The sequence below is a fragment of the Mustela lutreola genome, chromosome 6, assembly GCF_030435805.1.
Source record: "Mustela lutreola isolate mMusLut2 chromosome 6, mMusLut2.pri, whole genome shotgun sequence".
Lineage (NCBI taxonomy): Eukaryota > Metazoa > Chordata > Mammalia > Carnivora > Mustelidae > Mustela > Mustela lutreola.
This window is the reverse complement of record NC_081295.1, coordinates 42,921,016-42,993,104: the sequence shown is the minus strand read 5'-3', so window position 1 is coordinate 42,993,104 and position 72,089 is coordinate 42,921,016. Positions and strand designations below refer to the sequence as shown.

The 72,089-nt window shown below is 39.5% G+C and overlaps 2 protein-coding genes across 2 annotated transcripts; both read left to right on the top strand.

The window, feature by feature from the left end:
• Window positions 1–15,740: 15,740 nt before the first annotated feature.
• On the top strand, window positions 15,741–26,373 carry SMIM8 (small integral membrane protein 8). The gene is made up of 3 exons (XM_059177133.1): window positions 15,741–15,881; window positions 23,819–23,979; window positions 25,931–26,373. The coding sequence occupies exons 2-3, from the start codon at window positions 23,845–23,847 to the stop codon at window positions 26,087–26,089; spliced, it is 294 nt and encodes a 97-aa protein (XP_059033116.1). The 5' UTR covers window positions 15,741–15,881; window positions 23,819–23,844; the 3' UTR covers window positions 26,090–26,373.
• Window positions 26,374–26,518: 145 nt separating this feature from the next.
• C6H6orf163 (chromosome 6 C6orf163 homolog) lies at window positions 26,519–47,446 on the top strand. Its single transcript, XM_059177132.1, has 5 exons — window positions 26,519–30,187; window positions 34,190–34,284; window positions 35,657–35,764; window positions 41,806–42,008; window positions 46,947–47,446. The coding sequence occupies exons 1-5, from the start codon at window positions 30,040–30,042 to the stop codon at window positions 47,395–47,397; spliced, it is 1,005 nt and encodes a 334-aa protein (XP_059033115.1). The 5' UTR covers window positions 26,519–30,039; the 3' UTR covers window positions 47,398–47,446.
• Window positions 47,447–72,089: the final 24,643 nt, after the last annotated feature.

Here is a 72,089-nt window from a genome sequence, read left to right as displayed (position 1 = left end):
GAGTCTCCCTCGGTTTACAAATGTCCTAGTGATTTACAACAAAGAAAGGTAAATTTCCTCTAAACCTAAATCTCACTAACAAGGACGATTGATAGGAGGAATGGGACATTCCACCAGGAAACTCCCAACTGTCTTCATGTTAGTGCCTCATTAGAGGGAAAAAACGGCCTTGGCCTCCAATATCCTGACAGTCTTCTTTACCCTGATAGCCCTTCTGAATACCCGCTTTGCCCTCACCCACTGCCAAGTCCACCCCTACTCTGCCTTTAAAAACTCTGACTGCAATCTGGTGCGGGGTCCAAGTCCTTACTCTGCTGTGTCGGGTATACTTGGGCCCAAGCTTAAGCTTCCTGAATAAACCCTCGTGTGATTGCATCGGTGCTTGGCTCCTTGGTGGTCTCTCACATGCAAAAACTTGGGCATAACAAAGTGACTTTCAACTTTTCAAGAAATTGATAAATTCAATTTCATTAAAATTAAGAATACCACTAAGAGAAAAAAAAATCACGTGTTGGGAGAAGATATTTGCAATACATCCAAAAAGAGACTTCTATCCAATATCTTTATAGAACTTGTGAAAATTAATAAATACAAATTAGAAAGTCCAATAGAAAAACAGGCAAAAGAACAAGTGTTTTTGCAAGAGGATGCCCAAATGAAAAACAAGCATATAAATGGACAGCAATAGGCAACAAGCAAACAAGCAAAGACACCTAAACTTGTAGTTTATCCAAAAATTATCTTAAAATGGATTGTAGAGATAAATGTGAAACATATTACTATAAAACTTTTAGAAGGGAACACAGGAGAAACTTCACAAACTAGGGATAGGCCAGACTTCTTAGAAATGATACCAAAAGCTCTGGCCAGAAACAAAACAAAAAGAAAGAAAGAAAGAAGAGGAAAGGGAAGAGAAGAGAACAGGAGGAGAATAAAAAGAATGAAAAATGGATAAATTGTACTTCATCAAAGTTCAAAACTTCTGCTTCACAAAAGATCCTGTTAAAAAGATAGACAAGCCATTGATTGGGAGATAATATTTACATATATGGCAAAGGACTTGTATCCAGAACAAATAAAGAATTCTCTAAACTCAACGATAAAAAAGCAATCCAATGAGAAAATGGGAAAAGACATGAACAGATACTTCATCAAAGAAAATATTTGAATGGCAAATAAACATATGAGAAAATGCTCAACAATGCTGACCATTAGGTCAATGCAAATTAAAAGCACAATGAAATATCACTACAGAGCTATATATGGATAAAATGTAAAATATAGATAATGCCAAAAACTGATGAAGTTGTGAAGCTATTGGATCTCTCATATGTTGATGGTGAGAATGCAAAATGTTACAGCCACTCTGAAAATCAGTCTGACAGTTTTTTAAAAAAATTAAACATACACTTCCTGTAAGACTCAGCAAACACACTCCTGGAAATTAATCCTAGAAAAAAAATGAGCTTTTATGTTCACACAATAACCTGCACATGAATGTTTATAGCAGCTTTATTTGTAATAGCCAAAACCTTTAAGCAACAGTATAAGTGGATCTTAAGGACATGATGCTTAGTGGGAAAAAAGCCAATCTCAAAAGATTACATACTGTATGACATCATTTATATGACACTCTTGAAATAACAAATTTATAGAGATCTAGAACAGATAAATGGTTGCCAGTCATTAGGGAAGTAGAAGGAGCTTCCCTTCTGTGACTGTGACTGTGACTGTGACTATGAAAGCAAAGCACTGTGGAGATCCTTTGTGGTGATGCAACAGTTTTGAATCTTGATTTTGGTGGTGGTTGTAGGAACCTATACATATAACAAAATGTCAGATAATTATACACAATGACATACAAAAAGAATGAATGCATTCTAAAACTGGTGAAGTTTGATCAATATCTGTTGTCTAGTTAACTGTATTATGTTGATCTTTTCCTGGACTTGATACAACACTATGGTTGTAGAAGATTTTGTCTTTGTTGGGGGAAGCCGGGTGATGGATATGTAGAATCTCTCTGTACTATTCTTGCAATTCTTTGTGAGTCTATCAGTTTTTTTAAGTTTAAAAATTGGCATATGAAAAGGGATTAGTCATCAAGGAAATACAAGTTAAATCATAATGAGCTACCTCTACGTACTCACCATTATAGCTAATACTAAAAAGGCTGACCATATCAACTATTGGTTGTAATGGGTAGCAAGTGAAACTCTCATACATTGCTGGTAAGAATATAAATTGGTACACTCACTTTGGGAAACTATTAAATCTATTAAAAGTGAACATACACCCACTGAGGACTCTGCAATTCCAACTCCAACTGTATAGTGATGTGCATCAAAATACAGTGTTCGTAACAGGACTGACCATAACAGTCTTAAACTGGAAATGCCCAAGTGCCCATCAAGATAAAAATAAGTAAATAAATTGTGATATATTCATATTGTCAACTTCCTTACATTGACCACCAGAAAAACATGTTGATTTAGCAAAGCTCACAGTCTCATTGTAAATGAACTGATGTGAGTTCACTCTTTGGTGAGTCGGAAACTGCATAAAGTTAAGTTGTTGCACAAAGGAGACTTTACTTGCAAAAAATAAGGAGATCAGAGGGAATAACTTCCAAAGCTGTGACTCCTTGGGCAAAAGTGGATGGATTCCTTTTATTTAGGGCTTAGAGAAATGTTTAGATAGGGAAGACTGGTCTTCTTTTCTTTCTTTTTTTTTTTTTTAATTTTTTATTTTTTCAGCATAACAGTATTCGTTATTTTTGCACCACACCCAGTGCTCCATGCAATCCGTGCCCTCTCCAATACTCACCACCTGGATCCCCCAACCTCCCAACCCCTGCCCCTTCAAGACCCTCAGATTGTTTTTCAGAGTCTGTAGTCTCTCATGGTTCACCTCCCCTTCCAATTTCCCTCAACTCCCTTCTCCTCTCCATCTCCCCTTGTCCTTCATGCTATTTGTTATGCTCCACAAATAAGTGAAACCATATGATAATTGACTCTCTCTGCTTGACTTATTTCACTCAGTATAATCTCTTCCAGTCCCGTCCACATTGCTACAAAAGTTGGGTATTCATCCTTTCTGTTGGAGGCATAATACTCCATAGTGTATATGGACCACATCTTCCTTATCCATTCGTCCGTTGAAGGGCATCTTGGTTCTTTCCACAGTTTAGCGACCGTGGCCATTGCTGCTATAAACATTGGGATACAGATGGCCCTTCTTTTCACTACATCTGTATCTTTGGGGTAAATACCCAGTAGTGCAATTGCAGGGTCATCGGGAAGCTCTATTTTTAATTTCTTGAGGAATCTCCACACTGTTCTCCAAAGAGGCTGCACCAACTTGCAATCCCACCAACAGTGTAAGAGGGTTCCTCTTTCTCCACATCCCCTCCAACACATGTTGTTTCCTGTCTTGCTAATTTTGGCCATTCTAACTGGTGTAAGGTGGTATCTCAATGTGGTTTTAATTTGAATCTCCCTGATGGCTAGTGATGATGAACATTTATTCATGTGTCTGATAGCCATTTGTATGTCTTCATTGGAGAAGTGTCTCTTCGTATCTTCTGCCCATTTTTTGATATGATTGTCTGTTTTGTGTGTGTTGAGTTTCAGGAGTTCTTTATAGATCCTGGATATCAACCTTTTGTACTGTCATTTGCAAATATCTTCTCCCATTCCGTGGGTTGCCTCTTTGTTTTTTTGACTGTTTCCTTTGCTGTGAAGCTTTTGATCTTGATGAAGTCCCAAAAGTTCATCTTCGCTTTTGTTTCCTTTGCCTTTGGAGACATATCTTGAAAGAAGTTGCTGTGGCTTATATCAAAGAGGTCTTCTTAAGTAGAGGGGGACAAAAGGTTGCTTGTGTGCCTTTGGGAAACATGCCTATATACATATTGTATGTTATGTAAATGGAGATGAGTTTCCTCCTAGGGTGAAGATTTTAGTATTGCAATGAGGTGAAGGTTGTCATTGGCCATTTTAGGGGTCACTCCATGGTCCACCTGCACCAGTGCGAGTCAGGGGTTTAGCTCAAATGGGCTTGGCTGGTCTGGGCTGGCTGGAGGTCTTGTCAGGACAGTCGCTATTGCTCATGGGTGGTTTTGCTTTCCATTTGCCTGAGTTAAGATAAGCTGGAAACAAGACCTTAAGGAAAAATGTGGGGAAAAAATGGGTGAGTACAAGCAGGTGGACATTAAAGATCAAGTCTTAGTGTCTAGCTGGTGACATTAGTACTGTCTCCAAAAGGGCACATCAAGGAAGAGTATTTGTAGGTTTGGGGATTCTGAACTCAGGTTTGTGGCAGGTCTTTCATGGTAGGGGAACTCTTTGGGACTGGGTGAAGTTCATGACACAATTTTTCAGAATTGTTGGTCATAGCAAGATTATGAAGATGAGTTTAATGAAGAGCAAACTATTGTCTTGATAAGTGAGTTGTTTACCCAGACAGGAAAACTATTTCCTTAAAGAATGGGTTTGCAAAGTCATCCTGGTGTAAACACTGAAGTATTTGATGGATCTGCTATTGTACCTCCTTTGGCAAGAATTCCCTGGGGATTAAAGGCAGTAATTTGACACAGGTGGTCTCAGCCATCAGTCTCGTCAGTTAAGTTTAGGTTGGTGCAAGTAATCTCAATTCTTAAGATAGTGGAAAACTCAACAGCAATGGAAATGAGTAACTGACAAATGCATCAATATGGATAAATTTTAAAGCCTAAAGTTTAAATGAATATGGTGATAGAAATCAAAATAGCAGTTAATGGAGGGGAGAGATAGTAACTGAGAGGAGGGAGGGGTAATGGGATTCTGGGGTGCTGGTGATAGTTGAGTTTCTATTTTGTGTTGTTGAGGGGGTTCACTCTGAAAATCCATTAATTTGTACAGTTAGGACTTATATGCTTTTCTGTTTATGTTATGCTTCAATTAAACAAAATGATTACTTAAAAAATAGAGGTGGGCTAAGAAAAGGCCTAAATTCTGGCAACAGTTTTGATCTTAAATGATTGAAATTAAAAATAAATGCAACATGGGACTCCTGGGTGGCTCAGCTGGTTAAGTCCCTGCCTTCAGCTCAGGTCCTGATTTCACGGTCCTAGGATTGAGCCCTGCATTGGGCTCTCGGCTCAGCGGGGAGCCTGCTTCCTCTTCTCTCTCTTCCTACCGCTCTGCCTACTTGTGATCTCTCTCTTTCTCTGTCAAATAAATAAATAAAATCTTTTAAAAAATAATAAATGCAACAACAATATTAAAGAAGATTTGAACAAAAGGAAGTAATTCCTCAAAATCACAAAATCCTGTTATCCTGTTTGCCTTGATTCACCCAGTTTCCATTATTCTGTGACTGTCGTTTTGCCTCACTCCATCAGGCATTTATGGGTTAATGCAGAGCATTGTTTCCTTGCCTGCTTTTTCAAACTGTATTGATCAAAATCCTGCCTCTTGCAAAAACAAGAACAAACATAAAGTATGTTTATGGGACATGGTTGGAAGACCTTCTTAGCTGCTTGGAGTGAGAGGTAGAGGTTTATTGATCTAAAACAAATAGAGAGTGAGCATCTTGCTCAGAAGAGAAACCCCCAACTCTTGTTAACATAGGAGACACCCGTCTTCTGGAGATTTTAGTCTTTTTACTGTGGGTTTTTAACAACTGCTATCATTAAGGAAGAAAAGCACTTAGCTTGTCAGCAGGTTGCCTTAATTCAGCACATCTGCCACTTTACTGTGAATACAAACACTTAACTGTAATACACAAATATCCCTGCCTTGTGCATCATCTGTTGTAGAACAACTTCTAAGTGACTTGAGGAAGATGCCCAAGTGTTTTAGAAAGAAAGAAGAAACAGGAAAAGAAAAAAGAGAGAGAGAATCAAGGAAAACAGAAGACAAGGGAATCTTTATTACTTGTTTGAATTTAAAGAGACCTTTTGTTGTTTATGGCATTGCAAAACATCCTATAAAACTATTACAAAAAAGGACTTTATTATATTTTATGCATCTAGAAGAGGTCTTCAGCTACAACCTCCATTTTGACCTCAGTCTGTATTTTCTAAGTGATTAAGCTCTTTCCAGCTCATCTCTTAGCTCAGGCAAAACACCCAGTGGGCAAAGCATCCCCTGAGGGAAACTAAAACTACCCCCTCACGCAATGACTGCTCAGAGCCAGCAAGACCCCGCCCATGACAGTGATCCAGCTGACCTTCACTGCTCACTCACCTTTGTCCCACATTTTTCTCATATAAACCTGGAAGTATTTTCAGCACTTTGGAGACAGTCTTAGAAACACTTGTCTGCTCTTTCTCACTGAAATCCATTCTTTTCTTGTTTCACTAGTGTAGGGACCTACTCAGCCGGAACGACTCCATCTTGGTTAAGCAGCCATTTTGTTGTTCATGCAGTAAAACTTAAACTGACCCTGCTGCCCACCCCCACCCCCAGGGAACTTACTTAAAAGCAAGTCTGGGGGGGCGCCTGGGTGGCTCAGTGGGTTAGGCCTCTGCCTTCGGCTCAGGTCATGATCTCAGCATCCTGGGATTGAGCCCTGCATCAGGCTCTCTGCTCAGTGGGGAGCCTGCTTCCCTCTCTCTCTGCCTGCCTCTCTGCCTAGTTGTGATTGCTCTGTCAAATAAATAAATAAATAAAGCTTAAAAAAAAAAAAAAAAGAAGCAAGTCTGGGAAACCAGTAAAATATGGTGGACCAGTCCCTGATAACAGAGCCCAAATACAAGGACGGGTCAAGTCAGGTGGAGATAACAGATCCCAGAATGCAAGGACGAGTCAGGTCAGGTGGAGACAATCTCATTGGCCAGGCTCAACCACGTGGCCTTTGCCCTATAAAAGCTAGTCCGTGAAGCTGGGGGTTGTCCCTCTCTCCGAAAGAGATGGCCCGGCCTGTCGGTTTGATTCTCAATGCTTGGAGCGAAATAAAGCTTTGCTGGACCTTTGCTTTGTATCAGTCTTGCTCCTTTGATCACGGACCCCATCAACTACCACTCATCTCTCTGCCTTTGGATTTTGTCAGTGGCCAGTGGCTGAACCTGGTCTGTGTGGGACCCTGGGAGCCAGGCACTCTTATAGCCTGGCTACACATCCAACTAACTCAATTATTTGCTTTATGTTCTAAAAGGATGAAGATAAAAATAATTAGAAGAGAGTCTTTAAATTTCCTAAAGTCTCTGTATTTTTCAAGTCTTAGGAAGCACCTTCTCATGATAAAAGTCATTGTACCCAAATGAAATTGTCCTTTTTCACTGATCATAATCCATACAGACCTACAATAAATACAAACTACACTTAAATCTCCATCATCTGAAACAGTTGTTCTATATGCTTTTCAGAAGTCTGATCAATTGGGTCAGATATTTAAATCTTCAGAGGAATTTCCTTTTTTTTTTTTTTTTTTTTTAGATTTTATCTATTTATTTGACAGACAGAGATCACAAGTAGGCAGAGAGGCAGGCAGAGAGAGGGAGAAGAAGGCTCCCCGCTGAGCAGAAAGCCCGATGTGGGGCTCGATCCCAGGACCCTGAGATCATGACCCAAGCTGAAGGCAGAAGCTTTAACCCACTGAGCCACCCAGGCACCTTCAGAGAAATTTCTTAAGTTAGAATATCATACATCCCTGTCCCCAAAGTAGAAACTAATGCAGGCAGGCTGGGCCAGAGGACACAGGGGCAGAGAGAGGGCATAGGTTCAGTCAAGTCCTTGGCTTCATTCAGGAGAGAAAGGGAATGTGAGCTGGAGAAAGTGGAAGAACAGTTTGTTGGTGTAGGGCGAGTGATGGAGAATACCAAACAGAGTGTTGGGGAGACTCAGCAAGGAAAAAAGAATAAGGTTCATCATTGCTTGGGGTTAGGGGTTTATAATGGAAAGGGGTCTAGGGTATGTGTTCCTTCAGTAACCCAATGTAGGGTGTGATCAAAGGCAAGTGTCAAGTGAACAATAGGTCTTGTTCCATACATTACCCAAGGTAAGGGGTATTGATGCTGGCATGAGCTGAGGTTTGCTCAAAGCTGATGTCCTGTAACATGCTTGGAATCCAGCTCTTCTTAGGTGTTACTAGGTGTCTGGGGCCTAGTACAAAATTCAGAGAATGATTAACTTTCTGGCTTCCCTCTGGAGGTGACAATGTACATTCTTTGGCTTATTCAGAGGCAAATATTGAACATGAGTATATAGGACCTCACAGAAAAACAGCAGAGATGGAGCCTTTCTAAAATGGAATTCCTTCAGCTTCCCTACCTCAAAACCATCCAATTAAAAACAATAATGTATTATTTGGCAAGAGAAGAAGGAAAGTGACCCATCATGTACGTCAGTAGTTCTCTTGGTGAGGTCCAAGGAGGTGGGCAACAGCAGCCCCTCAATTTGGAGTTGAGTTTCTCAGGCCCCACCTCAGACCTATTTTATGAGACACTCTGGGCTTGGGATTCTGTAATCTATGTTTCCTAAGCCCTCCAGGTGATTCTGATGCATGCATACTCAAGTTCAAGAATCCTTGATGTAGGATAATGCTGATGGTATATGAATGTCACACCAACTGACAAGCCTTCAGAAACACTAAGGAATCCTATAGGTGTATCTATTAGGCACTGGGAACTCTAAGAGGTTGTCAACTTGGGAACACCTGAGTGGCTCAGTCCTTAAGCAGCCGACTGATCAGGTCTCAATCACAGGGTTGTGAGTTCAAGCCCTGTGTTGGGCCCAGTGTGGAGCCTACATTTAAAAAAGAAAAAAGAGTTTGTAAATTTAGTGTGTGGAATTTTACATGTACATTAACATTGTTTTATTTCAAAGGCATGGTGTCACAAACATCAGTTTCTAATACAGCCCAAGCGTCCACAAATTTCTCTAGTATTTGGATAAAAATAAGTCACTTGAACATTGACACTGCCCTGTCACTGACTTATTTGCAAGGTTTAGGACCAAGGCCCTCCCTACTCAGGGTGTGGCTTCCCTCTTTTCTGGAAATTGGGTTTGTGCAAGGGAGGAAGAGTGAGAAGGGTAGTTTGAGGGGTTGTGTTTTTATTCAGTGATGGGATCAGGTTGGCAAAGGAATAAAAGCCTGATGGAGAGGGGCAAAATGACAGTCACAGAATAAAATATAAATATTTTCTTTTAAAGTGCCTTGGGATCCTCTCATGTACATTTGGCACCAGGCCACCTATGTCTTCCATTCTTTTTTTAAAGATTTTTATGTATTTATTTGAGAGAGAGAGAGAGAGCTTGAGAAGGGGGAGGGTCAGGGGGAGAAACAGATTCCCTCCCCGCAGAGAGCAGGGAGCCTGATGCAGAACTCGATCCTGGGAGTCCAGGATCATGACCTGAGCTGAAGGCAGCCACTCAACCAACGGAGCCAGCCAGGCGCCCTATGTCTTCCATTCTGGCTGCCTCATTTCATAAGTTTCATTAGCCATGATAGGAAGAAAGTATCTCTTTACCACCATATGAGAATATGGCAGCAGCACCGCTCAGCAAAAAAAGCTCTCTTCTATGGTCCCTGCTGGCTGCTGTTTTCCAGGAGCATACTCCTTGCCCCAGCTGAATATAACCTGACCTGGAAAGCTGGTCTACCTGTTGAGAGGACATCTGCTGATTTTGTCTTCCTAGCACCTCTATCCCATTCCAGCCCCAAGGCAACTGCTTCTCCACCACTGTGATAACATGACTTGACTCAGGCCTGGCCAGCCAGGGCACCCCTTCCTCCTGTCCACAGCAATTTGTCCTGAAAAATGGCACATGATCCAAAAGTCATGAAGTCAGAGCTCTCTTACAAGATTTGATATATGAAGGATTAGAAAAGCTCCCTTTCTAGTTGAATGTACTTTAATATGGTAGGTGCCTAAAACTGCCAGCAGTTATGTACCCAATATATGGAATAAGTGTATCTAAGAGGTGAGACAAGGAAGCCCTGTTGATGTGTTCGGATGTCCCATAACTCAATGTTCCCAAAACTAGTTCTCCCCTTGTATTTACCATTACATGACATAATACAGATCCTTTTGCACTTGAGCTAATGATTTGCAACTGAAATAACAGCTGTATGCTGAGCCTCCCAAGATCTTAGATCCAAAAAATTCTCCCTTCTGCTTCTACCTTGTCTCCAGAGGGTCAGATCTTGTTTCTTATTGGCCATGGAACAAGAAACCCTGCTCTTTCCATTTCTTCTCTATGAGCTGATGCACAAATCTTATCCTTCCCACTTAACCAGGAAAGACAGTCTCCTTACTTATCACCTCCTACACATAGACACCAGAGTTTTTAGATGGGTGGGGACAGGGTTTGCTGACTCCTTGTGCTCAGTCTTTGCAGGGGCTCAAGATTATCCTGCTAGACTTCCAGATTATAAAATAAACAAAATAATGTAGCCTCAACTTTATCTGAGAATCTGAAAAGGGGAGTCTTTCTTCTGGATAGGTATGATTTTTCTCCAAGAGTCAGCTTCCAGGAAGATAATTTTTACACCTCAAGCATGGATCTGAGCTGTGGTTGTCATGTATCCTCTGATTGACCTTATGGAATAAGGAGAGAAGCAAAGGGCAGACAGGAAAAGGCATCCCAGCAGGAAATGTTGAGCAGAAGAGTGACATGATTAGACTTGTATTTTAGAAAGGACAGTAGTTTGGAGGGGAGTTTGGCTGATGGCAAAGAAGCCTGTGCATTAATCTGTTCTCTTCTTAATCATCTCAGCTCCCTTAGCTTCCGAAGTATTCCTATCCTCTTCTTCCTCACACCATTCTGACGATCCTTTCTCAGACCCTTTCCTGATCTCCTCTTGGTCTGTTCACTCCCTCAGTGTTGTGTTCCCAGGGTCTTGTGGCCCATTGTTCTTTCCCTGCCCCCTCTCCTCACATGCTCACATCCACTCTCATGGTTTTGCCATGATTCTTAAAACGTTAACTCCCCCTGAACTTCAGACGCATATACCCAGACCCTGTATCAGCCAGTCATTGGTCACAGGCAACCGACCCCTGAAGGACTGGATGACACAGTTTCCTGAAGCCCTGAGAATGCCCAGCAAAGGAGCAGCTGGGGGCAGTCATCAGTAGATCTTCCATGTTGCCCCAAAGAGGAGACATTCTGGGCAGAGCACCACTGTATTCACCTAGGTTTCTTTTCCCCCTCACCCCCTACCCCTTCTACCCCAACCCAAAACTATCACTGGTCTTACCAGTTTTGCTCGCTAGTATCACCAAAATCCATCCCATATTCTCTATACTTCCTATTACTGTCCTAATCCAGGCCTTCATCCCCTCTTTCCTGGAATACTGCACTGGCTTTTTACTGAGTTCTGTGCCCTTTAGCCCATCTTGTTCTCAGAGAAATCTATGTGAAACATACATTCGATCACGTAGCTCCAGGTTTAAATGGTTTCAGTAACTTCCCATGACTTTCAGAATACTGTACCAGTCCCTCATCAAGATGTGAGCCCTCCTGGACTGGCCCCTATCTATTTTTCCAATCTCATTTCTTCCCATTTTCCATTTGATTATTTACTCTCTGGTGAATATGTAACACACCCCATCACACTGCATGGCTTCATGCTTTGAAGACTGTGTTCATTCTCGTTCCCCTGCCCTGACACATCCTTTCTAGCATTCTTGCCTTAGTTAATGCTTCTGATTCTGTTAGCTCAGCCTTCAGCGCTTGCAGGCCAAGTTACATTCCATTTTCTGTGCTTCCAAAGAAACGTGTGCACATTGTTACATTATCACTCATCACATTATGTTAATCTATTGATCTGTTGAGATGATCTGTTTTTATATTTGTCTCCTTTACAGATCCTCAAGGGCAGAGAATAGATCTTAATAGTTGAATTCACAATGTCCAGTATAGTAGCTGTCACACCGAATGCACAAAGGCACTAGAATTTTTTCACTAAACTGAACCTAACTGCACTGGTAATGAACTCCTGCTTCTTTCACTCAATTAAAAAAATGCAATACAAAGGTTTTAAATTTTTATTTATTTAATTTATTTATTTTTAAAGATTTTTAAATTTATTTTATTTGACAGAGATCGCAGGTAGGCAGAGAAGCAGCAGAGAGAGAGAGAGAGAGGAGGAAACAGGCTCCCTGCTGAGCAGAAAGCCTGATGCAGGGCTCGATCTCAGGACCCTGGGATCATGACCTGAGCCAAAGGCAGAGGCTTTAACCCACTGAGCCACCCAGGCGCCCCTTTACTTTTTATTTTTTAAGCTGCTTTGAGATTATGAGACTTTAGAAAAATTAATATAGAATAAATCATTATTTTTTCTAGTGTTTGGAAATGTGACAAAATTAAGTATAAGATGACCTGACATGGAAAGTGCCAAAGACAGTTTTGCTAAAAAAATATAATCTAGAAGGAAAACAGTAAATAAATATCAGTTCCTCATTCTCATTTTTAAACTCATTTATGTTTCCTACTATGTGATAGATTTCATTTCCTTCCCATAACAGATATTCCTGTGATGGTAGACCACAGTATAGCTTTTACAAATAGCAAACATTTGGGCTTCTTGCAGTTTCCACTGAAACTGGATTACTCCTGAAGCTCCCAAGCAAATCGAATGTTCTTTGATTTCAAGGAATTTGCAGTGGAGGGCAATTGTTTCAATTATCCATTGCCACATTATATCAATTACCCATTATAAAGTTACACAACAACTAACACATCTATTTAAGCTCAGCGGATCTCCACAGGCTTGTCTGGTCTTGGTAGATAGCTTTGCTGATCTTGGCTGGGCTTGCTTACTTGTGTGGGGTCTAGTTGATGAATGGCCGGCCTAGGATGGCCTCAGTAGGAATGATGAGGATGACTTGGTTTAGCTCAATGTGTTTTTCATCTCTGATGGGCTAGTTGAGGCATATTCACCAGTTCAAGCGTCTTTTCAGCCTCTGCTGGTGTCATATTTGTTAATATCGTATTAACCAAAATAAGATACAAGACCAACCCCAGAATCAGAGTGGGAGTGGACACAGAAGTGAATGGGAGGGTATGGAGAGGCAGAGAATTGGGATTATTCTTGTATTATGCCACAAATGCTTGATTTTTTTTTTCCCAGCATGTCAGCTAATAATTCATTCAATGGAGTCAGATATTCCATGGACCACATTAATTATGTCACCTACTTTGGCTTGGCTTAATGCTAAGGAAAAGAAGCCAGCATTTATTTTATAAAAACAACAGCAGCAACAGTAAAACAAATGCTGCTTTTGATAAAACACCAACAAATTAATGTATGATTTCTTCATTAAATATTTTAAGCCAACTATTATTTCATGTCTGGAAAGAAAAGAACCAGCACATCAGAGATTCCTTTGACAAGGCTCCCAGACCACCAGTATTGTCCATGGGACACACTTGATGAACTCCTGATGAAAGTATATTTATCTTGAAAATTTGAGTGCAGTTTCACACAGATGAACTTTTGTTTTATGCAGCTAATCCCATCAAATATAAAATATCTAATCCTAGCAAATGCCAAATCTCCTGTTAAACATTAAATATTGAAGGATCTATTTAAAATGATTATAAAAGCTGATTTCAGACCGGCTTCATTCTTCAAAGTAATTTCTTAAAAGCATGATAAAATGGAAAGAACTTGTGTTTATTCACAACCCTTGTATCGTTTTCATATCCATGACATTGGCAAGGCCATTAGGCTTTTCTCTACTGTCTTTACCTCTTTTTAGTTTATGCTCTTTTTTAAACCACATTCTTACGGTTCATATTTTTTTCACCTGTCACAATTCGTGACAGTAAAGGTACTTTTGTTTCCATAGTGATACTTGGTATTTTACTGATTAGGGAGGAGAACCCCAAGGGATAAGGAGAAAATACGGGTATGCCGATAATGTAGCACAAGAACATTTTGTGACCCTCTGTTGTTCTGTGGCTATTACACAAATAGCTTTTTGTTTTCTTTGCGAGAGTTCTGAACATCATCTGGAAGTTTGGTATTGTGTTTGGTATATAGATCCTTTGCCTGATTTTGTGGGTGACTTCCCCTTTGCCCCAGCTTTACCGAGATATAAATGATATATAACACTGTGGAAGTTTGAGGAGTCCAATGTCTTAGATTTAACATACATATGTATTGCAAATGATAACCACCAGAGCATCAACTAGTTATTATTTTTTGGTGATATTTAAGACTACTCCTTTAGCAACTTTCAGGTATGAAATACAGTATTATTAACTGTAATCACTATGCTGTGCTTTAGATCTTCAGAAATTACTCACCTTCTAACTGGAAGTTTGTAATCTTTGACCAATATCTTCCCATTTCTCCTATGCCCTCAATTCCTGGTAACTGGCATTCTAGTCACTATTTCTACAAATTTGTCTTTTTTAGATTCTGCATGTACTTGATATATAGTATTTATCTTTCTCTGTCTGACTGACTATGCTTGAGGACTTAGCATAATTTCCTCAAGATCCATCCATGTTGTCACAAACAACAAGATTTCTTTCTTAGGGATGAATCATTATCTATTGTATATATATACCACATTTTCTTTATCCATTTACCCACTGACAGACACTTAGGCTGTTTCCATATTTTGGCTATTATAAAAATGCTGCAAATGAACATTACAGGGTGCAGATCTCTTTTTGAGATAGTAATTTCATTTAGTTTGGATATATGTCCAGAAGTGGAATTGCTGGATCATATGGTATTTCTATTATTAGATTTTTGGGGAATCTCCATACTGTTTTCCATACTGGCTTCACCAATTTATATTCTCACCAACAGTGCAGAAGCATTCCTTTTTGTTCACATCCTTGTCAACATGTACCTCTAACCATTCTAACAGGTGTGAGGTGATCTCATTGTGATTTTGATCTGCACTTCCTCAATAATTAGTGACAATTAGCACCTTTTCATGTCATAAACAGCTTTTTAGTTATAACTGAATTTGTTAGAAAATTGTCTAGCAATATCAGATGCTGATGATCTTCTGGAAATTAAAACTCAAGTCAAATACAAAGTTAATTTGGCTTGAATGAACGAGTTTTAAATTCAAAATTCATTTCCCCAAACTTTACACAAATTCATGTCCAAATCTGGGCACCCGCTATTCTATTTGGTTTGTTTTATCATTTTTAAAAATTATTATCATTTTTTAAAGTAGGTTCCAGACCCAATGTGGAGTCCAACATGGGGCTTGAACTAGGACCCTGAGATCGAGACTTGGGCTGCGATCAAGAATCAGACCCTCAACCAATTGAACCACCTGGGGACCCCTATTTTTTTTTTTAATGCAACTGGCATACCAAGAAACTTTAACATCAAGAAAGTATGTACAAACCAGCAACCCTATCTATTTTTATCACAACCATGGCTACACACACCTTGCATCTTGGAATGTCAAGACACTAAGAGAATGACAGAGTATTAACTGTATATTTGAACCACTGTGCTTCTAAAATCCAGGCTGGAGGATAGCCTTCTTTCCCGTCTCAGAATGCTTTTCCCTTCCATTAAATACATTTTTATGTATTTAATACATAAATACAGTATGTATTTATGTAGATAAATACATATGTACATAAATGTCTAGATGTTGTCTCCTTGTATTTCTACAAAACACAGACACACGAAAATCGAACCCTGGGAGGCTGAAAACTAAAAGTAAAGGGAGAAACTAAAAACGCCTCTTGCAAGCTCCCAACAGCTGAATCCGTGGGCGGCGCCACCACCTGGGAGCTAGAGGAGCGGTCAGAGGCCTGAGGCCAGCAACGCACCCGCCCCTGCGTTTGCGGCCTCCACGCTGTAGGGGCCGCTGTGGCAATGAACCTGATGGGCGCTCTGGGCGGCTCTGTCCTGCACGCGGCGAGGAGGCGGAGCTGAGAGGACGCGCAGGGTGGGTGACCTCGCAGCAGGTGAGGGGCGGCGGGTGATGGGCGACGGCGGGGGAACAGGGTGCTCTTCCCCCTACCCCCACTGTCCGGTCCCTGGCGTTGTCCAGGGGGCCGCCCTGTGGGCCTCGCTTCCAGGTGCGTCGGGCCTGACGGCGTTCTCTCCAGCCCCCCGAACCGTCGCTACTCTGTGGACGCCCTGAACCGTCTTTGGGATCCCTGACCTCATAGAGCCCATTTCCCGGCCTTCACATGCCAAGATCCCGGCGCTGGTCCTGCGCCGCCTCACGTCAGGAACCCTCCCACTTCCTGGCCAGTTTCTTGGTGTCCCAGCTCACCAGGCTGCTCTTCAGAGGGAAGAGGTGTTGAGATTGTTTTCACCTGAAGTGTCTCTTTCCTTCAGTCACGTGTTCCCCCTTGCAGTTCCCCCGCGCAGTTTCTTTTTTTTCTGGAGGCTTCAGATGCATCTGTCTCTGAGTAATAGCCAGCTGTGGTGTAGATACCACCGTATGGGGAGGGAAGTAGTATGCACCACTACCTCAGATTGTAACAGCCGTTGGGAAAACCCTTCTCCCTTACTCAGGTACAGTAAATTCAAGAGATGGAAAGGCACTTTTTTAAACTTTTTTTTTTTTTTAAACATCAAAACAACAAATACAGAATCCATTTAAAAAAATTTAAATGATTATAATTTTATGTTTTGTAATTCTGGTGATAAAGAGTACCATTGGGGGTGAAGTGGAATAGGGGTGGGCTGGAAATTGAGAGACCTGGGTTATCTCACTCTCATTGGCAAAGACCAGTCTCTTTGGGTCTAGGTTTCTGTGTTTAAAAAAGGGAATTGGACTAGGTGGTAAGCATGACAATAGCTGTCATTTATTGAACATCTCTTACATCCTTTAAAAAGTGTTATTTCACTTAATCTACACAGCTGTTCTGTGCAATAGATAACAGTACCCTTTCAGGTGGAAACTGAAGCCTGCAGAGGTTGTCACCTCTTCCAAGACCTCCAGCTTACACATAGCAAGACTGGAAGGAATTTGAGGCTATGCCGAATCCCTTGAAAACACAAAGCCGTCTGAGTCTATCCCAAACTTGTTTATTCTAATTTAAATTCTTTTTGAAGTGCTCTGACCCTGACTGCAAATGATTTTCTTAAATATTAAGATAGTGTGGTATGTGAAACTAAAATAACAAGTGTATTTTATATCTCCACTAAAATAGTTTGTCTGTTTTAGAATTCTTTAAATCTTAAAAAAAGGGGGGGGGGGCTTTGATTATTGCTAAGGTTCATTCTCACTAACATTCTATAATTCTGATGGTTTTGTTTTGACATCTTCTGTTGAGATGCTGATTTCAAAAATGAACATCTGAAGATGAAATTTTTCCCTAAAGTAACTCATAGTCTTTTTATCTTGGTCTGATTTCCATGTACAACATAATATAGTCATACCAGTGAATTGTTCAATATCAGTTGCCAAATACACTCTGATCATCTGCCTGAGCAAAAAATTTAGTAAGGGAGGGAAAATCATCCAAAAATGACCAGTTCTGACTGTCTAGGACTATGTTGTACAGGCTCACGCGTTGTGCATTAGTTCCAGGAGGGCACCATTCTCACTCACACTTTGAGGTGTGGATGACACTTATGAAGCTGTGTGAGGCAGCATCCTGTCTCTCTGCTGCTTTCTTTTCCAATCACGTATTTCCTTCACAAGAGGATGGGCATAAGAAAAAGATGAACTTTTTACCAGGGAGGGACATATGAAGTAAATGCAGCTGAATTTAGATCCTTTTTATTTATGGGTAGGTATAAAAATCTTACTCTGTTTTTAAAAAACATATAAACGGCAGTTTCATATCATTTGTCAGTAGGGGAACAAGAAATGAGTGATGGAAAAAATGAAGAAATACAAGTAGGGGCTGCTGGATAGATTGCACCCGCCAGGGATGGCCCCTTAGATACCTAATTTATTGAGTATTTTGCAAGTGGGCCCACACACAGGCTAATCACCAAATTGCTTCACCAGCAGCAGTGCAGTGCCAGGTTTCGGTCATCCCTGCCAGACTGTGTGTGTGTCTTTTTAACACAATAAATGACTTTTTTTCCCTAGCTTAAAAGTAAACCTATCTTGAAAGCAAGTGTAAGTCGAGATTGGTCAGTATCATATGCAAACAAGTTTAAGTGCTTGCTACTTACAGTGGTGAACAAAGAGTGAGGGGAGAAGTTGGACAAAGTAATGGGAGGACCGGAAGTTCTAAGGGAAGTGTGCTAGATGTTAAATAGATGTTTTTGTCTAAGGTACAGTGCATTTGAGTGGTGATGTCAGATTATTGCTCTGCTTTGAATTTATGATTAGTTCTGCAGCTTTTAAAAGTGGAATTTACATTAGCTCTGCACTTGAAAATAGCTTTACTTCTAGATTAAAAGTTTACTTTTGATGGAGATATTTGTTTTCCCCAAAAGTTTTGACAGTGAACACATCTGTGAACAAATAACTAAGTTTTTGCACTCTATGTACTTTACTTAGACAACCAACACAAGTTGAATTTCTGCTCCAGCCATATATCTGTAGCTCTGTGGGCCAGGCATGTGAAGAGATTCAAAAGAACTTTCTACAGGAAAAGGTTTTTTGTTGTATTGTTTCTTATAGTTGTGTATAACACAATTTTTTTTCTTAATATTTATTTGACAGAGAGACACAGTGAACAGCAAGAGAGGGAACACAAGCAGGGGGGAATGGGAGAGGAAGAAGCAGGCTTCCCACTGAGCAAGGAGCCCCATGCGGGGCTCAATCTCAGGACCCTGGGATCATGACCTGAGCCGAAGGCAGCCACTTAATGCTTGAGCCACGCAGGTGCCCATATGGAACAAATTTTTGACTACAAAAGCCCTTTTTGTACTCAGTAATCTATATTTTTTTATTTAAAGTATAGAATGATGTTAAGATTTCTTTGTTCAATAGATTATATAAACAAATTCATGCAATTTTGGGGAGAACTGCTATAACCTCCCAGTGACTGTGACTGTGACTTATTAACATGCAGCAGTAGGGGCACGTGGGTGTCTTAATCAGTTGAACATCCGACTCTTGATTTCAGCTCAGGTCATGATCTCGGGGTTGTGAGACTGAACCCTGAGTCAGGCTCTATGTTCAGTAAGGAGTCTCTTTGTGCCTCTCCTGATCCTCCTCCCGCCCCTTCTCTCTCTCTCAAATAAATAAAATCTTAAAAAAAAAAAGAAAGCAGCAATAAAATTGAACTGTCTTATGCCATATCTGGTAAAAGACATATATAATGGAAAATGTTACTTATATACTTCGCAGAAAGTATACTTTCCATCCACAAATGATGGAAATTGTGGTACATGAAATCTTTTAAAATATAGTATGATAGGTAATCCCTTAATTTGTAATTGTCCCTTTAATAAACATTTCTGCTAGCTTCCAGTTCAGGTGTTCTTTGTCATTTCTGGTAAAAAGTTTATAATAAATAGTGTATTATTAAGGTGAATATGGATGTCTGGAGATAGCAGTATAATAAGGACTGTCTTGATTATTTACTTCCTTCATTCATTACAAAGAAAACATAGGTTCTGCTAAGGAAAAGAGGAGACCAAGGAATCTTGCAAATAAATTTAAGTCATTACATGGACGCTTTATATGTCAATTATATGTTCAATTCTTGATCTCAGCTCAGGTCTTGATTTCAGGGATATGAGTTCAAGCCCCGAGTTGGGCTTCCCACATTGGAGGTTGGGCTCCTTGCATTGGGCTTCCTCCTGGGAAGGAGCCTACTTAATTTTTTTTTTTTTAAGTCATTACAATTCATGTTAGAACCCTCTTTTTTAAAAAAATTTTACTTATTTATGTATTTGACAGAGAGAGCGAGAGAGATCATAAGTAAGCAGAGAGGTAGGCAGAGAGAGTGGGGGAAGCAGGCTCCCTGCTGAGCAGAGAGCCCAATTCAGGACTTGATCCCAAGACCCTGGGATCATGACCTAAGCCGAAGGCAGAGGCTTTAACCCACTGAGCCACCCAGGTGTCCCATGTTAGAACACTCTTAATCCATACTTTTTACAGACATTTCAATATAGGTTGAATTTCAACATTGAAGATCCCTTTGATTTGATTTAAAAAATTTTTTTGCAATCCTTTGATTGTAAAATAGTGAAATGTCTCTTTCTCCCTCTCTTGTTTTTGGATTTGAGGTAAGGATTGCATTAACCATCCTCAATTCTTGGCAAATTTTATCAGCACAGAATGTAATCACAGAATGATTAACGGTGGTCTGAGGACCTTTCTGTGCTTTACAGTATGTGCCCTCTGTACCCACTTTCCCCATTACCTTGTTTTTCTTCCCAGTGAACAATTTTAAACCATAGTCTACTAGATATCTTTGTTTTAATTACATGCAGCAGTTTCTCAATAATTGAAGGAAAATGCCACTTTGTCAGTTTATAGTTAGAATGAATGAATGAATGACCTTTGTGTATTTGCCTTTTCAGGCCTTCCTAGTATTTTTATCTAATGCCCCAGTTTCAATTAGCAGTATACTCAGGCTGTCATTTAGTCTTAAAGTGGCTGTTGTGTTAACTATTTCCTGCCTCACATTTCTTTTAATGGGCAGAGCTGATTTATATTCTATAATATTGCTTCCACTTAAATGATTGCTTCTTTTTAAATTTTCTTTCCCAGTGTTAAAGTTAATCATGTTATTAACTTAAGTCGAAACATTACTGGAACTTAGCTTAGGCATCTGGTGATCAGCATTTGTCACTTAAATTCCAAATGCATTAGTGGTACATTCCATCTACCCTGTTCTCATGGCTGAGAGAGAAAGATGAAATGCCAGCGGTTTTCATAGAATGAAATCAAAGCAATAGGAGTAGGTTGTTGCCATAAGAAAGGAGTAGCCACAAAGGAATTTACCATCCCTTCCTCATTTTGTTGACATTTGGGAAAGATTAGGCCGTAGATGAAGAGGAAGTTAAAAGTATTGTTCAGTAGATTATATAAATCAATAGATTATATAAAAGGGATTCTGGACCTAAAGCAGAAGCAAATGCCAGGTCCCTACTAAAGCTATTTTTCTTTTTTTTAAAGATTTCATTTATTTATTTGACAGACAAGAGATCACAAGTAGGCAGAGAGGCAGGCAGAGAGAGAGGAAGGGAAGCAGGCTCCCCACTGAGCAGGGAGCCCGACGCGGGGCTCCATCCCAGGACCCTGGGATCACGACCCAAGCCAAAGGCAGAGGCTTAACCCACTGAGCCACCCAGGGCCCCCCCCCCTATTAAAGCTATTTTTGTGTGATATCAAGAAGTTAGTTCAGGATGGGGCACCCAGCTGGCTCAGACAGAAGAGCAGGCAACTCTTGATCTTAGGGTTGTAAGTTTGAGCCCCATATTGGGTATAGAGATTACTTAAAATTACTTAAAATAAATAAGCTTAAAATTTTTTTTTAAAGTTAGTGCAGGACATAGGCTCATAAGTAGACCTCTGGGTCAGCAGAAAGCAGTGTATTTTTTGCCAGCCTTGGGCATGATGAGTTTCAAGCAAGTGTATTCTGGCTGAACAAATTTCAGGCATCTTAAGGAATTGTTTCTAAGTTGTCTGTAGTGGGAAAAACAAAACAAAACAAAAAACAGTGTCCCAGTGGAGAAAATCAGTAACTTGCATACAGGGGAAATTTAAAAAAAACAATTGTTAGTTACAGTTTGAATGATGTTTGAAATGCTGATGAACTGTGTTCTTTGAGTTGCTATGTCATATACCTCATGGCCAAGGTCTGCAAAGTCCTTTGCAGAAGAAGTAAACAAAGCTAGATGATTGCTGTATTCTTGCAGAAGAGGTAAACGAAGCTAGATGATTGCTGTATTCTGCTGTAACACATCTTGGACAGAAACGTGAGACTACTTGTCATTGGCAAGTTGGTTTATCCTCAGTGCTTCAGAAATGCTCATTTGCTCCCCTGTGATTACAAAGCCAGTACACGCATCTGAAGGATGAGAGGTTTATTTAATGAATGTCCAGGAAACGCTGGCAAGAGAATGGAAGGAGCAAAATGCCATATCCTCCTGCTGGTAGACAGTTGCTCTGCCTATAACACACTCCTATGCTTGGATCAGGCATGTGTTGAGTTTTTCCCGTTGAATTGCATGGAGCTATTCTAAAGCTATTAGATGGGGGTATACTTTTCACAGTGAAAGCACACTGCTGAAACAACTCTTTCTAAATTTAAGTGGTGAAGAGAATACAGAAAATGTGATTGCTGAGATCTGGTGGTCTGCAGAAGCCATCCACATAGTGAAATTTTGGCTGAAAGCAGGTATGATTGCTATGGAACCCCTGAGGTCAACCTGGAAGACTGCAAACCAAGCGTGGTATTTGAAATACTCTGGTACTTAATTGCCAACTCTCTTAGTCTCCCAAACCAGTTTGATTTTAAAGGCTTTGTGGCTAGAGATAGTAGATGAACTATTTTCCAAGTAGATGAGCAAATCCAAAAGTTGCTATAGGAGTGCTAACTAATGTCAGACTGGAGCCAGAAAGTGATGATGATGATGATGTTGATAATGACAGTGACAACCATAACCTCTGGTGGATGATGGAACAGAGAACAGTGAACATTTCAGAAGCCCTGGCAAGTATAGGGAGCATTGAGAATACTTTCCCTTCAAGTAAGTGTTTCTGACAAGGTGTTTATCCAACTAAGTGGTATAGATGAAGTAATCACTTCAACAAAAAGTTTTGGGGAAAAAACAAACAAACCAACCAACCAACTCCTGGAGTGCCTGAGTGGCTCAGTTGGTTAAGCATCTGCCTTTGGTTCAGGTCATCATCTCAGGGTTCTGGGATCGAGCCCCTTGTCCAGCTCCCTGCTCAATGGAGAGTCTTCTTCTCCCTCTGCCTCTCTCCTACTCATGCTCTCTCTCTCTCTCAAATAAATAAAATCTTTTTTTTTTTTTAAAGAAAATAGAAAAAAACTGAACTCCTAATTTTCTCCACAATTAATAAAGGTACAAAAATATTGCTTTTATAAAGTCAATAAAATTGAAGACTTGAAGAATCCTTAATTGAACAAAGCCCCAAAGAGCGTTTAAATGTGAATGTTTGACTCTTGTTTTATAACATTTACCGTATGGTAGGGTTACAGCATTTCCCCAGAGAATTTTATTCATATTGTCATAATTTCAGCCTTTGGAAGCTCTCTTGGCTACCTTTTCCCTCCCAACTCTCCCTCACCCCTCCCCAGCATTAGATGGCAGGAATGATAAGAATAAGCTTTTGCCTAATGGTATCTAGAAGAGAGTATTCACAAAATGTTGACACTCCAGCTGGGAGAACTGGAAGCCAAAAGACACAGAGAGTTAGAGTGATTAAGAGGAGAAAAGGATATTCAGATGAGAAGATGGCAGAGCAGTCTTTCCCAGAGAGTCGCTGACACACAATGAGGAATGAAAGTAACTACCTGCCCTTACTGCTTGGTACTCATGCTTGGGTAGGCCAGCAGATGCTGAGCACGGGCCAGGGGGAAGCTGTGGGAGAAACTGAGGAATGCTAGCAGCCCTCCAGCTGTTTCAAGGTGAGCAGTAGTGAAAATGGGAGGAAATGAAGGGTATGAATTACTCTCTGCCCCCTCCTTCCCTTAGTACCCCTTTCATATAACAAGTACAAGGTGGCTCAGACCAAGGCTTCTGTGAAAGTAGTAAAACAACTTTTGCCCGTTTCACCGGTTTGTTCTAAGAGATGAAATATTAAATAACTGTTACCAAACAAAATTTAAAGTACTGTTTACAGAGTACATGTTACACAAAGTAATAAAATAATTGGCAATCACTTTGTATATAACTGGACTGGGATTCAAGAAAATGAATGAGTACAGAATGATTTTTTAAAGAACATTATAAAAAAATGGTCATGAAGGGGAAAAAAAAAAGGTCTCTTTCTTATTTTTAGGTAATAAATCCTCATTAGTCAAGAAGATGTCTTCAGCACCGGAGTCTCCTGGCTTTAAAGAGGAACCATCCAAAGAGAAAGACTTTAGAAACCCAGGGTTCAGAGGGGTCCGTACAACAACCTTATTTCGAGCTGTGAATCCAGAGCTCTTCATTAAACCTGTAAGAAATATATCCAGGATAAGTCATTATGTTCAGTTTAACTAGGCTATCAGAAATAGGAAGTTTTCATTTTATTTTATTTTATTTATTTTTTTAAGATTTTATTTATTTATTTGTCAGAGAGAGAGCGAGCGAGAGCGAGCATAGGCAGACAGAGTGGAAGGCAGAGTCAGAGGGAGAAGCAGGCTCCCTGCAGAGCAAGGAGCCGGATGTGGGACTCGATCCCAGGACGCTGGGATCATGACCTGAGCCGAAGGCAGCTGCTTAACCAACTGAGCCACCCAGGCGTCCCGGAAGTTTTCATTTTATCATGAAAATTCTGTGTTGACTAGTAAGAGCTCACTGAATAAAAGCAGGTGGAAGGAAAACTTTAAATACTGTTTCTCTAAATATACATATAAAACTATTTTAAGGGTATTTGAGAACTTTAACAATATAGTTGCACATTAATAGATCAACTTCTCAAATTCCTATCTAAAATTTTATTTTAATGGTTGCACTAATTTGAAATATTTTTTGCACTAAAGAAATATTTGTTTGATCAGGTATTATTGAGTAAATAAGATCTTCCATTGAAACAAAACAAAATGAATATCTGATCATTCTTTCTACAATCCCAGCTTTAACTGTATTATTTTTACTTAAGAGATATTGCAAATATCATGAAAAGTTTTAAACATACAATGTAAGGGAGTTAGCTAATCATTTATATTCTTGTTGCAAATTACTGAATATATTTGACCAGTTTTATTTTTACATAAATAGAAATTTATGTAAAAATAAATATTAATAGAAAAAATGTAAATGAAATCAAATATTATATAATATACTTAAATATATTGAATTTGGTTAGAATATTAATAACATAGTTGCCAGTGTAAACTGTTTTAAAGTTAAATAGGTCAGTTTAACAATCAGATCATTAAGTCAAGGTAGAATTTTGTAAAACCTTTGAACAAATGTGTTGTTTTAATTGCCAAGTGTATTTCAAGAGTTGTAGATTTAAACCCCTTTGAGCTTAGGGCTCTTCTTATGTGTCCATCCAAGTGGAAAAGTTTGACCTTTTTCTTTTGATGATTAAGATTTGAAATAGTAATACAACAGATGTGACAGAAGCAGAGAATACTAATTTAAACTTGTATCACTACTGTGCACTCACGCTTACCCTAAGAAACATTAATTTGTTGAGTGTGAACACAAAAAGGAAGATTTGAATTATACTCTTGACAGGACAAAACATTTCTGTGGAGTTGTGAACATCTTTTCCTATTTTTTTTTTTTTTTCCAATTTCAAAGTTACATCGCTTTGTCTCTTAGGGTCTTGGATTTTTCAGCAGTTAATCAAGATTATTATAACAGCATAGTATCTGCCCCAATCACTAAATTTCTTGAGGTTATAGAGTAGGTTCCCAGAGAAGAGTGTATACATTGTCATTTTTGCTGTACTTAATATATGATGTGAAAATGAAGGGCTTTTTGTTAGTTATCCATGAACTTAGGCAAGAAGAATAGCATATATACTTCATTCCTCACTTCCTAACAAGATTAAGTAATTGAAGGTTTGCCAGTGGGAAGCTTGGGTTGAGGCATGTTAAACAACTTCTTCTTGTCACCCAGATAACAGTGAAAACTCTGAGCACCAGACTCATTTCTGTGCTTCATTTCCCCAGCCTATCTCCCAGACACCACCATTCTGAAGGTGGAGGCCTGAGATCAGGCTGTACACAGGAGAAGAACTGGAGAGGAGAGCAGGAGTCTTTTCTAATTTCTGAATTATCAGGAGCTAAATTGATTGGATAAGGAACTGGGTAAATTGTTATAAGGGAAAAGCCCATAGCAGTGCTAGTGTGGTAATAGACTTGGTGTGTCAAGAGGAAAGTGCAACAGATTTAGGTCTCCTCAAATTATTAATCTTAATTAATGAGGATTTATCATTTTTTTTCTTTGGCAGAACAAACCTGTAATGGCTTTCGGATTGATAACCCTTTCACTTTGCGTGGCGTATATTGGTTATCTACATGCAACACAAGAGAATAAAAAGGACCTATATGAAGCTATTGATAGTGAGGGACACAGTTACATGAGGAGGAGAACATCTAAATGGGATTAATAGTGCTGGATACTGCAGATGGAACTTCATAAAAGGCTCTGAAATCTTTGAAGGAAAGACTGTGAGTGCATAGTATCAGCTTGTTCTAGAACGTGTTGATGAGGAAAGAAGGTAACAGTTGCAGCCAGGCCTTGAGGCTGTATTCCTTACCTCATTCTTTTTCCATAGAGGGAGCTTCTCAATATTGTTCTTTTATTAAGTCCTCGTATCAAAGTGCCAGGAGAATGGAAGTCGTTTTGTTAATTATTAAGTTCTGTATAATAAAAGTACCCAGTGCTGTCAGATTTGCAGAGTATTTTTAATATTTTGAGGTAAATTGTGTATTTGCAACTGCTGTGAGGGTTTTGTTTTGCTATTTGCAAAGGCAGTGATCATTTTCTTCCTGGCACAGAACTTGTCTGTATTTATGAAAAAGGAAGAAAAAAAGAAAGAAAGATTGTAAGTAATTGTAAAGCCTGTAGTCCACATTCAAGACAGGTAATTTTTACAGAGTCAGAGATGACTCAAATATTTTGGCATTCTATTTCAGCTATTTTTGTTACAGAATTTTATTTCTTTTGAAAAGGTAGTCCCATTACTACTAACATGAGTAAATCGGAGAATAATCCAATGAAATTGGAGTTTTTCTTTGAAAAAGAAAGTATAATAAACTGGGATATGTTTTTATTTGATTACAACCAAATGTTACCTATTTTAGTTTTTATAAATTAATATTACAATGATACTATAAACATAAAACCAAATTTTCTTATGGTTATTTTAAAACTAGAACTATTCAACAGATAAGAGAAAGTCTTACTCTCCTGGGTTTACCTTATATAATTTAAATTTTTCTGACAAGGGTTTTGGACATGTTTCATTTATAGAGTTTTACCCTATTTTCCAAATCCCTGTAATTGGGGGGTCAGTAATAAATCTCACTTATGAAATTTTTTTCACTTATTATGACCAAGTAACAATAACTGCATTGACAGAGTATAGTATAAGCTACTATGATGACAAATAACTACTTTATTGTAGTTTTGTAAGATATGTGAAAGTGCAATTATGTCTTATTTATAGATATTAAAGAGCTTAACTAGTTATCTATATGTAACTAAATCAAGTCTTTATTCTTGAGCCCTAAGTATTTCTTTGCTATGTCTCTCTATATAGTATACTTCATCAGTTTAAAATGCACTTAAGTGGTATAAAATGCCTTTTAATTTAAAGTATTATCTTTTGCTTTTGGTTTCCCTCTGTACTTAGGCTGTTAAGCTAGAATTTTTCTATTTTCAGCTTATGCATGTAATGTCATACCATCATCTTTTAGAATTCCTCTATTATTCAACAAAATAAGTTGATATTTGGTGGGGAGATAGTAGTTAGGTGAATTCTCAAGAGACCAACGCAGCAGCGAAGTGCAGTGGAAAATGCACAGAGCAACCTCAAGCCATGTGACATCTATGTATGTGAATACATACATATTCTCATGTGTCATTTCTGCTATATAGACTTTTATCAGCTCTTCTTATCAAGGTTACTTGTCTTTCAGGGGTGAGGGTTTGGCATGAGAAGAACATGTGTTAAAATCTAGCTTCTGCACTGACCAGTTGTGTGCCTTAGACTGTACACTTAGCCTCTGAGTCTGTTTCCTTATAAGGATGTTAGGGATCCTATATTAAATAGGATTGTGTCATTGGTTTTGGTTATTGGGAAATAAACATATGAAAATTTGATTTTATGTTTATAATATCGTTGTAACATTGATTTACAAAAGCTAGAATGGATAACATTTGGTTGTAATCAAATAAAAACATCATACCTCAGTATAATATACTTGTTTTTCCCAAGGAAAAACTCCAATTGCATTGGGTTATTCTCTCATAGATAATCCCTATCTTGCAGGTTGGTTATGAGGCTATAATGAAATATTTGTTGACATTTATACAGTGGATTCAGTAAGGTGCACAGCTATGAAAAATAAAGGGAGGGAACAGTCACACTGAATTTTAGGAACAAGTAACCTAACTACGATACTTTTTTACAGTGTGGTTACAAGTTATACATAGCACAGGCCATGTGTACGCACAGTGTCAAAGGCTGCCTGGCTGTGTATTGATATTCTCATTCATTCCCTAAGGGAAAATGCCACTTTGACACAGTCAGTTGTGTCTAAGAAGGGGATGGTCTGGGCATGAGATGCACAGCATTTTGGAGTCAGGGTTCACGTAAAAGGAAGGTCTTTCAGTGTGGGAATCTGGTTGAGATTGGCAAACTCAGTAACATAATAGGTTAGGTCTTGAAGCGAGTCTTCGTAAGTAAACTATTAATAAGTAGTAAGTGATTTTTTTGCCCAGAGAAGTAGTCTGTTGTGATAGAAGAGCTATTTGTCCAGAGGAGCAAGCTGTCCCGTTGATAAATTGGTTTTCAAGCCATTTTCTGAATAAACAGTGTTGTTATTTATTGGTTTGTAGCCTTATCCTCCACAGGGTGACCAATCTTTTCCTGGGTTTTCAGGCATGGAGGTGGTTCTTGGATGCAGGACTCTGCATTTTAAAACAAGGACAACAAATTACTTAACTATGTGATTTTAAAAACCAGGCTTATTAATTTTGAGTGCTGACTAAAGGAAAGTAATTCTTCCTTTAAGATACGCTGATGTTTCCCCGTCTTACCTTCATGACACCAAAATGTCACATTTATAGATAACCTGAAAAAAAATTAAGTTCTCTCCTTTGCTGGCCTAAAAGAAATCAATTCTTTAAATAAACCTTTTTTTTTTAACTTACAAAGTTGCATTTTCTTTCTTTTTTTTTTTTTTTTTAAAGATCTTATTTATTTATTTGACAGACAGAGATCACAAGTAGGCAGAGAGGCAGGCAGAGAGAGAAGAGGAAGCAGGCTCCCCACTGAGCAGAGGCCCGATTCGGGGCTCCATCCCAGGACCCCAGGATCATGACCTGAGCCGAAGGCAGAGGCTTTAACCCACTGAGCCACCCAAGCGCCCCTAAGTAAACCATTTAAAAGAAAGTATAGGAAGGAAGGAAGGAGAGAAGGAAGGAAAGGGAAAAAAGAACAAAGAAAGTGTGGTTGGCTGAATAATGATTCCCCTGTCCCACCCCACCCCCAAAGTGGTCAGATCCTAATTCCTAGAACCTGTGAATATGTTACCTTATATGGCAGAAGGAACTTGGCAGATATGATCAAGTTAGGGATTTTGAGAGGAGGAAATTACCATTTATTATCGATATGGGCCTGATATAGTCCCAGAGATCCTTGTAAGTAGGAGGCTGAAGATCAGAGAAAGAAGCAATGTCATCATGCACACGGGTAGAAAAGGCTACGTGATGTGAGATAATGAGCGAAGGAATTTGTTTGCCTCAGAAGGTAAAAAAGGCAAGGAAAGACTCTCCCCTAAATCCTCCAGAAGGAAACAACCCTGTTAATACCTTAGTTTTAGCCTCGTAAGATTCATTTTGGATTTCTGACCTCCAGAACTGCAAGAGGATAAATTTGTGTTGTTTTAAATCACTAAATGTATGGTAATTTGTTACAGCAGCAAAAGGAAACTCATACAGAATATCTGGGAAATGAATGGCTATACCATTCTCCTTTGGTCATTATTTCTAGTTGCTTTTATGAGCAAAGCTTGTCTTACCTAGCAACAGTTGCTAAGTAAGTTAACAATTTAATGCTAGAGTCTGGAAGAGAGCCACTGCTTAAATCTTCCCAAATCCAGTGCCCATACCTTATGTGGCAAAGACTTTCAGAACCATTCTTTGCCATTAGGCACATAATCACTACCTAATCATGGCAAATCATTTTATTCTTACCAGCCTCTAACATTGTCCTAAAACCCTGAACCTCTAACAGCTTTCTTAAACTTCTAGCTTTTCTTAAAACTTTTTTTTTTCCATATCATAAGAGTACTTTAACTGCACATAGTGAAAGACATCTAAAATTTAATTATGATCAGAAATCCGAATTACACAAGCTTTGTTTGCTGTGCTGTTTGTAATAAAATAATTCCACCAGCCCCTTTTGGGGAAACCTTCAAACGGATCCATGAATACAAGCCATTTAAGACCCGCTTTTACACTCACAAAGATATACTGGGTAAGTGAATGCTCTTTTACTTTGTTCAAATATTTGATAGCATTATGTATCATTCTTTCTGCTGTATAGACTTTTACCAGGTCTTCTGAAAGTTGCTTGTCTTACAGGGGTGTCTGTGTGGCACGAGAAGTGTGTGGGTTGAAAACTAGCTTCTCCACTGACCAGTTGTGTGCCTTAGACAGTACACTTAGCCTCTCAGTCTGTGTTATAGGGATGTTAGGGACCCTATATTAAATAGGGATGTTAATACCTATTTGTAGATTGGTTATGAGGCTTTGATGAAATATTTGTTGACACATAATAGTACATGGAAGTTCTTTTTGCCCTTGTCTGTACTTGGGCACCTTCCTTACACATAGGGGAGGAAATACCTCTAAGTAACACCTTAATAGGTAGTGACACTATAACCTTTACTAGTAGCTGCTGACATAAATGTAGATAACGTGGAAATTAACCTGAGACTATTTACTGTCTAAGCAAATCAGATTGTCATCACAGGTTTGCTTCTCTCTTTCTTCCCATCAGAGTTTGCAGTCTGACTTTGAGCCTTAAAATGTTTTCCTAAGGGCTCTCAAAATACTTCTCTGATCCTCTCTTCCTGTAACCTGGTAAACTAGTGATTTGATTTCACTCCTGATCTTTGAAAATATGAGAAGCTAAAGAAAGGAGAATCTTTTGAAAACACTATGGTGTAGGGGAGATCAGATTGGAATCATCCTCTACAAATGTCAACACCAAGACTGATTTTAACTTTCAGTACATTAATTATAACATCTAAAATGATTTAACTTTTTATGCTCAGGCAGTGGATATCCATTCTTAGATATGTGTTTATAGATCGATTCCTTATGCCTTCTGAGATATCTGAATCCAAACATTAAGTAGATAAATTAAACCTAATTAGAAATTAATATTTTATATTCAGTGACCTCTATTTGTGATTGACTATTATAAGTCAAAAGAGTCAAAATTCTCTGTTCTTTTTAAATAAATTCAGGAGCATGTAGAAATGTTTGTACAAATGTTAAATAAATATTGCATAGGTCAGTAGTTCTCAACCATAGCAGTGTACACAGCTTTTACTTGTGTGTGTGTGTGTTTTAAAGATTTTATTTATTTATTTGACAGAGAGATTGCAAGTAGGCAGAGAGGCAGGCAGAGGCGGGGCTGGGGAAGCAGGCTTCCTGCTGAGCAGAGAACCTGATATGGGACCCTGGACCCTGAGATCATGACCTGAGCCAAAGGCAGAGGCTTAACCCACTGAGTCACCCAGATGCCCCGTGTATGTGTTATGTGTTTAAGTAGGCTCTGTACCCAGCATGGAGCCTGACATGGGGTTTGAACTCACAACCCTGAGATCAAGACCTGAGCTGAGATCAAGAGTCAGATGCTTAACTAACTGAGCTACCCTGGTGCCCCAGTTCACACAGCTTTTAAAACATTTGTTTTTACTACAGATATCTTAATACAGAGTCACAGGATTTAATGTTAATTTAATACAGACCCACTAAATTAGAACCTTCAGAATCAGACTTCAGCATGTGTTGGTTATTTATTTATTTATTTAAATGGTTTTTTTAAAAAAATAAAGATTTTTATTTATTTATGTGACAGAGATCACAAGTAGGCAGAGAGGCAGTCAGGGGGTGGGGGGGATGCAGGCTCCCCGCTGAGCAGAGAGCCTGATGCAGGGCTCTATCCCAGGACCTGAGATCATGACCTGAGCTGAAGTCAGAGGCTTAAACCACTGAGCCACCCAGGAGCCCCTTTTTATTTTTTTATATTTGTTTTATATTTTAATAGCTTTTCATTTGGAAATTGAGACTGACAAGTTTTAAAAACAGATCAAAGTTCCCTTGTACTCCAGTTTTTCTCATTGGTATCTTACATAATGCTAGTATATTGTCAAAACCAGGAAATTGGTATTGGAACAATACTGTTAACTCAGGTGCAGACCTTACGTTCATTTTTTTCTTGGTATAGTTTATGAAATTAATCACGTGTAGGCTTATGTAACCATCACCACAATCAGGACAGAGAACTGTTCTGTCACCACAAATAACTCCCTGTGTTACCCCTTAACACACCCTACCCTGAGCCACTGGCAACCACTAATCTGTTCTCCATCACTATAATCTTATCCCTTTGAGAATGTTATATAAATAGAATCATATAGTATGTAAATCTTTGAAATTGACTTTTTTCACTCAGCTTATGCCCTTGAGATCCATCCAAGTTGTTCTTTGTATTAGTAGTCTTACTTTCCAGGTATTTTTTTTTTTTTAAAGCTATGCGGGAATCCTGTTGTACAATTAGGGTTGAGAACAATTAATATAAAATAATGAAATTAAAGCATTAAAAAGTAATAGCCTACAGTTGTATTACATTTTTATGAAGTTTTAGTACATTGATGGTCCATGCTTAGTCACCTTTCTCCCTAGATCTTTCATTATCATACCTACACAGTGTTGAGCCTATGTAGTATATGCCCATCTCTACCATAGTAGTCACTGCCCTATGTGCTTAAATTCACTAATCTAATAGCAAGACTCTTAATGCCATCAAACATGGATTTTCAGTTGCAGGTGACAGAAACACAACTCAGACTATGCATAAAAGAGAATTCCTTGACCCTTTAACAGAGAAACCCAAGAAGGATCCAGTACCAGGGCTTTCAGTCTATCCATGCTTGCTCTCAATGAGTTGGCCTAATTATTTACTACCAGCCAGACTTATTCCAGCAGCTGGGAAAAGAGTAGAAGTGTCCCAAACTGCTCTAAGTGCCTATTACCTCCAACTTAGAAATCTTAGAGGAAAAAGCTATGTTTTCCTCACATCCTTACATAAAATCCTAAAGAGGAGCCTGGCTGTCCATGCTGGAGCATGTGCCCAACCCTGGGCCAACTGTGTGGCCTGGAAGATGGTGACAATATAATGGGCTAAGTAGATTGGCTGCTGTGATTTGCAGTCCCTCGAGAACAACCTGACGTGAGAGAGGAACATTCTTGAGAGAAATGGGTCCTGTTACCAGAGGGAGAGCAGAGATGTTTGGCAAACACATATGTTCACAGTGACTTTGTGAACATAAAGTCACAGTGCCTTCTCTGTACTTATTACTAAGCCAGGCATTGGGAGAGAGACACGGTAATGTAAGATACGTTTTGTAATTTTCAGAAGTTGATCGTCAAGACCTAAACACATGAAAATTTAATAATTCAGTAAATCTAAGATGTGAGAGTTAAGTGGAATGATAAAGAGTTTAGACTGAGGAAAAGATGACACTGTGTGTGATTTGAGCACTGAGAAGGCTGGTCGCCTGCACGCAGGTCCTGAGCCACATGACGGTCCGCTCTGGCAGGCGAAGAGGGAGCTCGGCTGCAGGTCTAGCTCTGTCCCTAGCTACCTGGCACCATGTCATCCTCTAACCCCTTTGGCTTTTATTTTCTTGTCTAAGTAGAGAGGCTATTATTATGGGAGTATTATCATGTGGACTTTAAATGAGATAATTGACCGAGAAGTACTAAACAGGTACCCGCTTACTCACTCCACAACGGAAGCAGCTAAACCATGAAGACCTACACATGAAGAAAGGCCTGCAACAGAGTGAAGAGAGCATTGTGCTACCATCTGTCTGAGAGGTAACACCAGCACCCAGATCAGGGCAGAGAGAGGGGAGCAGGATAACGTGCTAGTATCACTCTAATACTCTCTCACTGCTCTGCTCTGGGACCACAGAATGTGCTGTTTTCTGCCATTTTACTTCCCCTGTTGCTTATTGTGTGGCCTGAGTGTGAGGAAGGGAACATCCTGTCTCCAGATCTAACGATGCTGTGAGTTCCCTCCTCATTAATTAGGGAAAAACCTACCCTTTTCATCGGTATCTTTAAAGAAAAGATTGACATCTAAAAGGTATATCTTTTAGAGAATACTAATAACTAGGTGATAGTGAAAAGGAAAAAACAGCCTGCGGATTCTTGTGATTGTTTTTCCTCAAATACACAGATATCGGGGCAGATATCCTGAGTAAAGAAGAGCAATTTCAAGAGGCAGCACTCAAAGAACTTATTGCAAAAGCAGAAGCTGACGTATGGGTTCAGGTAAAAGAAGCTGGATATCAACTAAATGCGTGTTTATGGTTCTTTCACTCTCTGGATTTGTCTAAAACCATTGGCAGAACTGACTGAACCCTGGTTATCTGTGGGACCTTGGGCAAGTTCTTCAACTCTGCAGTCTCAGCTTCTTCACATGTAAAAGAGGAACAGTAAGATTTTATAGGATTGTTAACAGAGTTCAATGAAATAATGTTCTGGAACACAGCGGGTGTTCAGTGAGAAGCGGACACCATTAGGAGCTTCCTTCCTTCTGAATTGCCCCTCTGTGTGGATCACTTGTGCTTACTTTAATCTCACTGGATTAAAACTTAAAAAACAAATCCTTGTTGATAATTGCTTATTATTGCTTCCTATTTGTACAGTGTATAACACCCCTGACCAAGTGCCTAGTTTTGCCAAATTCTGCATATGGTCTGCTCTCTTTGCTCCGTTCTCTCCAAAGTCCTTGATACCTTGTCCCTGTGACTGCTGAGGGTTGTAGGGGCAATTTGAGTGTGTTGGGACTCACAGTCAGATCCCAGACACTTAACTAAAGCAAAATCTCAATCCTTCAGCCCCTACTTCTTCCAGTCATAGGCAGAATAACAACTTCCCAAAGAGAATCTCTGTGAGACCAGGACAAGCCACAGTACTTGGAACCTTAATTCTCAGTTTCTTTATAACATAGACATCATCACAAAGAGTGTTAGAATTGTCCAGCATCTGTGCCAGCACAAGCTTTGTATTAGAGTACTTTGGAAGTGCAAAATGTTCCAAGTACAAAGGGTAATATGAATAAAAGCCTTAGTAGTCATCTCTCTTTATCAATAAGAGTAAAATTCAAATCAATTGCAACCTGTTACTTATACACCCTAATACAAAGCAGTGCTTTTATGAGTAATCTCCAGTTTACATGTCAGCATATCTAATGATCTAGGCATTCTCTTCAGATAAAATAATAAAACCTCTTTCTGAACATCTGATGGAGGTCAGGGATGGTGCTCAGCCGCCTTTCTCTGCAAGTTCTAGCTTTGTGCATCTTTACACTTCTCTGTATTTTCCAGATTTTCTGGAATGAGCACACATTCCTTTGATAGTCAAGCAACAAATACAGTGCCAAAGAAAAGACAGCTCAGCAGCTTACAGTAAACTCTGTTTAGCAATTCACAGAATAGTGATGTTAGCCATCAGCGGGGGGATGTGTTAAGGCATCTCTGGCTAAGGCAGCCAGTTTGCTGTGGGAGATTTGAGATGGGAACAGAACAAGTAATTAGGGGCCCCATCGTGGTTGCTAATTTTTCAGTGAACGTTAAAAATTTGTGTTAATGTAAGTTTATACATTATAAATATTCATACATATGGGCTGTTTCTTTCAAAGGCTGATGAACGTCAAAAACAAGCAGTCGAGAAAGCACTTGAGGAAGCAAATAACCAACACAAAATTGATATTCAGATTCTGAAAGAAGCACACCAAAAAGATTTACAGGTTTTTATGATGACTTGTTTGTTGTCTTTTGTAAGGGTACATAGGTTAGTAAAAAGCTCTGGCAAACGAATGAGAGAAAAAACAAAATGTGTAAAACTTCAATCGATGTTTCCTGGCGGTTGGGTGGGAGACCCAGGATTTTTACAGAAGAGATGCTGAACTCACAGATGAGAGCAGCAGTGATGGATGGGTGTGGGGGAATCCCATGGTCTCTGATGTGATGAATCCAAACTTTTATGGGGTTTCAAGGCCCAAAGGAGCTACCCCGTCTACGTTATCCACCACATCTCTTGCCCCAGCCCTTCTCTCTCACTGCCCTTTTTTGGGTCCTCAAACCTGAATGCACCACCTCCTTCCCACCTCAGGATCTTTGCAGAATGTTCTTCCCCCACTTCATGGGATTTAGCTCAAACCTGGGATTTAGCTCAAACTTGAGGGAAGTTTTACCTGATAAGCTCTTCCCTGCCACTGTGCACTGCCTTGACACCTTGTCCCCTTTTATAGCTGTCCTCATCCGTCAACACTGCAGTTAAATAGCCTGCATGATTACTTCTGCCCCACACATGACAGTAGCCTCCAGTAGGCATGTCTTTCATTCCCACTCTAGCCCAGTGTCTAGCACAGAGCCTTGACCTAGCAAGTGTTCAAGTTGGGGCCAAACAAATGAAGTAGGCTATTTTCTTCCTTCTTCCAAGCTTTCTGATTGCCTCCTCTTCCCTCAATTTGCATTTACTGCAGTGCCTAGAGGGACCCTAAGCTGTTACTGAAGTATTTCCTGCAGCACCAGAGGGCATAAAATGAGGGGTCCTCTTTCTAACCTGGATCTTGTTCAAGCACACAACTGTAGGTAACTGGCCTGCTTTCCAGGCAGAGGTCCAGGAATTCATTATTTAGTTATATACCTCAGTTACAAAATCTGATCAAAGACAAAGGATATAGAAATGTTTTCATATGGCAGCCACGGGAGGGACAGGACAGGATGTGGTGTAGATGCGATGATTTATGGGCAGAGGCTGGAGGGAAGGTGGCAGAAGTCTGGCCCCAGATTTAGCATAACTTAATAAGAACAGAACTAACAATTCAGGGACTACCAGCCCATTTATTCATTTTGGTAATGAGCACCTACTATATATCAGATGGGTATTAGATGAAATTAAATAGACTGTCCTTGTCCTCAAGAAATTTGTTGGCAGGAAAAGGAGCTCTGCCCCAGGATCCTCCCTGCTTGGCTCTAGTGGCCGTGGTCCCTGAGAAGCGGGCTGCAGGGGTTCCCCGCCCATTCCCTCTTTTAGCTCAAAACATGAAAAGCATTTAAGCACATCTACATGGACTGCTGCACCACTGGCATCTGCCGGTATGGCTCTAAGTATTTAAATACTTCTCTATCAGTTGATAAATAACGACACCCCCCCACACCCAGTCTCCCTGGCTATTCCCTCAGACTCCAAGACCTCCACCAATCCAGCAATGAAGGGGGCAACCCTTTAAAACAGTGGGGGAACTTCAGGCCCCTGCACCAGTGCTGCTGTCAGAGAACATACATTTTGAATATCACTCCTGGCATTAGGCTGTGAAAATACAAGGATGACCAAGCTGTGATGCCGGTTTTAAGGAACTCACGTTGATTGTACCCCATATAGCCTTTGCCTGGAGTTGATCCACTTGGTGCTGAAGTAGAATTCCTAAGAAGATGTGAAGGGGAAGAGTTAGAAGGAGGTTGACCTTTCTAAAATATTCGTCTAGGGTTTGGGAATTCACATTTATACTGCCATCTCAGGGACATATTTTCTTTCTTTCTTTTTTTAAAAGATTTTATTTATTTATTTGACAGAGAGAGAGAGAGAGAGCTCACAAGTAGGCAGAGAGGCAGGGGGAAACAGGCTCCCCGCTGAGTTGAGAGCCCGACATGGGGCTCGATCCCAGGACCCTGAGATCATGACCTGAGCTGAAGGCAGCAGCTCAACCCACTGAGCCACCCAGGTGCCCCAAGGATGTATTTTCTTAAAGATTTTATTCATTTATTTGAGAGAGAGAGTGTGCACACACAGAGAAGTGGGCATGGGGGAAAGGGAGAGGGGGAAGCAGACTCCCTCCTGAGCAGGAAGCCTAACACAGCACTTGATCCTAGGACCCTGGGATCATGACCTGAGCTGAAGGCAGATGCTTTACCAACTGAGCCATCTGGGCACCCACGGATATTTTTAGTGTAACGAAGGAGTGATTTGTCTTTAGAGGGATGCATAGGATTGTTTCAACGTAGGGTACCCAGACATACACATCATTATTGCTTCTCAAGTGGTGTCTATGAACAACCTACTTTAGAGTCTACTCATCTAGGAGCTTAACATGCAGATTTCCAGGCCCCACCTGACCTACACAGTCAGGGGCTAGGTTTTTAACCAGAAGCCCATCTGATTCTCACATGTATTATAGTTTGAGATCGTCAGTATGAAGAGCAGAAAACCAAGCTATTCTAAAACCAAATACCATTAAATTAGATACATAGATCTCACCAGGTATTACTCTTTTATGATATTAAGATCTTTTATGATATTATTACTCTTTTATGATATTATGATATTCAGGACACCTGGGTGGCTCAGTTGGTTAAGTGGCTGCCTTTGGCTCAGGTCATGATCCCAGGGTTTTGGGATCGGGCTCCTTGCTCAGCAGGGAGCCTGCTTCTCCCTCTGCCTCTGCCTGCCTGTGCTCACTCTCTCTGACAAATAAATAAATAAAATCTTAGAAAAAAAAAAAAAGAATTTGGTGTAAGTCTTAGTGCTTGCTGTTAAACAAAATTTCAAGATCTTATCCAATGGACAATGGGTAGGTAGTACTTTGCAAAGACGTTTATATTAACTTTTTCCAAATACAGTGATATTGAAAACGGAATGATAACATGGAAGCTAAGGGAAAATTAGAGTAGAAAATATAATGAAATCAGGAATGAATTAAAAACTTAAAAGTGTATATATGCATCAGTTTCTGCACAATTATCACTATTTGGGCCTTGAACTTTCTGGCAGTCAGTGCAAAGAGGAAAGTGCCATGAATCACCATGTCCATTAGGCAAAACCAAATCAGATACTCAGAGAGGCCCAGATATTCCTACACGTGATAGCTGAGAGAAACTTCTTCTAAGGGAGACATCATGTCATAAATGTCTGTCACACATCAGTGCAGCAAATATGATGGATTTCATGAGGCTGTTTCTTACAATATCTCAATATATGAGCTGATTTACTCAAAATGCATTTCAGCAAAAGTAATTTAACTGGGAGACTTTCCATTGAATACGAACACTGCCAAACAGTCAGTCATTGAATTATTTTTGTAACCTTAAATATGTATTCCACATACTTTGTGAGGCAGTAAAATGATTTTGCTTTAATACATCATTACATAAAAGAAGGATTCATTTAATTCTTTGAATCCCAGCTCAGAACCCAGCCAAAATTAAGGGCTGGAGTGTTATTTTAAAATTCTGTGATTCAAATAGAAATAGTTTATGATACTCCATCTATCTAAAACTCGACCATTCAGCAATCTCAATTACTGAGAATATACTTGAAAACCCAGAAATAATTTAAAATATCCCTGAGGAATTTAAATAAAGCCTCCGACTACAAGACAGAAACTCAGGCTTATTACTCGTAGCAGAACCTCTCCATTCCCCACTCAAATGTTATTTACACTTACTTGACAGCATGAACCCAGCAGATGTGGCTGCTCAGTGTCACAAATCCAAAATAGATTAAAACTAGAAATGACAAAAAGGAGCTCACAGACAGCAGTGAAAAGAGGGTCCTCAGCACAACAGCATGTGAAGAATAAGAAAAAATTACAAAAATCAGATATCGGATCTCAAAAAGCAAAGCAGTCTGGGATCATTTCTAACAGAGACAAGTAGCCCAATAACTTGAACAATTACTAAGTATAGTATAAAGTATTTAGCTCAATACAATTGCTCTCTTTTATCTGCCAGCCTGGGTCATCAAGAAGGGTTAAAATATGTTCACTATACTCTTTTTTATGAAGTAAGATAAATGTTAAAGACATTTAGAAGTATTTCCACGTAAAATGTTTTATCATCAAAAAGTTCTGGTCTTTTCAGAGACAAAGCCTTCTGCATATGGAAAACCTAGCTGGCATTTCTAAACAGCCAATGTTTTCCTTAACATTTCTTTGTAAATAAATGAACTGAGGCCACTCTGGAGAGATTCTTAAAATTGTTTTGTTGTTTTATTCATTTTTTAAAATTGTCACCCTTGGCATAGCCAAAGTGGGAGGTTGAAAACATTCCTTGTCTTGAAAAAAACTGAAGTCTTGGGGCGCCTGGGTGGCTCAGTTGGTTAAGTGACTACCTCTGGCTCAGGTCATGATCCCAGGGTCCTGGAAGTGGTAGAGCTCTGCACTGGGCTCTTGGCTCAATGGGAAACCTGCTTCTTCCTCTCCCACTTGCCCTGCTTGTGTTCCCTCTCTTGCTGTGTCTCTGTCAAATAAATAAATGAAATCTTAAAAAAAAAAAAAATCTAACAAATGTTTTAATTGTTGAAACACTTTTTTTCTCAAAAGCTAAAGTAGTTTCAGTTTCTACTGAGACACAGAGTTAAAAGAAAGAAAGAGAGAAAGCAAGCAGAGATCCTCACTGTGATTAGAAGATTGTACAGGGTTTCTGGAATGAAAATAAATTGATGAATCTCTTGGAAGACTCTAGCATCACAGCCAGCAATAAAGCAAGAAATTGTCATTGAGAATCCTATTTCTGTTCCTAGTTCTGTGAAATAACTTCTTTATGCCCTCTCGTTATCCTTAAAATAGAGATAAAAATTTACTTTTAAGTGAAATTTTGAAAACTTTAGACGGAATTCATTGCTCCTCCTTTCTTGCAATTTTACTAAAACACTCTGCATGATTAAGTTGCTGATTTCCTCTAGATCTGCATTAAACACGGAGTCTTCAAGGAGAAGGATCCCAGTCTTCTTGTGTTTGTACTATATGGGCCTAGCACAGTGCCTGGCACACAGTGCAGTTAGTAGCCATTTCCAAAATGGTTACAGGGTTTTCCTTGAAAATCTGTTTTTCTTGAGTCCTGGTTTGACTAGTGCTTCCCCTCTTTACTTGGCCAAAGGCATCCACAGGTCCTTTTACTCTGGAGCAATGAAGCTCTTGTTCCTGTCCCCTTGGGAAAGACAAAGAGCCCCTCAATGCTAATGAGCTAGAATGCTCAGATGGCAAGAGGACCAGAAGACAAGCTTCTGTGACTATAGTAATGGGCAACTGTTAGCTGCTTGAGCTTCACGTTCTCTCATACCCAGGAGACACTTGGGAGACATAGTAATTATTTCTGTCATTTTCCAGGATTGACTTCCTAAAGGAGAATCATATTATGTATCTCTAACACGATATTATAGAATATTTGGACAATCAAAGAAAAAAGATCTATTTTCCTTTTTGCATATTAGGGAATATTCCAATATTACCTATATAAATATTTATGTTTTATGGTTTGTAACATTTCTGGTATTAACATTGTGTAAATGAAAGCTTCCATATTATACACAGTCTTTATTTATTTATTTATTTATTTGAGAGTGAGAGAAAGCATGAGGGAGAAAGAGAGAGTCTTAAGCAGGCTCTGTGCCCAACATGGAGCCCAAGGCAGGGCTCAATCTCATGACCCAGCGATCATGACCTGAGCTGAAATCAAAAGTTGAACATTTAGCCGGCTGAACCACCCAGGTGCCCCCGCAGTCTTTTAAATCATCAGTGTTCACAGGAGCACGTTCCATCAGGTTGATGAACTATGATTTGAATAACCTTTTAGTGTGCATTTTTAAACATCAAAGCTTTGGGGATACCTGGGTGGCTCAGTCAGTTAAGCATCTGACCCTTGATCTCAGGGTTATAAGTTCAAGCCCCACATTAGGCTCTTGTGGAGCCCACGTAAAACAAAACCAAAAATATATATTTAAAAAATTAAGTAAAAATAAAAATAAGTCAAAGCTGTAACATTTCAATCTATTTAACTGTTGCTTAAGGAAATGGCAGCCAAAACCAAGATAGAGGTGCACCAAAACATGGAAGACACGCTACAGAGAGAACACTTGGCTGCGGAACAACGCATGGTGCATAGAATCCAGAGGATTATGATGGAGTGCCACAGGGAGAAGGTCCAGGCTGTGGAGAAGGCTAGGGCTGAAGAGAGACAGATGGCCCAAGAAGCAATGCAGGCCCAGAAAAGGTATTCCAGAGAACACATTTGCGAATCATTATCTTACTCCGGCCAAAACAGCTTGGAGCAAGGGCTATAAGGTTGAGGCACATAAGTGGATATTTCCCAGGATCTGTGTTTTTACATTTTTATTATGGAGTATTTCAAACATAGAGAACAATATGTAATATATTGTAGAATGTGTATGCATGTCTCTGTGTGTGTGTGTGTGTGTGTGTGTGTGTAGTTTAAAGAAAAATAGCATGAATATTCAAGGATATACCACTCCGCTGAAGAGACTGAAAATTGCAAACACTTCTGGCGCTCCCATGTGTTCTTCCTCAATCACATTTCCTTCCTCTCTCCCCACTCAAGAGATAACTACCATCCTAAATAATGTGCTTTGCATTCTGTATCTCCAGTTTTAAGAGGCTGAGGAGAGGAATCAAGAAATATTTCCCCATAAACACATAAAAGTCAATCTTTACATTTGTTAGTTGATATCATATGCCAGTATGTATTGTGTTACTTTTGGTCTTTTCCTTACTGCACACGTAATACATGCTGTAAATGGAATTGACACTTGGAAATATATACGGCAAAATGTGCTAAGTCCTGACTCACTGCTTTACTACCCTTCCCTGTCACCTCAGGTTGGGGATATCACTAGTCCTCCTGCAAGACCAGGGTGCAGTAGGTTCCCAGGTGGAAATTTAGAATATATTTTCCTTACAACATGTGGTTATAACTGATTAAAATAGTGCTAACAGTGCTATAGTTCAAGTGAAAAAATGGGTTAATAGTTTGTTGTGGGTTCATCAGGCAAAATGTTCAGTATCACTCTAAATACTTGATGTACAAATGAATTTTGGGAACAAATCCCTTTATAATTTAGGAATTGAATGAATGGAGAAATGAAGTATTGGCTCTTATTGTCTTAAGAACCATGACTTTTACTGATGGACATAGAGAGGAGATTGAAAAGTGTGCTTTTAGCAACATACAGGGAAAATGAAAACTTCACTTAATCGGTAGAAGGGAAGGAACAGCCTGATATTATTCTTTAAACCTGTGAGCAATATATCTTGTACCATTTCAATAACCTCCCAAACACACAGAGAGAAAGCTAAGAGTCCCCAAATAGAGCAAAGCACAAGTCAGCTGCTAGTATGTTTTTTCCCATGCTTTATTTTTTCCTCAAGAGTCTAATGAGGTTGGAATATTATATATTAGATTCTATTTTTATTTAGTAATCTAGTTTTCTTATCTGAGAACCCATTTTATAAAATATCAGACCAGATCCTATAGATACATATGAACACATATGAAAATTATTCAAAAATTATTCAATTTCTAGCCAGCACTGCATGTAAATACTGTGTGTCATTTTGAAATCCCAAGATTAGAGCCTCATAAAGTGAGAGAAGGCAGATAGACCTCACCACTTAGAGAACTTAGAGAGTTCATGTCATGTCAGGAGGGTCATTGGAGGTCATCCTGTTGAACCTGCCATTCCTCCTGCTGAATGCCTACCAGGCACTGGTGAGCCTCCTGATTCCTTTTGTTCCAGGAATTTTACAGTGGGTTGAAGTGGTTGATTAAAATGCTGAATGACTTACTTGTCATGTGCTTCCTAATGTGGATCCAGAATGTGCTGTGTCTCTCCTCACATCCACGCTTGGCTTCTAATTCTGCCTCTCCCCAATGCATAGTGATCCTCTAGATATTTCAGAAGAGAGAAAGATTGTCCAAGCATTCGTTTGGGGGAGAAAAGAAAGAAAAACAAAAAGTACTAAGCCAGTTCCTTTACTACTTCCCCATACATTATGATTTCTAGGCCCTCTTTTGAGAAAAAAAAAAAATCGTTGTGGGTAAATTGTATAAGTCAAAAAATATTTTAGATAAACCACAAGAATTGACTTTTTATGATGAATATTTTACTTATGCTAAGAAACCTTTTTAAGCATGAGTTATTTTAAGCTTTAATAATGCTCTAATTTAGCTGTTTTTAAATTAATTGTTTGGCATAAAATATGTTTTGGGGAGAACTACATCTATACTACCCATTCTTTCACTCATATTGGTTGCCTGTTGTATACACACCAGACACCATGCCAGACAGGGGAGATAGAAAGCTGAATGGGTGCTCCAGACCATCTCTCCATGCCCTACACCCACTTTCCTCCTGGCTTCAATTCCATGATTTCAGGGAAATTATCAGAATTAAGATCAGAGATACTCTGACCTTAAACCAAAAGGAGTGACTCCCACAGGCTCAGAAATTCAAGCTCTGACATAAGCTGAGAGAAGTTGGAAAGGACATTTCAAAAAATACCAGATCGTTTTAGTGAGAAGAGATCTCTAGAGCAAGATGTTTTAGGCCAGGGTGGCAGTGGTGGGTTGGGGTAGGGTGAGGTGGGTACTACGGAGGGTGGGAGCTGGAGTGATCTAAGATGCACTTTATTTGAGCAGTCTTACCTAGGACCAGATCTGGTGGCACCTTCTAGTTGGCCCCATAGATGAACACATCCTCTGTGTGGACGGGGAGAAAACCAGGCAAAGCCAGCAGGAAGCTCACACCTGCATGGGACAGAGCTGTGTCTCCACTTTCTCTGTGGAGATTTGAGCCTGGCTCAAGGAAGTGTCCTACCAGTTCCTCCTAACCAAAGCCCCAGGGTCCCTAGTCGCCACCTTTATAGCGTCTCCAATATCCTGAAGATTCTATGAAACATCAGACTAAATCGTCAGGGTGTGTGTAGAGGCTCCCTCCTGGCTCTGGCTACAGTGTGACTTCTTCTGATGGCACCTCCATTCTCCTGTGACCCAGGCTGAGAATCGGGAAGTTTGTCTGGATTTTTCTTCTTTCTGCCTCCCCTGTATCCTTGCCAGCACAAACTGTGGCACTTACGGCTTTGTAATATTTCTTGAACTTATCCTTTTCTCTCCCTCTTCCTGCCCCTTTCTTTTTTATCATTAATTCAGACCCTAATCATTGCATACCCAGAATGTTGCAAAATATAGTACCAGTTCATCTCTCTACTTCACCCCATTACTTTTCAGCTTAAACACTATTACCAGAATAATAATTCTAAAATGTTACTTTCCTTGTGTTGTCCTCCTGATAAAAAATTTATAATTCTCTCTCTCACACTGTTGCAGCAGGTCACGGTTAAGGGCAGGAGCTCCCCTACTTGCTCAGTTGTGTCACCGAACAATAACTAAATCTCCCTAAGCCTCAATTTCCTCCCCTCTTACATGGGAATAATTAGAGGTAATAAATAAAAGTTGTACAATCTTCAGTTATTATGAAAATTAAGAGATGTAATGGATGTCAAATGCTTAACACAGTCCCTTGGACACAGCAAATATTCAGTAAATGTTAACCCTTGTTATTAATCAAAGATGTAGCCTAACTGGTGAGAAAAAGGAGGAGAGAAATACTGCATAGCAGCCACAAAGGCTGAGGACAACTGATATTTACCTCATGATTGGGGAAGTCTGTCACGTTTGAAAGTCAAGTTGAAAGAATCAGGGACAATGAGAGAATTGCATCTTGGAGGTTAGAAGTTAGGAGGTAGGGAAGGTGTTAAGTCTTGGGAAGATTGTATTAGACTCAGAGGCAGAGGGTGAGGATTTTCAGGAACAATCATACATATTTGAATCAACATTTGTAAGTCATTTTATTCTCAAATCTTGGGAAGTTCTTCTGAAACTATGTTAAGTAGAGATGTCCACCAAAAGTGCATGCAATGGCTAAAAGCTTTTGACCGGGACTTAGACTGCCTGGGTTGCTCATTTTGCCACTTGTACTGATTAAGTGAAATAGGACAAGTCACTTAACCTTCGTGAGCCTCAGTCTCCTCATCAGTAAAATAGGCGGAATCATAGACCCACCTCATGGATTCATTTTGAGGAAACGAGCTAATTATGCATGGGTTGCTCATCCGTTAGCTTGCCTGGGACACGGTAAGAATTCAACACAGTTGGCTGCTATGAATTACATATAGTTACATACATTATAACCAGAGGCCTGGGAACTCATTAGTGGTGGTTCTCCAAGAATGGTCCAAAGAATGCCCAGTGTCCCTGAGACCCTATCAGGGGGTCCCTGAGGTCAAAGCTATTTTCTTAATAATACAAAGATATTATTTGCCTTTTCACTCTCATTAGCTCATAAGTTCAGAGTGGCATTTTCCAGGATTTTATGATGTATGATGTAACAATAGATTGAAACAATATGAAAAATCTATCTTTTTTTCTATTTTTGCAAAAAATATGAAATTATGCCACTGCCACTTTTCTCACCAAAATTTTTTTAATTTAGAAAGTGTATTTTTCATAAAAAGGTAAATTAATTACATTTAACATTTAATAGATTTAAATATCTTACATAAATGTATAAATATTTTTTAATGTCTCACTTTTAATTCTAATACTGTCAGTTTCACTAGAGATCACCCATACAAACAAAAGTTGTTTGGGTTCCTTGGTCATTTTAAGAGTGGAAAGGTTTTGAGACCAAAAGGCCTGAGGTGGCTATCATAGAGAATTGTTCAGATAAAACTGTGAGTATAATTTCTTCCCCTTTGGCTAAAGGGAAGTAGATTGATAGAAATACTTTCTCTAATGACTTAGAACTCTGACCCAATTTCTTCATTTTTAATCACATTGCATTCATGTTTTTCTGGCTACAGAGGACTCAGGTCCCTAAAATTACCATCAGACACTAGGCTACTAGGCCTCACCCTAGTCCGTGGCAGGGAAGACAGTCGGTGATCTCCCTTCGTAAAAAATGTTTTTGGATTGCTAACAGCTAGTGTAATCCAAAAGCTCATCTCTACCCACCTGTGTTAGACTGATGGCTCATCTAAACACGGCCACAATTTCTCATACATCTGAAGCAAAAGACAACATCGTTTTGTTTTTAGTGGCTAATCCATCTAACTTCTAAATCCCTATCTTTTGTAGAAAAGCCATGGAGGAAATTCTGAATACTGGTATAACAGCTATAAAGGATCAGAGCAAGAATTTGAACCAAATGATAAAAGAAAAAGAACATGAGATGAACGTGTACTATTGTATGGCTCAGAGACAGAAGCAAGAAGAGGTCCAGGAAGTGCTTCAAGAAGCAGAGAAGACACATAAGACCACGCTTGGAAATGTGATAGATAAACTCGTTGACACTCAGGGGGAGCTGCTATCTGTAGCGAAACAACTAGGCATTATGACAAACTGGAAAGATTTCCTGGAGGAGGAATTACAGGAAACAAGGGAAGCATTTCAAAAATACATCAATTATACATTTCCTAAGCTTTCGCCAGGACATGCAGATTTTATTCTACCAGAAAGAAAGAAAACACCTTCCAGCCTTGTTATTCAGGAGAATGAAAAAACTCTCGGATTAGAAGTCTTTGACTGAAATTTCACTACAAAATCCAATGTTCTAAAGACTAAATAAATCAATTAAAAACCCACTTACTGACCCCCAATTATATGCAAGGCACCATTGGGCTGCTGGCATTTTGATGGAAAACCAAAATCCTCAAAAAGCACATGCCAGGCTACATTGAGTTCTAAGTCTTTTTGAGGAGAGAAAACAGTGAGAGGGATCAAAACTAATTAGAAGGGGAGGGACGCCTGGGTGGCTCAGTTGGTTAAGCGGCTGCCTTCGGCTCAGGTCATGATCCCAGCGTCCTGGGATCGAGTCCCACATCAGGCTCCTTGCTTGGTGGGGAGCCTGCTTCTCCCTCTGCCTCTGCCTGCCACTCTGTCTGCCTGTGCTTTCTCTCGCTTCTCTCTCTATGACAAATAAATAAATAAAATCTTTAAAAAAAAAAAAAAAACTAATTAGAAGAGGAAAAGTTTCTTCGAAGAAGTCCAAACAAATTTCTATAACTGGCTTTATTCTTGCCTACATCAGACATGTAGCTATTTTAGTGTTTGTTGCAGTTAAAAACAAGTAAAGGGATATGTTTTTAGATTATTCCTGTTGTGGAGAGGTATGCTAATTTCCAGTAAAGACTGTTATTTGGTGAAGTGCAATAGCATTGTAGGAAGAAAAGCAATTTCCTTCAAATTCAATAGGATAAAATTTAAATTCTGGGACCCCTATGCAAGCTAATTCAGAGAGGGCTGGCACGCTGAACATGGTACACAAGAGGACTTCACTCATTTTCACAGCAGTGTGTGAAAGGTACAAACCAGTAACGCAGTCACAGATAGGTTAAGTCACTTTCTCAAAGTCATACAGCTTGTAATGATCACAACCAGAGAGCATGGGTCTTGAGTCCACGCTTTTAGTCATGATTTTGTTCAGCCTGAACATCAAGGCCTTCATGCCTGGTTGGTACTCTGCAAGTGTGTATCTGGGTGGATTCTATAATGAGGACAAGAAGAACATGGTCTGTTCTCTCTGTCTGGCATTATTTTTGTGTCCTGGAAGTCGAAGGATGTTATACCTGATTGTGGTATCTGAGTTATTGGAGTCACCCACCAGATTCAAATTTGAGTGCATACCAAAAGGGAACAGAGGGAAACTGTCTTCTGAAGGGATTCACTTTTCAGCCACAGTTCAGCATGACAACTTTGGCATCAGTGACATAGTGAGTAACATGAAAAGAAAGCAGACAATGTATTTTTTGTTTGAAAAAAGGAGCCTACCTTCTCAGTCTTCAACCAGATTGGAAGACATTAAATTAGCTGTGTTTTTAGTATTTTCCTTCTCAATATTGCTGTCCCTTTTCCTACTCCAATCCCAAACAACAGTTTCCTTAGAGTTTTTAAAGCAATTTGGACTCACCAGAGAACTTACCTCTCCACTCCCCAAAGTGCTAATCATCCTCTTGTCATAGGAGTAATCACAGGGGATCCTATCAGGACAGACTGCCTGATCCCAGGCCCCCATTTGCCACTTACTTTAGAGTCTGGAGTCAGCACCAACCATGGCAGGAGGATCTTCTTTCACTTCCCTTGTTCTCACTCAGCTTTACCTCTCCCAGAGTCACACTGGGGGAACATCATCTTTGCTCTTCCTTAAATCTTTCACCTGATTTGGTCAGCTCAACCCGTAAGTTCTTCCAGGTTTGAATGTTTCCCAGATAATATAGCCCTGAGAATTAGAGCTCAAGTGGTTGCATAATTTCCTTTAAAAAGAAGGAAAGGCTGATGGCAGACTAAAAATGAGATGTAACTCATATTTCCAGTGCCACATTCAGTGGGACCCCTCAGTAATCTCTTGTTTCTATGACACTGATAAGGATGATCCTGATGGATTAAAAAACGACACAATGGAAAATATAGCAATAGCCATTTCTGAGTATGCACTGTGCACCAGACAGTGCACTAGGCTCCTTACTAAACATTGTCTTACTGAAATCTCACAGCAACTCTGTTAGATACCTATGAGGACCCCAATTTTGAAAATGAGGAACCTGTGACTCAGAGAAGCAAAGTCACTTGCTGAAGGTCACAGAATTGTTTGGCGGCAAGCCCATGTGTTATTCACAATTATAGCACATCAGCCTAATTTAGTGTCTGTGGAAACACTAAGTAGCCACCAGTCATGCGTTGCTTTCAAAATACATTGAATTGTAGCAGGGAAATTCTGAATTATTGTGCGGAACCCTGACTGTTCCAGTGGCCATGCTTGGGAGCCAAGAGTGAAGGGGAGCAGAACTGGGCAACTTTCTCCAAACGTGCTCAATGAGCTTTCCTAGACAACTAAGCCCCAAGGGTGAATTTATGGAGGGTCATACTCCCTCCCACCATTCCAAAGTCAAGAAGGACAGATTCCCCTTAGGGTTCTGGACAGAGATCAATTGCCTGTAGCTCAAAGGTGAGACTCTACAAGTCAAGTGAAAATTAGAAGTGAGATATGTTTTTGAAATCTCAGTGGGAGCCTTACTCCAAGGTTTTCTAGGGAAAACTTGATTGAGACTAAATTGGGTTATTTTCAAAAAGATTCTTTGAGTGAACCATTTTTTTTTTTTTTAGCATAACTTAACTTGAGAACACTTAACTCTCCTGGTATCATTTACTTCAAGTACAATCCCTAAAGAGACCATTATAGACCTCAGATACTAAGCCCCATGCAAGTTATTGAAATTATAAAAGTGTTGGAGAATTCTTTGAAAGAGAAATTAAAGAGTGCATTTTTCTTAGTTGTCTTAGATGTTACCTGTACAATAGAAGTGCATGCAGTTCCCATGTTCTCTGCTATTTAGGAAGATATATTAATTCCTGAAGGCCACATGGGAACTTAATCTGGGGATCCTAAGAAGTAACTTCAGTTTAATTTTCTAGAAGTCATTTCACCAAAAAAAAAAAAAGAATCTTGCTTTTGGAGAAAATAGATCTGTAGGCTGGACAATACCACTAGGAGAGATGGAGAAACCCCCAGTCAGCTTAGTCACAAAGAACAGGAGTTGGGCTAGTTAGTGATCAGTGGACCTTCATGTTACGAAGAAGTCACTCTAACTTGGATTCCACTCAACCTATTTAAAGCTTGTTTAAATGTATTTAGTTGGGGGGTCCTGATTTACATGGACATCAAATAGACACTATTTGGCAAAACTTAGGTTCACTTGTAGATCAGAGGAGTTTGGCTGAACTCTTCTTGCTTGGCTGAGATCACTCACAAAAGGAAAGGAGAGGAAACATCACCATCTGTTGTCCGGTTATCATAAGTCAGGCAGTGAGTGAGTGTTTCATCTGCATTATTCCACTTCTGCCTCACAGCAACAGGATGAAGAATTTCAGGCACTTTGAGGTGTGAGGCATTCTGTATAAGGTCACTATTTGAGAAGTTGGGACGCATTCAACCAATTGTTATCTGATTTTAAATTGCAAGATTGAAAATAAGTGGGTTTGACTCCAGTTAGTTTCCAATATGAACACTTTACTATTGAGTTGAATGAAGTTAAAATTACCCCCTTGGGGTATAGCAACTGCCTGTTAGATCTTATAATTTCTGAGGGTCCAAGTCTGTCAATCTGCTTTTTTAAAAATTCTTGACAATATATGATATTTCCTATTTCTCATAGCTCTATTTCCTCCTTACCTATTTGAGTGTCTATTTCCCACCACTGGACCAAAGACCATAGAGGACTCTCTGCTGAGGTCCCATAACAAACTCCAGAACCAAGCAGTATCCTTGACCTGTCACTTTATACTGCACCAGTATTTCTTGTCTCCTCACTCCCAACTCCAGGTTCCCAAGCAGGGCTATTTTATCACTTGTGTATTTGAAGGAATATCACTTAATTACATAATAGAATTACAGAGTTATGGATCTCAATTAAAAATATCACATTTCTCGGGGCGCCTGGGTGGCTCAGTGGGTTAAGCCTCTGCCTTAGGCTCAGGTCATGATCCCAGAGTCCTGGGATCAAGCCCTGCATCGGGCTCTCTGCTCAGCAGAGAGCCTGCTTCCTCCTCTCTCTCTCTCTGCCTGCCTCTCTGCCTACTTGTGATCTCTCCCTCTCTGTCAAGTAAATAAATAAAATCTTTAAAAAAAAAATCACATTTATAGAATCTCTACAATGTAGAGTGTATAATCTCTAGAAATTTATGGGATACATATAGAGACAGTGGGATATTAATTATTACTTTGTTTATTCAGCATGCATCAGGAAGCAACCTACTAGATGCCAGGTACTATGTTAGATGCTTGGGTTCTTGGTCCATGACTTCGGTGGTAGTCTTTAATCTTGGAGAGGTCAGTCAAATGAATAGAAAGATGGTGAATACATGTATTACAATGTTGTGAAGGGCTGGGGAAGCAACAATAATGTGCTCACGGCCCCATTTCCTAATTCATGTTGTGCCATACTGGCAGGTGTTAATATTTACCCTGAGTCACCTTCTATCGGATGTTCTTGCTTAGTGCTAAGTCCTGTCCACATTAGTGAAGGAATGGCTTGGTGCAAATTTTGTTCCTAGTAAAGTGACTTCTACAATCCGAAGGATAAATTTTCCTAGTTCTTGCATAGTTTTGTCTTCTCAAAGCTGTCAGGTGGCCAAGAGTAGATGGTTGTTTCCTCTGTTGGTTCAGGCCACCAGATTCCTATCTGATGAAATATGATCTCTGGGATCTCTGAAATCCAAGAAGAATCGCAGCCTCTGGGGAAGGCCTCAAGAAGATACAAAAGAAAGTCCTGCAACTGTGGTCACTCAGTTCCAGGCAGCCCCAGAGGCTCTGTCTGGCTTCATGCTTTCTGGTCTCACAGATATACTCAGTGGACTTGAGCCAGGGAACATCCCAAATATAAAGGGTGAATTGTGGGGCATCTGGGTGGCTCAGCTGGTTAAGCATCTGTCTTCAGCTCAGGCCATGATCTTGGGGTCCTGGACTGGAGCCCCGCAGTAAGGAGTCTGCTTTTTCCTCTCCCTCTACTCTCTCCCTTTTCCTTCCCCCTGCTCATACATTCTCTCTTTCTCTCACTCTCTTTCAAGTAAATAAAAAATATTTTAAAAGTAAAACTCCGTGGATGAGTTGTGAGACTAAACCCCACTGTTTTATTGCTGAGGAATTTAGGCAAGCCAGTCTCCAAGGGGTATGTCCAAGTCACCCACTGTGTCTCATCTGTAGGCCTTTATTTGCCTCCAAAATGACACAGATAACCCCGAGAAGACTTCTTGGCAAACAGGTAGGATTTAGTAATTCAGTTTACTTGAAGTGTGTTTCTGATCTTGACTTCATGACTCACCTTAACTTTGCAACATAACAATATGCACAATATATTGTTAAGGAAATGTCAGAATTATCACTCATTTTGTTTTGCATTTTACCCTTTAATTTCTGAATAATCAGTAAAAACAATTTAGTATCTTCCTTTCCAAGTGAAGAGGTGAAAGAAATAAAGGGGCTATTATTGAAGTCCTTAAGTGAAAATAAAAGATACCCCTTTGTATTCAGATGGTTCTGTAAGCTCCTTGGATCAACTAACAAAGACAACCATTACATACCATCGTCATAATTTCCCCATATTTAAGAACTCTTTTTTGTCTTATTTACCTGATATTTGACTTAAATAACTTTTTACTTAAGTAAACATCGTGCTTTAGGAAGAAAGAGAGAAGAAAGGAAGCATCACGGCCTCACAGAGACTGGCAGAACAGAGTTGAAGTGTTAAAGCCAGACAGAGCAGGTAATGATGACCCCGGGGGCTAAGAACAGAGTGGGCAGGAATCTGGTAGGGATGGCTACAGAACCTCCACAAGGTAAATTCCAGCCTGAGGAAGAAAGGTTGGGCTGGATATAGAAGTATGAATGGAATTTGGAGGTTAGGTGACCACGAGGTTTTGAGGTTGATTCGGAAGAACTGGGGTAAGGGACCGAAGTTTGACTGAGGCTGTGAGCACTCGAGGAATGAGTTTTCAGAGCTGGGAGAAGGGTAAAAAGAAGGTGGTGATGTTCGTTGAGGAAATAGAAGGCTGGCGGAAGCTTCAGGCTGGGAACTGAGACAGTACCCTGGGTTGAAGAAAGATGGCCTGGGAGTGGAGTGTGAGAGCAGAGCACTGGGGAGGACGGAGATGCCAGGAAGGCTAAGGAAGAGGGTGAAGAAGGGTACAGAAGTGAGTGCAAAGGGCAGGGTTGCACCAAGGAGGAGCAGCAGGGTCTGTTGCAACGGGGAGGAGGTAGTGGTGTACCCTGGAGAAACAGACACAGGGATTAAGTGCCTGCCATGGCAGTGTGGTCTCCTGAGACCGCTGTGGTGCAGGTCAGCATCCACTGAGTTAAGCTGACATGTTTGTGCACCACCTAAGGCCTCTCCTGAACAGTGGTATGTGGTACAAGTGCCTCAGTCTCTCTCTCTGTATATGTGTATATTTCAAATAAATCACGTAAAGATGAAAAATACAACATCTGAAATGAAAAAGATCTTGGGTGGGAATAAGAGGAAAAGATCAACTTGAAGTTATAGCAATAGAAATGATACAAATTGAAGCACAAACAAAGACAAAAACAAAAAATAAACTGCAAACATTAACAGAGCCTCAAAGACCTGTGGAACAACATTAAAAAAAAAAAAAAAAAAAAAAAAAAACAGCCTAGCATATATGTAATTGGAGTTGCAGAGGGAAAAAGGTGGGAGGTGCAGAAAAAATATTTGAGGAAATGATAGCTGAACATTTTCCAAATTTGAGGAAAATATAAAGCCACATATCTATTAAGCTTAATAAACTCCAAGCAAAAAAATACATAAAGAAATCCACACGGAAGCATATAAATCAAACTATTGAAAGTAAGTGATAAAGAAAAAAAGCTAAAATGCAACCAGAGAAAAAAGGCATTTTACCTGTGGAGGAGCAAAGAATGACCGGAAAAGAAGCCAGAAAACAGTGTAACAACATCTTGAAAGTACTGAGAGAAGAGCAAAACCAGTTACACCCAGTGAAAAGTTCTGCCAAAATGAAGGCAAAAATGACTTTTTCAGACAAACAAAAGCTGAGAAAATCTATTGTTAGCAGATCTGCAATATAATGAAGATTAAAGGAAGTTCTTTGGGCCGTAGGAGGTGATAACAGATAAAAAGATCTATGTGAAGGAACAAGGAACACTAGGAGTGATAAAGCTGAGTAAAGGTAAGTATTTTTCCTCATTTTAATCTCTATAATTGACTAGAGAAAAAAATAGTGTGATGTGGGGTTTATAACGTATGTAGAGGTTATATGTATGACCACAACTACACCAAATGGGGTGAGGAAGATGGAGGAATACCGTAGTAAGGCTCTCACACAGCTTTGTGAAGTGGTTTAATATTTGAAGGTAGACCATGATAAGTTAAAGATGTGCAATGTAAAGCCTAGAGCAACCCATAAAATGACAGGCAGATAAGTATAGGCAACTAAGCCAATAATGTATTCAATTAATATTCACAAAACATATTCAATTCAAAGAAGGCAAAAAAATGAGAGAAAAAGAAACAAGAGTGAGATTAATAGAAAACAAATATCAATATGGCAGATTTACTTATATTCAGTGGAAATGGTCCAAACACTCTAATTAAAACATAGAGATTGATTGGATTAAAAAACCACCCACTGGATGGCTCAGTGGGTTGAGCATCCGGCCCTTGGTTTTTGTTTTGTTTTGTTTTGTTGTTTTAAAGATTTTATTTATTTATTTGACAGAGATCACAAGTAGGCAGAGAGGCAAGCAGAGTGAGACGGGGGGAAGCAGGCTCGCTGCTAAGCAGAGAGCCCGATGTGGGGCTCGATCCCAGGACCCCAGGATCATGACCTGAGCTGAAGGCAGAGGCTTTAATCCACTGAGCCACCCAGGCACCCCTGGCTCTTAATTTTGGCTCAGATTATGATCTTGAAGTGCTGGGATTGCCCTGAGTCAGACCCTGTGCTCCACGTGGAATCTGCTTATCCCTCTCCCTCCCCCTGTTTGCTCATGATCAATCTCTCTCTCTCTCTCTCTCAAAGAAATAAATAAAATCTTAAAAAATAAAAAGTAAGACTCAACCATATACTACCCCTAAGAAATCCAAGTTAGGTATAAAGACACACATGTTAAAAGTAAAAGAATAGAAAATGACAATACCGTGAAAACACTAGTCAAAAGAAAAGTAGAATGACTATATTAATAACCAGCAAAGTTGATTTAAGAACAAGCAGTCTTGCCAGGGAAGAAAGGGACATTTCAAAATGATAGAGATTGATCAATCAAGAGATCATAACAACCCTGAATGTGTATTTACTCAATATCACAGCTTCAAATTATATGACACAAAAACTGATAGACTAGATGAAAAAAATAAATGAATCCTCAATTATAGTTGGAAGCTTCAATAATCCTCTCTTGCTAATTGATAAAAAAAGAAGACAAAATCAGCAAGGATGTAGAAAACATGAACAACACTAGGCAAGTTGAGCTAATTAACATTTCAGATATATTTGGAATATTCATAAATAAGGACCATAAAATGGGCCAAAAAACAAGTCCCAACAAAAAGGGATTGAAAGTCTCTGAAATACATTCTTTAAATTAAATTAGAAGTAACTGAAAGATATCTGAAAAATCCCTAAATATTTGGAAATTAAACAATGGCTAAAGAACCCATGTATCAGAGAACAAAGCATAAGTTAAATTAGAAAACATTTTGAACTAAAAAAGCAAGCCACAAAATGAAGAAAAATATTTGGAAAATATATATCTGATTGAAGTCATAAGTGCAGAAAATATAAAGAACATTCACAGTTCAATAGGAAGACAAACAATCTTCCCCTGCCAAAATTTGCCAAAGATATGCAAATGACAATACATGAAAAGCTATTCAAAATTAGTATTGGGGAAATGTGAATTAAAACCACTGTGAAGTTCTCAGCATGCTGCTCTCTGGCTCTTGCTCTCTCCTCTGCTCTCTTCTGGGGCCCATCATCATGTGTCCCTGGCCCAGTTGGCTGCTTTCCACCCTCTTGCTACTCCACACCTGCCAGCTGCACTTAGACCTTGAGCTGCTGGTCACCTGGGTCTTCCAGATGGGCCTGGATACTTCCCAACACAACACCAACTTCTCGGTTACAGAGCCACCAGGGGAAAAAAAAAAAAAAAAAAGGAGTGTTGCACTTTGAGAAGTTGGTTGCAGCATATGGTAAGTTTGGCGGTGCTGGTCATCTCACCATCATGTGTAATCAAGGTTTTGAGATTGTGTTAAATGACAAGTGGTTTGCTTTTTCTAAGTTATTAAATAGAGCATCTGTTGAGGGGTTCTTTTAAAAAGACAGCCAGGGGCACTTGGGTGGCTCAGTGGGTTAAAGCCTCTGCCTTCAGTTCGGGTCATGATCCCAGAGTCCTGAGATCGAGTTCCTCATCGGGTTTTCTGCCCCACGGGGAGCCTTCTTCCCCCCCAACCCTCTCTGCCTGCCTCTCTGCCTACTTGTGGTCTCTCTCTCTGTCAAATAAACAAAGAAAATCTTTAAAAAATAATAATAATTTAAAAATAAAATAAAAAGACAGCCAGAAACTGACTTTGGGGCTAAGAGGTTGGGCACCACCCATGGACCTGCCTGCCTCTAACAGCTAGCGGAGGCCTCTCAAACTACATTCCCTTTTGGAGTCTTTATATGCGTATTTTAAAGTTGTGGAATCCTAGTGACCTACCACCAAGGCAGCTTCCCTCCTGAACATTTCCTTGGAAAGCCACAGCTGCCATTTTGAAATGGGAACAACTAGAGACCACATAGGAAAAAGAAAGAAAAATCTGGAAATCTTAGGTGGCTTCACGATTCAGCCTTTGTATAAAAGGACCAATAGGCAACTCAAATTTGTTCTCTTTTGAATATTCCATTAACATGATTTTTCCAAACTGCTTAGGATTTGAATTTTGTGTTTTATTTTGTTCATGGTGCAATTTTTATTACCAGTTAAACTATCTTCCCATGTGCCTTCTTTCTCTAGCTACCTTGAGGGACCCCAGCCCCTACTGTCAGAAGAAAATAATGCTTCAGGACATCTTGAGATGCACCGATACATTACTGGTGAGAAGATGGTTCTATGGAGGTCGTGTTCTGGGGAACAGGCTTTCTGAGTTAAGCCAAACTGCTAAAGGGTATCTTTTTGTGGTTCATAGGCCTACAGTACCCTGGCCAAAAAGACTGGGTGATTAATACATTTTTGTTTGTTTGTTTGTTTCATTAGGGGCCAACTTATACTAAGAACTTGACGTACTTTACTTCACAAGAATCCTACGAAGTAGATATTACTAGCTGCATTTTACAGCTAGGAAAAATTCATCTCTTGGAGTGCTTATACTCACACAGCATCTACTTATAAAATAAGAAGGATTAGTCTTCCAAGCCAGAGGACCTCCCTAAGGCTAAAGAGTGAAAGAAAAGCCATTTCACAAAGAAGTAATGGTACTTGGAGTGACATTTCAGTGGATTTTCGGGTGAGTCCCAGTTCGTAAGTGTAGATGTTAGTTTAATGGAATAGAATATGCATTGTATTGGCTTCTGTTGAAATTTTAGGAGAATTGGCTTAAAGCTTATGTTCCCTTATCAAATTAGGTTACTCTCCCTTTCTTTCCTAACTGACGGTCCTTTCCTTCAAGACAAAAACTTACCTTCTTTCCTTTTGTAGTCCTCCACATTGGAAGGAGAGCTTTGTAAACTTCAAATTAAGTACCCTCGCCAAGTTGACGTCTCTTAATTACACTATTGTTCACACTGATTGCTATCTTTTCGCTCTTTCCTACTAAACGATGGACTAGTTTCCTGCTCAGTTGTTCAGAACTGATTAAATCAGCCTTGGTAAACTGAAAATAGGGACCTATACCTAGTCTATATTTTCTGGGAGGGCTTTTCTCTGGTATGTTGGCTTGAAAGGAGTAATTTCTAGATACCAGATTTTTATCATTATTTTATTAGTTCAGATAATTTTCTATGACATCTAAGGGGTACTGGTCTGCTATTCTGGGAAGACTATGTCTTAATAAAGGTCAAGTAGCCATATACCCAACTAATTCTACCTGAATACTTCTTCCATCCTACCTCTGGACCTAGTAATTCATCACTCAGGACCTTGATGCCACTTCTGCGAAATTGTCCCTAGTTCTCTCTCTTCATGGGAGAACTGCCATTATTTTGGTTCACATTGTGCTTTGCTCAGGTAGTCACCTCTGCTCAGGGAGCACTGTACTGACTGCTGGGATGGGCTGCTCTGAGAGCGTGTCTTCCTCATCTTCCAGACAGAAAAGCTATAGAGCTCCTTGTGTATCCTCAGAAAGTGTTTGGAAAATTGACTACACTTTTCTGGTCTTTTCAAAGACTTCACAAGTAGTATCAGTCTACAAAGAACTAATTCTGTAGGATACCAGAAGTACAAATCAGGGATAAGGCTATGGTTATATTTTTGGTTCTTTGCTCTAAAGAACATCAGGTTACCAGTCTCTAGAGTTTTTTTTAAAAGAGTATGTATTTTCAAACAGATTTTCAGGCTGTAAATACTGACAGAGCAGTTAATATGTATAAGAATGTATTCGATATGGAATTTAAAATCACCTCTACTAAAGTCTTTTGTTTTTTCTATTTCTCCAAGCAACTTTGTATCTAAATGTGTTGATTATGGAAAGAAAAAAAGAGTTGATGGGCAGAAACTGGCAGACATTTGTGTTAGGAGGCATCGGAATACAATACTGTGTAGCATTTTCTGTCATAATTGCTTATTTGTCTTCTCCTCTGGTCTTTAAATTCTGTAAGTGCAGGAATCAACTCTGTATTACTAACCATTTTATTCCCCATGGATAGCATGATGCATGATAATAATAGGCCTTCAATAAACACAATGAAATACCACTACACTACACACACATGCACATACAAACACACACACATGCCTAAAATTTAAATATGGACAATACCAAGGGTAGACAAGGATATGAGTCCCTAGAACATTTACCCGTTGCTTGGGGGAAATACAAAATGGTTCACACACTTTGAAAAATTATTTGGAAGTTTTCTATAGATAAATAGAAACTTAACAGATGACTACATGATACCATATGACCTAGAAATCATATTTGTAGTATATTCTCAAGAGAAATGAAAACATCCTTGAAACAAGTATTTGTATTCAAATGTTCACAGCAGCCTTCTTCATAATTACTTCAAATCAAAAATAAGCCAGATGTCCATCAACTGGTGAATAAACAAACTGTGGCATACCCCTGCAATAGAATATCACTACACAATAAAAAGTAATAACTTACTGATACATACAATGACAACAACAAAATAAGTCTTAAATGCTTTACAACACATTTAAAAATTCATCCTCAAGGGGCACCTGGGCAGTCAGTTAAGCATCCAACCCTTGATATTAACTCAGGTCATGAACTTAGGGTTGTGAGATTGAGCCCTGCATCGGGCTCCATTGCTGGGCATGGAGCCTGCTTAAGATTCTTTTTCTCCCTCTCCTTCACTCCCTACCGTGCGCGTGCTCTCTCTCTCTCTCTCTCAAAAAAAAAAAAAAAAAAAAAAAAATTCACCCTCTAAAGACAACTACTATATGATTTAATTTATTTGAAATTTTAGAAGAGGCAAAACTCTCATGACAGAAAGGACACCAGTGGGGTTGCCAGGAGCCAGGGAGTATGGGATAAAATTATCAACTCTAAAGGCAGAGGGAGAAGTTTTGGAGATTAATGGAAATGTTCAATACTATCATTTTGGTGATGATAACATCACTGAATACATTTTTTAGCATGTATCTAATTATGCACACAACTAGTGTATCTTATTATATATATTAAATTTCTATAAAGCTGATTTTTAAAAATCACTTATAATTACCCAATTTAGGAAGAACTCTGCAAATGCTTCCGTTCTAACATCTTGTTTGTGCCTCATAACAGGATAGAGATCTGGGGTCCGGCTTCCTAGGAGTAAATCTCAATCTACCAGCTGGTAACTGGCAGGCATTAGACAAATTGCTTATTAAAGTTCAGAGTTTCCCCCTCAAAGTATAGATAATAATTGAACCTGGACCATAGGGTATTGGAGAGGATTTAATAGAATGTTTAGCATGGTTTCTGAGAGAAAGGAAGTACTCCAAATGTTGGTTATTTTTCATCCCTATAAAAATGAGCCCACAAGACACATATGGTTCTGCATTTCTCATGCAGATCTCAAAACCATTTATTCTAAATTGTAGGATATACTGATTTTATTATATTTTATTTCCTCAGTCCTTCTATGTGTTTGTGTGTGTGCTTTGTGTGTGTGAATTATAGTCCTGCTTGCAGATTTTAAAGTGTATTTAGTCTATCATGGCAGAACTTTTTTTATTTTAGTTTTTAAAAACTTAATCTCATGAAAAGCCTGCTGACAGCTATTTAAAAATTCTTTTACCCAATTCTTTTATTCTCTTTCATCCTGTTGAGTACGTTTATTGACTACAGATGTTAAGCACTTCACTAAGGACTGGAAAGCAGCAAGAGAGAGTATGTCCTTCCCCTGAGTGGTTGCATAGAAACCAGTCGTGTCTCTGAACCTTTAAGAACTCAAGTGGAAAATATACTTAAAAATTTAAAGGACAGAGTCATAACATGCAGTTTGAATTGGAGAGACTGCGAGATTGTTTCAGGATTATAAGACTTCTGTCTAAAAGAAGTTAATAAAAGGTGTATTATTATAAGTCCCTTATAATTATGATTTTGAACAAAACACTTTAAATTATGCTATAGCATGAACTGATAAGGAAAAAATGAATAGAAGGATGTCAGGATTGCCGGCTTGAGCCCAGAACAACAGCCTAAGGCAGTTATGGAGATGAAACTATGCTTGCGTCCACAAACAAAACTCCAGTAAGAATTAGCTCAGAGACAGAAGAGGAAAAGACTGTTTTCCAGGGATTTCAATATGCTAACAGCAATAGTGAAGGTCGGAGCCGGAGAGCATGAATGTAATAGAAACCCAGAGAGATATCACACGGTTGTTGCTGTTGTTTTTGTTGTTGATCTTGGACTTGGTCCTGGCATTGTTCTGAGATGTAGTAGACAAATTGTTTCTAAATTTCAGGTGGAAAAATAAGCATCAGGAGTATTTAGGGAAATTCTGAGAGTGCTTATGATGATGGGTACTAGCCTTTTCACTATATACCACGAGAAAATAAAACAGTAGTCCTGAGGCATGAAGAGACACAAGACTCAATGGCACAGAATAGAATTTAAGAATACAATATGGTCGGCTCAGGTCATTATCCCAGGGTTGTGGAATGGAGCCCTGTGTTGGGCTCTGTGCTCAGTACAGAGTCTGCTTGTTTCTCTCCCTCTCTCATTAATAAGCAAATCTTTTTTTTTTTTTTTTTTTTTTTAAAGAATAAGATATGTGTATAGGGAAAATTTAGGGATGTTGTTCCAAATGACAGAATATTTTATTTTGAATCTCCTTAATGTCACTTATTAATTTAGCTTAACTTAGTGCAAAGATGACACTTTAAAGTAGTTTAAAAAAAAAAAAAGGCCTATTCAGTTAATGGCTTGGGGGTAAGTGGGTACTGATAGCGAAATTATCTATTCCTGTCTCAGCACATCAAGAGATATTTTAAGTGGATCAAAGGTTCGAAAGTAAAAATGAAACTGTGAAAGTATTAGAAGAAGCCATTTAAGAATGTTTCAATAACTCAGATTGTCTGAGGCAAAATCCAGAAGAAAAAAGCATGTGTAAACATGGTGCATTCAACTTCATAAAAACATTTTCTTTAAATCTCCTAGGCCAAAAATCATAAGAAGGCCCAAAGACAAACAACAAACCAGAGAAAAATATTTGCACTTCCTCTCATGGACAAAGGGTTAATGCTCTGCTATACAAAGAAATCCTCGGAAGCTATAAGAAATAGATCAACAACCCCGTAAAAAAAGAAAAGAATCAAACAAGGTTTACACCTATGGAAAAGTGTTCCAGTCACTCAAGATAGGAGGCATGCAAAGGAAAGCTACATTGAGAGTTGTCTACTTATCAGACTGGCAAAGGTAGTAAGATTATAAACTGCTTTGATGATGGTGTGAGCAAACAAAGTTTCTCATACATTGCTAGAGGGAACGTAATTTGGTACAAGTTCTAGTACCTCCTAAAATTAAAAAGCATATACCCTTTGACCCAGCAGTTTCACTTCTAGCGGTTTACCCTACAGATACTCTTACGCATGTAAAATAACACACAAACCAGATTGTCATTAAAGTATTCTTCTGCAAAAATAAAAGACTAGAATCAATCTAAATAGAACCAGTTATAGGAATTATGTAACTTATGACCCTTTTCCTAATGATGTAATTCCAATGAAATAATAAGCTTCTGTAAAAAAAAAAAAAATGAAGGAAAGAATGTATGTGCTGATTAAAAATTTCCAGGATTTCAAAATATATTTGTTGAATGAATGAATATGTCATTTAGTGAAAAAGTCAAGGTGCAAATGATATGCATAGCATAATCTATTTATACATTCATGTATTCATCAAATACATCTGAGCATCTGCTATGTGTCAGGCATCACACTAGACACTTGGGATATGACAAATAGACAAAATAGACAAAGATCTTAACTATAGTGGAACTTACATTCTGTTAAAGGAGACATTCGGTAAACCACAAACGTGAACATTATATAGTAGTAGATCAGGAATGGGGAGTTCTGGGCATGGAAGAAAGAGTAGAGAAGGGTATGGGAGATCCAGGGGGCTGGGAGTGGAGAAGAAGATAATGTGTACTGTTAAAAATGCCATGGTCATGGTCAAATCTTATTAGGCAAGATTTGAACAAAGGCTTGAAGGAGGTGAGGGCATCTGCCCTAAGAGCGTCTGAGAGAAGAGTTCCAGGAGTGGGAGCTAGAGTAAAAGCCCTAGGATGGGAATATGTCTGCTGGTGTGGAAACAGGCTGACCAGGTTGAGCAGAGAGGGATCTGGAAACAGTCGCAGGAAGAAGGTAAAGAAGACAGTGGGAGACAGATCAGTGTAGGCCTGTGTAAGGAGGTTGACTTTCATTCTGAGGAGCAAGGAGCCCTGTCGGGATCTGAGGCACTAAAGTGGCATTGTATGACTTCAGATTTAAAAGCCTTTGTCTGGTGGTCTGTGGAGAATGGCCTGTGGGAGGCAGCAGTGGAGGCAGAGAGAGCTCAGGCGGGGTCCCTCATCTCATGAGAGATGCTGGTGCCCATCACCAGGGTGATAGCAGAGGATGTGGTAGGCAGTGATCAGATTGTGGAAATGTTTTCCTAGTAGCCAACAGTCTTTCCTGACAGACTGGATGTGGTATGTGAACAAGAGGAGTCAAGAATGGCTGAGCGACCCCAAGGCTGGGGGTGCCACGGACTGAATGGGAAATGGCTGACAGAGCCTGCTTGGAGGAAAGATCAGGAATTCACTTTGCATGTGTTGAATTTGAAATATTTATTAGACATTCAAATGACCACCTAACCAATGTCATCTGTAGATGGTATTTTGAGTCATGAATATGAGTATGCTACTATACTCATATAGTTTGTAGTTATAGTTTAGTTATAGTTTGTATAAACAGAGAAAAAAAGGATATATATCCATTTGCTTAGACATGTATAAAATATCTCTTTTCCAGACATATGCACAGAAACTGGTCATTTGGGTTGCCTATTAGGAGAGAACTGAGTGGCTGGGGATCAAGTGTTGAATGGAGCATTCATTTTCATTGTATATCAGTTTAAAGCTTTAATTTTGAACCATCTGAATTTATCACATTTAAAAAATAATAAATACTACAGGTCACATTATCAAACTGCTACATTTCTGTGTTTAGAAGTTTCCTTCTCATTGCTAATTTTTTTCTAATGTTGAGAAAAGGACAAATTAGTTTCACAGATTCCAAAAATATTTATTGAACATTTACCATATTATAAGATACTTAAATTTTAAAAAATCAAGATATGTCCTCTATGTCCTTTGATTTATTTATTTTTGCAAAGAGTTATTTATTTATTTGAGAGAGAGAGAGAGAGGGCAAGCAAGCATGGTGGAGGGGGGAGAAGCAGGCTTCCCATTGAGCAGGGAGCCTGATGTGGGGCTGGATCCCAGGACCCTGGGATCATGGCCTGAGCTGAAGGCAGACACTTAACTGACTAAGCCACCAAGGCATCCCTGATTTATTTATTTATCTATCTATCTCTTTAGATAGATAGATATTTGTTTGTTTTGAGTTTTTAATTAAATTCTAGTTAGCTAACATATAGTGTAATGTTGGATTCAGGAGTAGAATTTAGTGATTCATCATGACATGTAACACCCAGTGCTTGGCACAAGTGTCCTCCTCAATCCCCATCACCCATCTAGCCCCTCCCCTGCCCACCTCCCCTCCAGCAACCCTCAGCTTCTTCTCTATAGCTAACAGTCTCTTAGTCTCTTTCCCTCTTTTTCCCCCTCCCCCTACATTCATTTGGGTATTTCTTTCCCTTAAATTCCACATGTGAGTGAATTCATGGTATTTTTCTTTCTCTGACTGACTTCCTTCATTTATTTATTTATTTATATTATGCTATGTTGTCACCTGATTTATTTTTTTAAAGATTTATTTATTGGAGCACCTGGGTGGCTCAGATAGTTAAGCATCTGCCTTCAGTTCAGGTCATGATCCCAGGATCCTGAGATCAAGCCCCACATTGGACTCCCTGCTCTGTGGGAAGCCTGCTTCTCCCTCTCCCACTCCCCCTGCTTGTGTTCCTGCTCTTGCTGTCTCTCTCTGTGTCAAATAAATAAATGAAATCTTTTAAAAATTTTTATTTATTTATTTGAGAGAGACAACACGCATGCTTGCAGGGGAGGGCAGAAGTAGAGACTCTTCAAGCCTACATGCGCCACCCCCCCACCCCAGTGTCTAAGTGGGGAGCCTGTCACAGGGCTCAGTCTCAGAGCCCTAAGATCATAACCTGATCCGAAACCAAGAATCAGATGCTTGACCTATTGAGCCACTCAGGCACCCCTGGTCTCTTCTTTAATACGATAATGTATTAAATTTGAATGTAAATCTGTCTCCTGGAACTAATTAGTAGAAAAAGGTACACCTTATTAGGATTAATAAGCAGCTAATTTTATAAAGTGCAGCTGCTGTGGTTTCTGAATACAATAGAGTAAGTAGGTATATCATATGGCTATTCTGACCCTCAGGAAAGATTCAGTGATCCAAAACTACAATGATCCAAAACTAAATGAAATAGCTGAAGATAAGAGTTGATCATACATAGGAAAAAAATAATGCCTGATCTATTCTTATATTTCTTGCTCAGTACTTTCTGGTTTCTGTGATTGTTTTGTGTGTTGTTTTAATATAGGAAAATACAGAGAATCATAAGAAATACGTATAGGTAGTCCACTCCCCAGAATTAACAAGTGTCAACTTTCGGTCATTGTCTTCATCAGCTCAGGGTGCTATAACAAATTGCCATAGATTGGGTGGCTTGAACAACAAACATTTATTTCTCACAGTCCCGGAGGCCTGGGAAGTCCAGAATCAAGCAGATCCAGTGTTTAGTGAGAGCCTGCTTCCTGGCTTGTGGATAGCTGTCTTGCTCATTGTGTCCTCCCATGGCAGGGAGCAGAAGGAGAAAGCAAAGTCTGTGTCTCTTTGATAAGGGCACCAGCTGCATCCATGAGGGCTCCATCCTTATGACCCTACTACCTGGAACTCCTCACCCCCAGACAACACCACCACACTGGGGATTAGACTCTCAATGTATGAATTTGGGGGAGCACATTCAGTCCATAAGGAGGTCATGTTTGCATTATTTATTCTAATGACACATATAAAATAGCACAGATAAAATGTGGGTCTTCGTTACTCTCTTTGCAGTCCCATCTTCTCCCCGCCTCAGAGATAACCACTCTCCTGAGTGACGCCCTTCCGGTCCTCATTTTACTACACTTCCGTATTCATACTTAAGAGAGAAGCTTTCAACAGATGCTCTTATTTTGTATACATTCTTTCGACACATTTTCACCTCACATTATGCCATTCTCCTCTTCCATTATGTTTTTGAGATCTATCCGTATTGACACATCACCATTTTATTATCCAGAGAGACATAAAATTATAGCAGTTTTTTTTTTCATAAGGAAATGGTATATGAATTGGAATTGGATTATTTGTTAAATGCCCTAAAACAGTAAGACCACATTCCCCAACTGTGTGCCAAGTCACCCTAGGGCACGGTAGGAAACTCACAGGGGTGAAGCAGGTGGTTTTTTTTTTTTTTTTTAAGATTTTATTTATTTATTTGACAGAGATCACAAGTAGGCAGAGAGGCAGGCAGAGAGAGAAGGGGAAGCAGACTCCCTGCTGAGCAGAGAGCCCAATGCGGGGCTCAATCCCAGGACCCTGAGATCATGACCTGAGCCGAAGGCAGAGGTTTTAACCCACTGAGCCACCCAGATGCCCCGAAGCAGGGTATTTTGGAATTTCAAGGGAAACACAATGACATTTGTCAGCCCCACACAAGCTACTACTGTTGAGTTGTTTAGGTCTCTTAGGTGCTTGTTATGGCCTAGGTCCGGAATAGTTAACCACTTCTTTTGGCCTAGAGATGCCATGAAAAAATTACTGAGACACTAACCTCAGCAGGAACTAAGTTTAAGAACTTCTGCATTAAGAATTAAAAACCCATGGGGGCGCCTGGGTGGCTCAGTGGGTTAAAGCCTCTGCCTTGGACTCCAGTCATGATCCTAGGGTCCTGGGATCGAGCCCCGCATTGGGCTCTCTGCTCAGCGGGAAGCCTGCTTCCTCCCTCCCTCTCTCTCTCTCTGTCAAAGAAAGAAAGAAAGAAAGAAAGAAAGAAAGAAAGAAAGAATTAAAAACCCGTGAACCTGTGTTCTCTCTCAGGCTCCACTACCTGGGGTATAACTACAGGAGTTATAGGCAGAATGCCTCAGAGAAAATGGCCTGCCTTGCAAACCTAAATCTACTTCCTTGATAAAAACAGTGAGTGATGATATGGAGCACCTAGAAGGAAGAGTTTAATGTTTTAACTCTCTGGCAAACTGCCTAAGATGAGTTTCTAAATTGCTTCAAATATATGGTTTTCACCCAAAATGCTGCTCTATGATTAAACTTAAATGTGCACTTAGCTATTTACTTGTGCCAGGAGCAGGGGAAGAGTTGAGAGAGAGCTGGGGGAGGGCTTAGGGGTGCTACTGAGAGTCTACCCATGAAGATGAGAAGGAAGACCTCTTGCATGGTTTTTAATCAATAACAAATCAACCAGCTTTTACCCACAAGTCGTATTTCTAAAGATTTAACCTATAGTTCATCCCTTTGGGGGGACCAGGAACTCAGCTTGAGGAATATTATTGAATATTTATCCCCATTTCATCTCAAAGGATAACACTAGGGTCCATTTTAGGAATGCTTGCATTCGCACTCCAACAGTCTCTAGGCAAACTCTCAGGAACCCTGAACTTTTCTGCAGGGAGAGACAGGGATTGAGAAGCCGGGAAAAGTGACACCATTCTCCTATGTGTCCCCTTATGGACACATCTGCACGTATTTCCCTCCATATTCCAAGGGCCAAGCCACCTAGCTTGCTTTCCTGGCTCCAGTTTTATCTAAACTCAATTTAGTATTTGTTTCTATTTAAACATAAAAAGCCGTGGAGCACCTGGCTGGCTCAGTTGGTAGAGCATGTGGCTCTTGATCTCAGGGTTGTAAGTTTGAGCCCCACACTAGGTGTAAAGTTTACTTAAAAAAAAAAAAAAAACTACATAAACATAAAAAACCTTGTAACAGGAAAAAGGGAGTGTCTGTTTATAGAAAGTCATGAGGAATAGTTATATAAACCTTTAAAAGGAAACATGAAAAAGTCTGGGTGTTGGGGGGAATTGCTGAACTTGGGGAAAAAAAGTAGCTTTTAGAGGAAATGGCTTTTGATTTTAACAAAATTAATACCTCATGTTGCTAAGAAATCTGAGCTGAAAATATACTGTATTTTCTTCCTGACTAAGTGATATCTATCTCCCAAGGGACCATCTGTGGTCATTATGATGTCACCTTGGCAGAAACTTGAGGACATTAGTGGATCAGATATCTTGAGTCTTAATAAAACATCATTAACATTTTAAAATAAATGATACATAACCTATTCCTACTTTCTCTGTAGAGGGGACACTTCCAAAAAATATCATCAAATATATTCTCTTTCAATTATAAATGGATTCAAATGTAATTTTTTTCCAGGATGCTAATGTCATATTTTATGACCCATTGCAAAGAAATAAATAATTCGGAGTGTTTTCTGGATTACTGGAATCTAAAAGTAAAGCTAGGCTTGAGGTCCTGTAACAGATTTTGCAAGGCCTAAATCCATCCTAAAGGTCATCATCAGATTCATAGTCATGTTTGCCTCATCCTTGTGTGATTGCCGTGCTTGAATAACTGTCTAGGGCAGATGGTTTACATTTTTCCCAGAACTCTGATTTTAGATGGAAAAACACCTAGCAGTGACATAGCGAACTTCATGTCAAAAATGCTGAGGTGAAGTCTGGTACTAAATGAGGAAAGTGATTTCATTACCTACAATGTAATGAAAACCTTAAAAATCGAATTTTTTTCCTATCTTGTGTCGAGAATTTAGGCTGGAGATGGTAGGTTTGGTCATTCACTAAGCATTTGTGAAAAACCTATTGTATCCAGTCATTGTGCTAAATTTGCAGGGATTACAGAGATCTATCAGAGAGTAGCAGGACATGATGGGTTGATAAACAATAATAATAACAGCGCAATGCCAGATCGAGGGAGTGCTTCAGGGAAGGCATGAACAAAGGGCTCTGGGAGTTGAGAGAGATGTAAAAGCTCATTGTGATCAGGGTCTTGAAGGACTAGTTCAGTCTCCATTGGCAGATTTGGTGAGAAGAAGGTAGGGTAATCTAAGCAGAGAGGAATTTATGAGGAAAGGCACAGTCAGGAAAATGTAAACCATGTGGTACACAGAGAGGAGCGGTCACGGGTAATCAGGGAGGCCCTCCAATTCCATGCTACAAAATTAGTTTACTTGATAGGATCATAATCATGAATATCTTCAAAATGGATCAGAGAAAGATATTCATAGTAAAATCAGAAAACAAAGAGCTAAATCAACCAAGTGATGCTCCAAACTCATGATGCAGGAAGCTCTTTTGCTCAGTCAAGAGACACTTCCCTGTTTAGGAAAAAAAAAAAAAAATAGATGAAAGCTTTTTGCTATCATTATGTGTTTTTTAAATTTGGAGATTGTTTTCTAGTGGGGTTTTGAGATGACCCAAGGATTAACAAAGTAATGCATGTGAAAGAACTTTGTAAACAATAAAGTCCTGTTTTCCATGCTTATTTTCAAAATTCCAGTAGTTACCATACAGTGTTCTATTAGTTTCAGATGTGCCATATGATGATCTGGAGGTCACCAGTGCTCATCTTGGCAAGCGGAATAAAGTCCTATTTATGTCTTTCATCTCAAGTAACATGAAACAACAATTTACATGAGCAGAAGAATAATATAACATTAAGGACATGGAAGAGAAGTGTTTTATTGTATAAAAACTGGTGACATTCTTGAGGACCAAGTAAGAGAGGAGGAGAGACAGAATGGCACACAGGGATGGAGATAGAAGGGAGCAGGGAAGACAGAAGGAGAAAGGAAGATGGGGGAGAAAGGAAGGCAGAGGGATGGAGGTAGACAGGGTCCATTGAGAGAGACACGGGATGGGTAGTGGTTAGGTGCACAGCCGGCAGGGACTTCAGAAGATCCCTCATTGTTCACTTTCATCTGCTGACAACTTCTCTTCTTCCATCACTGGCACTCCCTCCGAGCTTCTGAGCTAAGTACTTCTTGCTCCTCTCCAAGTCAAGGAGCAAAGAAGAACTCGGGGTACAATTAAGGTTATAGTTCACCTGATGACCAGATTCTCAATAGCCTATGAACAGAATGCAGGCTTAGGAATCTCCTCCTTTTACAAAAGGCTTTGTCGATGTACGATTTTACTGCGAAGACATTTCAGTTTCCAAAACACCTTCCTGTCTGTTTCCTGCTGTGAGCTTCCGGTTATGCACAAGGAGCATCCTTATTTTCCCTGGACAGATCGGAAGAGGAGAAATGGTCATAAGGCCTTCCTAAGTGGTATCCACCCCTCCAAAGACCATCTGTGGCCATTATGATGTCACACTGGTGGAAACTTGAGGATATGAGAGGGTCAGATATCTGGAGAGTGAGTGAAAACTATCTCAAGTCTTGATAAAACAATCAATGATTATAGAACCTATTTCTGTTTTTTCTTTGGGGGGAGTCCAGTTTATTATAGTGAAAAGGGTACTGGGTTAAATTAGAAGATCTGAATTTTAATAATATTAATGATATTATTAACTAATAAAAATAGCTATGTTTAGTCAACCCTTCCACTAGCCACAGCGTTAGACCCCTGGCACATGTCATTTCCTCTCCCCGTCACCATGAATGTGTGAGGTTAGTACAATTTTTAGTAAGTGATGTAACTAAGGTTTGGAGAGCTTCAGTGATTTGGTCAAGGGTTTTAGTTCAGGCTCTCTAGGGCCTCTTTGGTTCTCTTATTTCCTTATCTGTAAAATTGCTACAACGATTTGAAAAAGAATGAAGATAGAGCTTATTCACCAAAGTCTGTTACACAATGTCAGGGTTACTGAACTTCTTCTGTAAAGGACCAGATACAAAATATTTTTGACTTTTCAGGCCACACCATCTCTGCTGTGACAACTCAGGTCAGCCGCTGTAGAGCGAAGTCAGCCAAGACCACAGGGACAATGAGCGCTGCTGCGTTCCAGTCCCACTTTATTACGGACACGAAGAACTGACTTTCATATCACTTTCACATGTCACAAAATATGATTGTTCTTTGTGGTTTTATTTCCAACTACTTAAGAATATAAAAATTATTCTTAACTTGCAAGTCATTCAAAAACATACAGGGGGATAAATTTGGCTGGCTGGCCAAATTTGCAGATCTTTACTTCATGTAAAGATATCACAGGTATTATGTCTGCAGAAGATCTTCTTAGAAAACAGGTGCATCTATAAATTAGACATGATGGATAACATTATTTTTAAATGACCAGAAAGAAGTATTTTCTGAGTGGAAGAAACTATTTGATCTGTTCTCATCAATAACTGTGGACTCTGCAGGGTCTTATACTTGTGACGGGTGCTATGTTGGAAGGACCTGCTGGAACACACAAGAGTCTGTATCTTAGAAGCTAAAACCAAATTGATCTCAATGGCAAGCCCAGGGGGGAAAAAGACACTTCTAGGTAAAGAAAGCAGTGTCGCTAAGTTCAGAAAGAGTTGGTTTTTAAAAATCAAAGCATTAAACAGGTATTTAATAAAATTATGGATAGCTTTTTAAACATCTACAATTATGAGTCTGGGGTTCTCAAGGTCATCAGGCTTCTGGCAAGAAGGACAGATTTGGAGGCAGCCTCAGTAGAAATGATTGTGAATGTCCCATCCTCGATTTTATCTCTCCCTGTAGTCTTCTGGGCCATCTCCCAGTCATTAGCACCTCAAATTACAGTATCTAGAAACAATGTCCACCCCACCCCCCACAATCCATGCACATGGGAAAACTCATGTGCACGGCAAGTGCTGTTTT

Bases quoted from the DNA above. Each gene is read 5' to 3' on its own strand.
- C6H6orf163 (XM_059177132.1), top strand. From the start codon at position 30,040: ATGATCAGAAATCCGAATTACACAAGCTTTGTTTGCTGTGCTGTTTGT. The intron at 30,188-34,189 runs GTAAGTGAATGC...TCAAATACACAG, and splicing joins CACTCACAAAGATATACTGG to ATATCGGGGCAGATATCCTG. The intron at 35,765-41,805 runs GTTTTTATGATG...CTGTTGCTTAAG, and splicing joins CACACCAAAAAGATTTACAG to GAAATGGCAGCCAAAACCAA.
- SMIM8 (XM_059177133.1), top strand. From the start codon at position 23,845: ATGTCTTCAGCACCGGAGTCTCCTGGCTTTAAAGAGGAACCATCCAAA. The intron at 23,980-25,930 runs GTAAGAAATATA...TTTCTTTGGCAG, and splicing joins CAGAGCTCTTCATTAAACCT to AACAAACCTGTAATGGCTTT.